The sequence below is a fragment of the Ascaphus truei genome, chromosome 13 (genome assembly GCF_040206685.1).
Source record: "Ascaphus truei isolate aAscTru1 chromosome 13, aAscTru1.hap1, whole genome shotgun sequence".
NCBI lineage: Eukaryota > Metazoa > Chordata > Amphibia > Anura > Ascaphidae > Ascaphus > Ascaphus truei.
Genome location: NC_134495.1, coordinates 26779254 through 26851342, shown reverse-complemented (window position 1 = coordinate 26851342; position 72089 = coordinate 26779254). Strand labels below are relative to the sequence as shown.

General features: G+C 41.5%; 2 protein-coding genes across 2 annotated transcripts in view; both read right to left on the bottom strand.

Annotated features, from left to right (window-relative positions):
- The window catches only part of LOC142465092 (dehydrogenase/reductase SDR family member 4-like), a 43145-nt gene extending 37779 nt beyond the window's left edge, over positions 1–5366 (bottom strand). The window contains exons 1-2 of the mRNA XM_075569002.1: positions 5285–5366; positions 1392–1569 (exon numbers count right to left, since the gene is read on the bottom strand). Of these exons, the coding sequence (XP_075425117.1) occupies positions 1392–1569; positions 5285–5343 (237 nt within the window). The 5' untranslated portion in view covers positions 5344–5366. The remainder of the gene's footprint in view (positions 1–1391; positions 1570–5284) is intronic.
- An 8091-nt stretch (positions 5367–13457) lies between these two features.
- On the bottom strand, positions 13458–40502 carry LOC142465089 (dehydrogenase/reductase SDR family member 4-like). Its single transcript, XM_075568998.1, has 9 exons — positions 40337–40502; positions 38091–38221; positions 36371–36548; positions 34760–34861; positions 30123–30193; positions 24865–24916; positions 15501–15635; positions 15358–15413; positions 13458–14146 (listed from the first exon to the last, which is right to left on the bottom strand). The coding sequence occupies exons 1-9, from the start codon at positions 40346–40348 to the stop codon at positions 14032–14034; spliced, it is 852 nt and encodes a 283-aa protein (XP_075425113.1). The 5' UTR covers positions 40349–40502; the 3' UTR covers positions 13458–14031.
- Positions 40503–72089: the final 31587 nt, after the last annotated feature.

Here is a 72089-nt window from a genome sequence, read left to right as displayed (position 1 = left end):
GGTGACCGTCACAGGCGTGACGTCACTTAACCCTTGGGTGTATAAATACTTTGCTGATCTACAGACTTCTGAGTGCACTATTTTAGGGCTTTAGTGACCCCTGGTGGTCACTTTTTCAAGTGTTTACAAAATACAATCTAAAATAAAATTATGACTAGAGATGGGCAAATCAGCCCAAATATCGCATTTTCCCCTCCAAAATCTGTTTTGCAGGGTAAAATCCACAAACGGATGTCGTTGGTTTTAAACTGCGAGGATTTATCAAAAACCGCCATTGGATACAATCCGTTGACGGATTTGTAGAATCCAATCCGCGGATTAAGCAATCCATTGCGCGGATTCTTAAAAATCAGCCAACGGATTGCGAAGTCTGCTGATTGTACTGGCAAAAATTATAAAAACACCCGCAAAACGCGAATCGCCATTCTTGAGATTGATTCATGGATATCCGCGCACCGGCTGATCTGCGGCATATCCAAATCCGCCCATTTACTATTGAAATATCTGTGTTTTCTTGTTAGGACATACTGTACAGTAGGAATCAGCCGTCTTCTATTTAGGATGTTTATGTATAATACTTAAAGAACTATGGTAAATTAAATGTGTTGAGGTTGATAGATAAACTATCTGGTTTATGCTTTATCTGAAACAGCACAAACCTGAGATTTTTTTTTCTTTTACTGTATAAAACACCAGGTGATGCAGAAAAGATGGAAATATGGATGTCAGGTGACATAAGGTTGTATAATTAATAAGGTTAATATATAGGTTAATACGCTGTGGAAACAGCAATGTAACTAATTGAGTAACATCCACAAAGAGAAATTAAGCATTTGTCGATCATTTGGTATGCTTTTCATTTGACCTTATTGAGTAAAGTGCATGGTAAAATAAACATCTCAATAATTTTATGTATTTTAGGCTTTATTTTATATAGTTCTACTTTTGAAAATTAACCTTTTCAATTTTTGAGGCCATCTTTCCAAAAGAAGAAAACGGGAACAAGCACTGCAAAGCATTCCGGGCTGGAGGCGGGTTAAAAATAGGCTAATTTATTCAGGCATGATGCCTCAAAACATACAACAAAACCAGCAGGTTCCTCTGACGCGTTTCTTGCCGACAGGCACTTTATCATCTTTCCAAAAGGGTGTTGGATTGCTTTAATTAAAAATATTCCATACTTTCCAATTGAATATAACTGCATTAGATCACCTCGTAATGCATCTTCCCAACCTTTTCATATCCCTGACTCTATTCTATGTGCCTTTTTTTGGCTTACAGTTATGTTAACCTTTCCCCTTCTCTTCAGTCAAAGAATCTCTGACTCTCTTATTTCTAATTTGCTCATCTTTTTTTCTGTTCTGTCATATTCCCTCCTCCCATTCTCTTACCGTTTCCACTAGTCTCTCTCGGTCTTCTGCTTTCCCCACATGACATGTGGTTCCAGAGACATTAAGTCCCTCCTCCGTCAGCTCCCTCACAGCTCTGTCCACATTCTCCTGGTTTCGGCTGTTCAAAAGCACAGTAGCTCCATCCTGTGCCAGGCGCCGTGCTATAGCCAGACCAATCCTAAACCAAGGAACATTCAAAATTATATTGAGCCATTTTATAGGAAGTCTCATATGGGCCTCAGTGTAAAATGTATGTGAATAGAGAGAGAAATTATTAACACACCTTACTTATCTCCAGTTTATAACAGTTAAGCAGCACTGTAAAAAAAAATGTTGTGTCTTTGGCAGGTATTCACTAACATCCAATTCGGGTTATCGCACCACAGTCAGGCTATAACTTCCCTGGACTTTATGTGCTCTTTATCTGTATTGGAGGTTTGTGAATCTCCCCTTTAGTTTTCACATGAGGTTTGTGAATCTCCCCTTTAGTTTCCCCTTTAGTTTCACTGTCATACTGTATCTGCAGTGGTGAAGACCAGTCTCACAGATTTGTTATAAATGTAAAAACTTGGACAAGATGTTTGTTAACATTAACTGCTAATGGACAGTATAGAAAATATTTGATGCACTCTAGTGCAGGAATCCTAACACTAATTAAAAGTGACCACATGTTGTACAGTTGAGATGTGCAAACTTTTCTCTTGACTGCCAATGTCGCGACAATGACCCTTTTACGAACTTTAAAGTTCAAAATGTAGCTAATGTTCGTAAGGACTTTGCAGAAAAGAACTAAAATGTAGATCAAACTTTGTAGTTCGCCAGATGAAAAATATACCCAATTTTTTTTTACTTGGAAGAGTTATAGTGGGTATGAGAGAGAGTTAGATATTTTTTTTTTTAAATTAGAGTCCCAACTTATTTATATAACCTGAGATACCTGTAATTATGTGAATCATTTGAATGTACTGATAGTTTGCAAGCTCAAAGTTAGCATTTCACTTTTGGCAGGGCAAGGGAGAGGGAATAATATAGGCAGTCACTGCAGTATATGCTCCTAAAAGAGCAGGGAAATATATATTTTTTTAAAGCATCGAAAGGACATCAAAAAATAATAATAATGGCAGACCTTGGGGTCATACCTCTGTTTATTGCTCGCATTCAGTTGGATGGTGGCTTTCTCTGCCAACATTCAGGCTCTGTGAAGACTGTCCTGGAGCAATTTCACATATTTGTAATGCGTCATATTGGGTACCCCATCGGTAGATAATCGAAACCGGATGTCCACAGGCAGTCATGCTTCTCGCCCGAACATCATGAATTATGGTGTGAACCCCCGTGGATTCATGCCTGGTGCAGTTGTATGTGTGCACTAGCGATTCAACATATTTGCTCCATTTGGCTTTCTGGGAGCCCTTTAAGGTGCCGAGCATGTCTAGCATGGTTCGGTTGAACCTTTCCGGCAGAACGTCTCCTTCAGGATGGTATGGAGTAGTATTAGATTTCTGGATTTTGAGCAATTTGAGAAGCTCCTTGATCAACTTGCTGTCTAAGTCTCTCCCTTGATCGGAGTGCATCTGATTCGGTAACCCGTAGTGGATGAAATACTTCTCCCACCGCATTTGGCTACTGTGAGAGGTTTCTGATCGTTGGTCGGGAACGCTTGGGCATATCTGGTGTAGTGATCTGTCACAACCAGGACGTTGCCAGTGCCCTTTAAGTCTGCCTCGATACATAGAAAGTCCATGCAGACTAGGTCCATGGGACAGGAGCTCTTTAAGTGGCCCATTGGGGCAGCGCTTGTGGGCAGTATTTCAGATGTATACTCTGCAGGCAGTTTCTACAGTGGCACTTTACTGATTCCACATTTTGCGCCAGAAGATTCTGTCTCCCACTAGGCCAAAGGTTTTATCTATGCCCAGGTGCCAATGATTGTCATGCAGAGATTGCAGGACATGGTACTGCAAGCATTGGGGCAGTACCAGTTGTCTCCTATCAGGATGGTTGTGATAAGGGACAATCCTGTAGAGAAGACCTTGCTCCATGCAGCATTTGTCCCATTTCCTCATGATGACCGCGACTGTGTTGGTAGGAGCCCGCTTCACCAAGGAGGGGTTGTTTCGTTGAATGGCCTGGCATATACCTCTAGCCACCGGGTCCTGCATCTGGTACTCCACCAATCCTTTCCATCTTATGATGGTATCCTTGGTGATGGACATGACTTCTGGATGGCAGTAGGTGGTGGGGAGTGCCTTGGACTGACATCCCAGCGAGTCGGCTACTCTTAGTTCAAAGAATGCCACCTTGTCCTTCACTATTGTGACAGTTGAGCACATTGCCCGAATCCCAGGTCCAGGGATTTCTTCCCACAGGCTGTCACCTGGTGTTGCACTCAGTCCAGGTCATCTGGACAGAGCATCAGCTCCGATATGGACCCCAGCTTGTACTTGAGTGTAAATTGGTAATTTGATAATGCCGCCAGCCACCTGTGGCCAGTGGCATCCAATTCGGTATATAGGTTAGAGGATTGTTGTCGGCCCATACATTGAAAGTGACTCCGTACACGTAGTCGTGGAGTTTATTGACAACTGCCCACTAGAATGCGAGGAACTCCAGTTTGTGGACCAGATAGTTTTGCTCACTCGGCATCAAGCTTCACGGGCAGATCTCGAAAACCAATTCAAGATATGGTCGGATAACGGCCGCTGCATCTGTAAGTTACGTGTGCTTGTTTTACTAGGTTGGCATATATATACCACCATCTGATCTACTCTTTATCAGTGTATCATTGAAGTTGAGCCAAATCATCACTATCACATTTTGTTAAGTAAGCCCCTCTAAGTCTCTGAGTCTAGAAGTAGGAAAGCAGAAGTAACTGTATGCAAAATTATGTGCCATCAAAATGCAACTCAAATTATACATTATGACTGTGTTCTGATGATGAATTTAGGAGTCACATCTCTACAGTATGAACATTACATTGTCCCTAGCAAGCCTATCAGTAATCAGGATAATTTACTAAAGGTGCAAGTCAACCCCCCCCCCCCCCCAGTTATGTGATTTATTCAACCTACAAGATACTATTCAAGTACTGAGTGCATCAATCAAAAAGAGTACAGCATTTGAGATTAAGGTTATAGAATTAAGCGGAAAATGTTTGAATTCACAGAGTGTGACAAGTTTGATTTGAGGAATGCTTGTATAATTTAATATATTATTTGCATTATTCGCTACACGCCAAAAGTTCATTGTAACATACAGTACAGTAATTTGCGGTACAGTGTCAAATTAAACTGCATTAAGAACTGATATTGCGTCAGTTCTTATCAATAAGAATTTTAATTTATTCTACATTTCTGTGAACACAACTTTTCAAGTTTTCATCATTTATAGCATCCTGTACCTTGTAAAAAATAACTGTAGAATTAGATATTCATTCTACTTCATATTCCGTGACTTTGCTAGGGTACATAGTGCTTGACATTTTTTCTTTTTTACTAAATAATTACTGCATTCAAAATTGCTGAAATTTCAATCCATGGGTCGATGACGTTTCAAACGTCACAAGAAATACCTAAAAGACCCAAACCTTAATGTAACAAAATAAAGTCATGATTTATCAGTAAAATAAACTTCCAAGTGCCAGGAATGACTGAGTAATCACTTTTGTCGCTTGTCAATGAAATCACTAATCAAATTGGCACTGGTTTGAACATTTCTTAAAAGTTACCTTTTAATGGACCAACATTACCATTTTTTGTAGCTGTATTGTAAACACACTATAAATATCTCCATTTTGCTCAAGTTTTTAAAGTATGTGTGGCAGATAGAGGCTAATAATGTAAGATTATTTTATATACTATATAGTTTATTTAAAAACATAGCATCTAACTTACCCATGAGTTGACCCTATCACCAAAGCCACTTGCTGATCAAAGATCTTCTTATTCTCCATGCTGAGTATCTGAGAAATTTGATAGATGCCTTTGCAGAAAGAGAGAGTTAAAGAGTAATGCATACAATGAATACCTCTCCTCTTTTCTGTATACACACTTTCTCCAGGTGACCTATTCACATCTCTTGGGATCAAACATCACTTCTATGTCACATTGTTATATTTTGTGCACTTTCTATTGGCCATTAACATGTGCGGTTTTAGTTAGTCTTTAATCACCTGCACCTATTCTCCAAGCACTGTTGTTGTTATCAGGAATTTAGGTTTCAAATGACACTTTTTAGTAGTTTTGCATTGGAGGTTCACAGGGTGTTTGTCCATTAGGCGACACTCCATGTGAGCAGTGTTTGTAATGAATTAATTACACCTACTACTGTATTGTCTTGGAGGATTGTAGTCACAATTTTTGATACTAATTATGTGTGCACTATTAGAGCTAGCAAGCTCTTGCTATATTGAGAGGCAACACTCCAATATTGTTTATAGGTAAGAGCGCATTTTGGTATTCACATCACTATATTGTCACCCCTGAGGAAGTGACGCAATCACGAAACGCGTAGAGACAGAGGTCTCGGCTACCACGGAGGAGTGCACGAGCAGCCATTGAAGTTTGTAACCACCTTCACATCAAAGAGTGAATTCTTGGCCTAGTATGTGCTTCTGCAGTGTGAGAGCAGGAACGGAGCGCACAGATAGCATTGTGATGAGTCTGCAGATGTTAGCTGGCTACAGAGGAAAACAGGAGAGATTTTGCCACAGTTTGACATAGAGGCTTGTTTTCTTCAGCACTGTTATCGGGGGATGTTATCCACAGAGCCACAAGTCGATCCAGATGAATACACTGGCGACACACTTTATTCGAGCTCGGCTAGTCCCACGAATTCGGGTATACTCGGGTGTATTGAGGTTTGTGATTGTTTTCTGCCCGAGTGCATTGCGTTATTTTCCAGGCAGGGATTGAAGCATTTTATTCCCGCTGGCTGCAATACTGCACAGTATATATATATATACTGCATTACAATTCATGAATTTATGCCATCTGGTAGACACGCGAAGCATTGCAGCCTATTAAATCCTAATCATTATCATTTAACAGATCAGCCGCCCATCAGCCAGGCATGAACCATGGCTGGGAAGGCAAACGCAACGGGGCTTGTCTGAGGTGAGGAGCGGCGCATTCCAGGTATCTGCCAGGTACATACTGGGTATTTGCTCGAATAAAGTGTGTCGCAGCAGTAGGACTTTATCTTCCTAAAAGAAGATTAACCCTCACCGTTACATCTGGACATTCACTGGACTGTATTTTCCAAGGCGCCTGTTTGTATTTGTTGTTTCTGTATTATATTCTGACTTTGTTCAGTCAGTATCACTTGGCTGCCTATCTCATATGGTTGAGATTCTTTGTTCTCTTGATTACGTTTGAGCACATATAAATATTAAAGTATCTAAGTTTTATAAGTGCTTTTTTAACACCTTCCTTTTTTTCTAAGAAGAAAACAGTTAAGTAAAAGTTGTGCGCTAAAAAATTGTTTTTCGTGGTAGTTGCGCTATGGGTTGGGTGGAGGGGCTACTCCTTTCATTTGTCCTGGGCCCCATGATTTCTGTTGGCAGCCCTACCATCCCGGCTCTTGCGTTCCACTCAAGGATGTCTTTTCTCTACCCCCTTTGTATCTAAAACCCTCTCCCATCTTAAACCTTTCTCACTGACTGCCCCACACCTCTGGAATGCCCTTCCGCTCAATACCCGACTAGCACCCTCTCTATCCACATTTAAGACTCACCTTAAAACACACCTGCTTAACGAAGCATATGAGTAGCTCCGTGGCTAGTACTATACAGCTGATACATAAAGCTTGGTCCCTTGCAGACGCGCTTTGCAGAATGAACTCCTAATGTCTCTGTACGTGCTTTCTACCTACCAATTAGATTGTAAGCTCTTCAGAGCAGGGACTCCTCTTCCTAAATGTTCATTTTTATGTTGGAAGCACTTATTCCCATTATCTGTTATTTGTATTATTTGTTATTTATATGATTGTCACGTGTATTACGTGAAGCGCTATGTACACTAATCACGTGAAGCGCTATGTACACTAATGGCACTATATAAATAAAGACACACATACACACAATACAAGAAAAGCTTGAAAATCACTGTCCCAGACAAAGGGACTCATTCACTAAACTTTGATAAGTGGCTTATAGTACTATAAAAGCCCCTATAGTGTGATATTGCCTGTGTTGCTATTCACAAAGCTCAGATAACAGGGAAATATCGCACTAGAACTTCTTTTTATAGTACTATAACACTCCGTCATAAAAAAAAGCCATACGATAAGTCCAAAAATGCCCGAAATTGAATTTTTCCCAGATACTGCTATTCACTAAGCAAAACAATAGAGATGTGAGTCTCTGGAATCAGTGCACCAGAGTACACTCTGTATATAGGTACATAGTAAGATATGTTTTCTTCTTAGTGTCTTTAATTTGGAAAACAGTTATAATAGTAACACTAGTGAGTGAAAAAATAGACTTGTATGAAGAGCTCATTAATGGGATAAACAGAAATGCCTGTGTGGAGCTTTTGTGAGCCACATACTCTCTGTAAAACAGCAATGGCTAAACAGTTCCTGTTAACAGGCAAATCACCCTAGCGTTAATACAGTTCAATCTTCATCCATAGAAAGGTCATATAATGACAGAATTACTCACGATTCGGTGAAAAACTATCTTCTGATGCATGCATCCAGCCAGGAAATGTAGTAGAGAAAGGATCCAAACTTGGAAAAAATGCAGAGTACTGGGTTGCAAGAAACTGGGACCAATCTAATTTAAAAAATGATTTATTTGTGGGGTGGCAAAATGGAGATTAAGCAGGTTAGTACTCTAACGCGTTTCACGCTATTGCAGCAATATTAATGGAAGCATGCCATGCGTGTAAACTAACTGAAGTGCGGAAAATTATATGCTTTTCTGAAGATTAGCAATTTTTCTCTAATATCTAGTGTAAAAATCTATATGATAAAGGAGACTTTTGGTTTACATCCTTTTATCAAATAATGCCAAGCCTGCTAACCACGTCAAGGTAAGTCTCTATAGAAGGTTCCTACGCTAAATGCATACTAATGTTATGTGAAATAAACCCGGAAGGGGCTAATATATCAAAGCATATGCTTATATAACATAGTGCAGTTAAAAACTGGTATATACTGTACCAGTGAAGATACTCACGTCTGCAAGTAAAGTGAATAGTGAAATACAGAGACCTTACTGGGAGATTATATACCTGGAAGGAGGAGGGGCTGGCCTCCCACAAGCTGCCCAATAAGCATATGTACATGTATTTTATATACATGTTATACCTGCTCTGATACCTTAATACAGCAGAAATTTATTTAACTCAACCAAAGTCTCCTGTGTGCTTCCTCTATTACCAATACTTTCTCGTGTTTTTTCTTAATGAATACCGTTTTGTCACACATGTTTTATAGTGCGATAAAACAATGCAACGTCGCTCAGCAATGCACTGATTTTATCGATGTTTAGTGAATACGCCCCAAAGTGGGTCTCCTTACAAATATCATATGGGGGAGATGGGGGGGGTCATGAGATTAATTTGCATATATACATATCTTAACTGTACAGAAGGGTCAGGCGTGAGCTAGTTCAAAATTTGATTGTTCCTGAATCAGAGAAGGTGGTAACACAGTACGCTTATATACATAGAAGGATCTATATGTATTGTCATGATAATGTTATGAGGTATTATGTATTTTAATCCATTTGGTGCTTAAGGGTTTAATGAGCTACAACTTGAAATTGAAAATACAATATATATTGGGTTATGACAAGCCCAGGTTTGTTCCAGGTTGGCTTGGCTTCAAAGAGAGCGTAATTGGGGGTGCCAATCCTGTATGAGCCACTAAAGGCGCCAGGCGGGTTGCATGTGCTGATATAGTATTGATATAAGGGCAGTAGACATAGGAATAAAATATGGCCCATGTGACAAGTTTATAAACATGGTCATTTTCCAGCAAGCTTCAAAGCCTTTCTCTGGATGGCAGGTCAAGTACAAAGGCTGAGAGAATCAGGTTGTACTGTGCGACATTTCTGTTTATATCAAATGTTTGCTCATTCACAGGAGCACATGCACTACAGCAAAGCTTTAACTTTGCTTTATACTATTTTACATTTTACGCTGATATATATCGATATACAGTATAATATACCAAATGTAAGTTTTAGTGGGGAAATGGTTTAATGGTTTATTCTTGTTAGCAGCACTAGCAATGTGAACAGCAGGCAAATTTCAGAGAGTACTTCAGTCTGTCTGGCTTCTCTCACTGTATCTTAAAGGGCCTGTGCTTTGCTGATAGTTAGGATATGTGGGGGAAATTGGTACAGTATGCCCACCTGCTCTAGCATTCTTTATGCTGGATAGGAGTTTATGTACCGACTAGTTTCCATCTTAATTAGAGTTTAAAAAGCATTCAGTGAAGGGAACATACAAGCACAGATTTCCTACTTGGGTATAAAGCAGAACACCTATCGGGTATAATGACATCTTACCAATACTAAAACAACGCAAACACATTTGGTAATCTGTATATACAGATGTGTCTTGTATTACTTCCCCTTGTAAACTTTTAATTTGAATAACATTTAATTTCAAGTTGGCAACATCCCATAACCTAATGACACTAATTTTACTCCATTTTTAAAACATCAAGACAAACTTTTCAGCAAAATCATCAATTTTCCCACTAATTTTTTAACTATTGATCAACATGTTAATAAAATGCTATACTTTTATTCATATATGAAAACTTTTTTTCTGTTCAACTGCTTTTAAAAACAATAATTGCATGTTCCCTTTATTGCAATACAATTGAGCTATATGTATTTTAATATGAGGATAGAATGCAGCCATCTTTGATCTGTGATATCATGTGTAATGCTGAAATAGTAGACGAGGGGGAAAGCTGTTGAGGTTAACAATGAATCCATCTTGTTTCTACTTCTTTTGAAAATGCTCTCTTCTGAAAGCAGGAGATCTATTTTGATCTGGATTTGCTGATTAGCCAGCAAAGCCCCTTATAGGACTACCAGTAAATTTGTTCCCCGAACTCCTACACAGATTCCAAATACATTTTCACCCAAATATCCCCCTTGAACCTCACACTCCCGAAACCCCAAGTTTATTACATTGCAGGAAAAGGTAACACACAACAGAACAGGTTTTAGGGTGTACACACAGTGTCCCTGGCTTATGGTGCTTCTTAGCCACCAGGGACCCACGTTTTTTAGGGTTAACCAGTCGGGCTTCACTTTATTATGAAGACTGGCTATCCCCTAGCGTCACAAAGGGGAACTGGTCAATCTGGAATTTCGTTGCATATTATGTCAGTTTCCTTTAATATGTAAACAGTATGAAACTAGATTCCAGATAAACCGGTGATCACTTATAGGAAGAGAAAAAATCTGAAGGATAGAGTTGCACCTAGCAATCTCAGAACAACTGAACTGCTCCATAATAATACACTGTGGAAATCAGGCAAACCAGCGGGTAATTATAAATGTAATGGATTAAGGTGTCTGACATGCACATTTCTGGACACATCCTGCAAAAACGGTAAATCCTTCCATATTACAGGAATTACAAAAATGAATCTTATAACAAGGTTCCTTGAGCACTAAAGAAATATCTGCTCTGGCTTTCAAAACCATGGTGTTTATAAACATTTCACTAAAATAAAAATTCAGATGGTTTAACCCTAAAGGGTGTTGAAAACGTAGTCCCTGATGTCAGGACACACACACATTTTTAAAACTTAGACAGAGAGAAAGCTACTGGATATACTCTCTCAATACACTATCCCCCTTCCTCCCCCCCCTCCCCCACCCCATGGCTTGAAACTCGATATTGATCTATCTGCTTTGATTCATTAGTAAACCAATATTATTTTAACAATATTATTAAAACTATCTGTTACATGTAACAGCAATTCACGTTACCATATTATATTATTGTATACTTTATAGACCTAATTTATTTTATTTATCATGTTTTATGTCATGTATTTATTGTATGCATTTTTAATATTCTGATCTATCTATTGTAATTTAATGTATCTAATTCATGACGTTTGTATTCATGTATTTATACAGTATGCTGGTCTTAATTCAGCATTTCATTTTGCATCACCTTTATCCATTCTCTATCCCTATGATGTCTGTGGTTTAGTTACCCATTCCTTTTAGATTTGGATTTATGTCATAACGATTTTCATTTATGATTATTATAATAATTATTATCATTATATTTATTTATTTTTTAAAATATATGATCATCACTAAACAATCAGATTCCCATCTAGTCCATATTTATATCATTAACTACACATTAGTGATTCATTGTATGATTCTTTCTGGATATACCCAACCTTTGGTATAGATGAGATGTCAACAACATGTTAACTCGGATTCATACAAATTAGCAGTGACTAATCAGATCACCTACTGCACAAGTTACCATGATTAAAAGGTGATACTATTTAAATGAGATATGGGATCGGAGTTCCAAGCCACATCCAAGATTCTCGAGGAAGTGGGAGGAGTACCCACGAAACACGTAGAGTGAGAATGTGAGGAAGCAGGCAGACCTGGCAAAGATTTGGCAGAACTGTGCAAACCTGCACTGGCTGATAACAGGGTTGAGGAGGTGACATCATCATCAACCGACACCGGATACTGACAGAGGGCAATCACCGACTCTGACACGCCCCGTGAAAGGAGAAAACTCACCCTGCAGATGAGCCTTACACTGACTTATCCTGGAAACAACACGTAATAGTACCTGCATACCTTGTTCACATGAACAGCGATTGTAAGTGCGCACTTTTAATTATTTTTTTTAAACCTTAACCAAAGAAAAAATTTATTATGCCATAGAAGCGTTTCCTGTGCTCTTTCCTGCCATAATACTGAGGTCAAATATAATTACTAATTCTTAACCTCCTGGCTGTACAAATATCCTATTTTCACTAGGAGAGGTCATTAATTAACCCCTCCAGTTTAATATGGATATTGTGTGACTTATTAAGTTCCTATTTTATTAGATGAGATGCTAGCTTTGGCCCTATGCACTCTATAATTATTACTGCATGTAGGGTGTTTTACAGTATATTATTTATAGTACTGTTGTGACTGAAATTTTGGGGACAATTCAATTACATGTTTTTTAGCATTTTTTTTATTCTAGTCTGTCTTGTATGTTCATTTCATCAATTGTACATTCAATAAATTTGATATATTTGTTACCCACCATGAGTGCCCTGTAATGGAGTCTCTGCTTATCCGGTCTATTGGGATTTGCACCTTTTTCTTTGTATGTATAACTAATTTAGTCCAGGGAGCACCACTTGGTATCTAACTGATAGTGTGGCTTGTGCATTTATTTGGTAGCAGGGAACAAAATAATAGGAGACATAATGGAAATAAGCACTATAGACATAAACGTACATTTTAGGAAAAGGAGCCATTGCCCTGAATAACTTTCTTTCTAAGAGATAAATAGGGAGATCTTACAGAGACAGTAGTAAGGTGTTATTATAAGGGCATATGCAAGCAGTCGTGGTAAGGGCATATGAGATATGTAGCACTAGCCAAGGGACTATTACTTTGGAGCTACTCAAATGCTTCATTAAAGAGGTGTACAGTATTTTAATATAGACCTTTAAGGTGGAGAGAGCGGCAGTTTGTATAATATTGAGGGGAGGGGCATTCCCAAGGTGTGGGCAGTATCTTACTTACTGCATCTTTTGCCCAAATTTACTAAATGAGGAGTTTAGCAGGACAAATGCTTAGGTCACCAGCTACCGCACACTACAAGATAGCACTCTATAGCAGGAACAGGGCGGAAAATAAGTGGAGGCACCGAAAGGGGCAAGAGGTGGGAACAGGATATGAAGAGAAGAGCAAGCGGTGGGAATACGATATGAAGAGAAGAGCAAGCGGTGGGAACAGGATATGAAGAGAAGAGCAAGCGGTGGGAACAGGATATGAAGAGAAGAGACTAAACAAAACAGACGAGGAGACATGAGACACTAGTTGAGAACTGAAATAATTGGTAGCATTGTAGATTTTTATTTTCTAGTATTGCTATCACTGTTACAAAGTATAAGAAAAAGCTAAATATTCACAATTCTGTCCAGGAATAAATGTGGTAACCTGCTTTGGAAAGCAGTATTCCACTGCCACCCACCATTACTGCTGAAGTACTGGATATGCCCCTATGATTGAATTAAACTAGCTTTTTATAATGTACAGTCAGCATGTTTTTAGTTCAACTGGATTTTCATCTGGAGAACTTTGCAACCAGTGTGTGTTAGACAGAACTGACTCTTCATTAGGATAGCATTGCAATACATTTTTTTGAGTCAAACTGTCTCAATGTCAGAATCATCTGAACCTGTTAATCATCTTGCTTGTTGAAGCATGTCTTACACCCATCATATATTGCTTAAAATGTCCCTTTTTATAAGGCACCATATTAAATTAAAATTATGGAAACTGCAGTAGTAACTTTATACCTAGTGGATAATTAGGCATACATGAAAATAGAGCTTTTAAAAATAAGAGAACATGCAAAGACTGATTTATCTAGTCCTGTCTTCATAGTACAGAGACATTTCAGAGTCGAACATGGGACCCTCCAGAAACTACAATGTTTTCACCACTGATATAAGAAGCATCTGGAGAGCAAAGAAATGATGCAATCCCTCCGCATTCTTCTGGTTCCCCAATCCTAAAGATAAGGTCACATAAGACATATGAGTGCATTTATAGAATAGAAATGTGTGAAACAGTCCAAAATGCATTGTAAACATTTTAAGCATTTTTTACCCCAAGTACAGTATGATGTCTTGCTAAATGTTTTTCCAAGTATCAAAAGGATAAAAATGCAGCAAAATGAATCTGCGATTTACAGTAACAAGCTTTCAGTGAAATATTCCCAGACATGGTACACATGTAGCGGCCATTATCCGATAATTTACCTGGGTGAATCATGCATGAGATGGTCCTCTGCAGACTAAATGGCCCATCGGATTAACACAGCTGGGGTCCCTGCAGTGTTAATCCTACCGGGGTCTACTTGTCTGTAAGAGATGTGCAGTAAAAGAGAGGCTGAATCAGTCACTCTAACTGCACACCTCTAACTAGCGATTGCGGGGTTTTAATTTAAATTCTAACATTACAGTATTGTAGCAGGGTGTCTCCGGAGCTGAACCGCATAGTTTTCAGGTCCGGGGACCCCCTACTTCCCGAGATACAGTCCCCGTTATGGGGTGTCGGTATTCCCGCCATGTTAAAATCCTGTGGGTCCGTGGGATCTAAACAAAGCAGATGGATACTGGCACCCCATACTGGCACCACTCCTGTATCTCAGGAAGTAGGGGGTTCCTGAGGCTTAAATCAGCTTTGTTCAGCTCAGAAGACCCCCTGCTCCCGCATATTCCCATATATAAACTGTATGTATTGAGTTTTCTACTATTGATCATGGTCTATATACCTGTATGTCTGATTTTTATTAAAATTTGTATCACTTAGACTAAAGGGATTGTGCGCCCTTTTTTCCTGCTATTCACATTACATTGGGATTGGTTTATCCCTATTAGTGCTGCCGATTCCTTCTGCCTAATTATATTTTTTCACACTCCTGCCCTAGTCCCATATATACAACAACTATCTTTATTATTTCTAGTTATATTTTGTGCATTTATTAATTTATGGTATAATCTGTTGTGCGCTGGTTTTATTTGTTGAGATATATATGTTTTGATCTACAGTAATGTCCCAGCCAGTGGCAAATTTAAGATGTGTTGTACAAATGCGAAAATACTGTATATAATTTTTTCAATGAGAAAGACATACAGTACAATAGCAAAATATATAACTCAGTCACATTGAGTTTATGAGGTCTGGTTAAAATAAGCCTGTTAAAGTGTGTTCTCATACCTAGTTATGCCGTAATAATTCATTATTTCTTTCTTCTTTTCGTGTGTATTTGTTAACTACAAAAAAACAAGGGACACGTTAAGTGAAGGTTCAGCATCTTCTTACTCATTACACTTTTTTTTATTTTGCTCCCTCACACTTACCACATCACTGAAACTGGTATTGATTATTCCGAATGCCAGACCATTCACTCGAATGTTCATGGGCTGCAACGCCATTGCCAGCACCTGAGTTAGACTAAGTTGTGCTGTCTTACTTACACAATATGCACCTAAATACTAGTAATGTAAAAAGGAAATAAAGGAAGGTGAATAAGGATTTGAAAATAACAGAAGATATATAGATATCAATTCTGTGTATGCTTGATTTTCATACTGTCAAAAGCAAATAGCTTGTGCTATACTAAAAACATGACTGACCATGAGGGTATAAAGGGGAAACATGGGCATTGGACCGTTGAATTAACACAGAGAGACATCCCCATCTGCATTCCTTAGCATCTATTGAGCAATATATAGTAAGTGTTTTAGGAGCGTGTGAATATTGTAGGTGAGGTTAATAAACAAGCTAAATGACTCAAATAAATTAAGGGATATACTAGTGTTGCCTGATATTATTCCTGTGACTACACGAGATCACCTACATTAGTTTACCACTGCTGCTCTACAGAGATTACTACTGTAGCAGCAAGTCTTACCATGATATCTAATTCATTCAATACTGTGAGAGAGATGATATCTTGCTGTTGTCACAAAACCAGTAAGTGGCTGAGACCCTCATTATTACCATCACCATGCATTCAAATATTCCACAAATGGCTTTTATGTTTCTGAACCCAATGTACCATGTAATGATGCATATTAGTTTTACAATTAAACTTTCAAACAAATTAAAAAAAAAAAACGCTGGAACATAGTACAGAAAGACCCTATATTACAAACGTATCTTCTGAAAACACCACAAATTGTGTTTACTTTAGCAGAAAGCTTAAAACAAAAATTAGCACCAAGTTGCCTGAAAAAATCTCAAGAGCAAATTACGTACAATACAGCTAAACGGTTTCTATGAATACCTACTGTAAAATGAAAAATGTTAAAATTAAATTTACAAGAATCTAAACAAGTCAGGGGGTTTTCTTCTACTCAAACATGAAAGGAATATCATTATAAAAGTTTCATTGATTATGATAAGAAAATGTCATTTATCTTCAATGTCCCTGTAATAAAAAAAATATATTGGATGCACAACAAGGACATTAAAAATGAGACTGGCCGAACATATTACAAATATTCATAGGGGCCTCACTCAGCATAATCTGTCAAAAGACTTTAAAGAACACCATTCACTATATCAAACAGGATTAATATGTATAGGGATTGAAAACCTGCAACCTTGTCAGAGGGGATGGGGACTTAGGGCCTCATGCAGTAAGCCCCGATAAGGCTTTTTCGGCATTTTATAGCCGTTTTTTGCCCTCCTGATTCAGTAAGCCCCGATAAGTGGGAATTACCGGCAACTTTTCTTCCGAAAAAAAAAATTTCGCCACCCGGCTGCCGATAAGCCACTTATTGGGACTTTTTTTTCCCGCCTGAATTCAGTAAGCCCCGATCAGCTTTTCTGTGCTGATCGGCAGGCCAGATTGGAGATTTTATGGATCAAACCAGCCCGCCAACTAAAGTTGGCAACTTGCTGAAGGAGAAGCATCGGCAAGGGCGACACTTAGAAAAAATCAGCCCTTTTTCCTGCCTGTGATTGATGCCGGGGGTCTCCGGAGCTGATACCCGCACCGGAGCCCCCCGGCATGCATCCGAGGCAGGAAAAAGGTATTTAAAAGCCACTTCATTACCTTAGCGGCTAACCGCTAAGGCAATGAAGGGGTTAACCCACCGTGCCAGCGTTATTGTGGGTAGCGGGGATGGGTGAGGGGGGTATTTGGCCCTGGGTGTGAGTTTAGGACTTGCGGGGGGGTTGCGGGGGCACTTAACCCCTTCACGACCGTAGCAGTTAATACCGCTACGGTCCTGAAGGGGTTAAGGCCTCCCGCTACCCACCCGCAAGCCCTAAACTACCACCGTTGGGGCTAATACCCCTTTCACCCACCCCCACTAGCCACAATATTAAAAAAATACACACCCCAGCCCCACAATAACTACATAAATAAATAATTATATTATATATATATATATATATATATATATATATACCCAACAACACCTATACCCCCCTAACATACTGTATAGTAATGGGTACAATGACTATTATCCACAAAAGGATAATAGTGCAGTTTTCCATTTACAATACATACACAACAATAAAGACTTTAAATACATATAGCACTCACCCATGTCCCACTGCCACGATGAAGGCCATCCTCATCTTCATCCTGCCCATGCCCCATCCGCTTCTGCAAAACAAACACAAGAATTACAACATCCAAATTAATGTCCCCTAACCCCTTAATCACCATAGCGGTTATTAACCGCTACAGTTATTAAGGGGTTAAGCCACCTTCACCCACATACCCTCCCCCACAAAGCCCCCCAACCACCCTCACCCAATACCCACAGGGGAGTCCTACCAAATACCCTTGGGCCTAATACCCCCTCCTCCAGCACATACAGTACAATAATGAGCCAAATAAATATTATCCACATAGGTATAATACATTATTTGGCCATTATGAAACACATTTAATACCGTGAAAATGTAAAGAAAATTGTACTAACCTCATCAATAAGAAGTCTCCGTCGCCAGCATCATCCTTGGGGTCCGTTGCCAACATTATAAATAGCCACAACATTTCAATATCATTAACATAACACTGAACCCCTTAATCACCTTATCGGGTACTAAGCTGAAAGGTAATTAAGGGGTGAAGCCATCCTGCAATGCCTACAACAGTTATGCATAACATCCTCAGTGAAATAAATACCCATTGCCTAACCAAATTCCATTTAATCATTCAATCTGTAGGCTCACATGCCTCATAAAACATTGCATTTACAGTGTATACATGTAGCATAACATGTAAACTGCATGTACACGCTGCAAATCAATGTTAACAATACAATAATCCCACTCAAATCGCCATACATCACAAGAAGTATATTATTTAATCCAAGAAACTCACCATCAATGAATTAACACACATCAATTACATCCCTAAACAATTAAAATACCATCCATACCAATTACACAATGAACTAAAGCTATCCTAACAGAGAACCACTTCAAAACATAGACAAAAGTACACCAACAATTACAATATACTAAAGCAAGGCTTTCCATAACCTACTGTACGGCCTAGAAGCCCAAAACTTACATCTCTCTAATAATAAAATACATTTAGCACACATCAATGCATAGCCACAATGATTAACAATACAGAATAAGAAGCTTTAACAACACTATCATTTCTTACCCTGTATATATATCTGTACACATACATACAGACATACATACAGTGGAAAGAAATGATATGCATTATAAAAAATGAAAACATGAAAAAGCAACACAAAAAACAGTTACATTAAGAACATTTCTTTATTAAACTTACCATTACTTGCCCCCACCGACTCCCGTTGATCAGCTTACTCACGAACCAATCCACGACACCATCCACGACACCATCCAGGAACAAATCCACGAACCAAACCAGGAACCAATCCAAGAACAAGTGCAGGAACCAATCCAGGAAGCAAGCCACGAAGAAATCCACGAAACAATCCACGACACGATCCAGGAACAGGAACCCATAAAAGAAAAAAACATAACAAATTAAACATTAAAATAATAAAACATGACAATCAAGGGTTGTACTAGTTTTATTCTTAGTGAATCTGTATTAAAATACCTTGTTCCGGGGTCTTCTTGACGTCCGGTGCCACGCCCTGGTTTTCAATCTTCAGGAGGAGGTCCTTCCTCCTCGGCGTCTGGCTTCAAAATGAGATGACATAGGCTTTTATAGGCCTATGACGTCACATTTGTCGTCAAATGGTTCCCACGGCCCTGATTGGGCCGTGAAAACCATGTGTTTTGGCCGATGTGAAAAAATTTGATGACGTCACTTAAAGGCAATGCCAGCACAGCCAATCAGAATGGCTTTGCTGCAATTGCCTTTAAGAAAATGTCATGAAATGACACATGGCCGGACTCACATGGTACTTGAACCAATCAGAGTAGGGATGGAGTTCCCACGCTCTGATTGGCTGGCTTACCATGTGAGTCCGGCCATGTGTCATTTCATGACGTTTTCTTAAAGGCAATAGCAGCAAAGCCATTCTGATTGGCTGTGCTGGCATTGCCTTTAAGTGACGTCATCAATTTTTTTACATCGGCCAAAACACATGGTTTTCACGGCCCAATCAGGGCCGTGGGAACCATATGACGACAAATGTGACGTCATAGGCCTATAAAAGCCTATGTCGTCTCATTTTGAAGCCAGACGCCGAGGAGGAAGGACCTCCTCCTGAAGATTGAAGACCAGGGCGTGGCACCGGACGTCAAGAAGACCCCGGAACAAGGTATTTTAATACAGATTCACTAAGAATAAAACTAGTACAACCCTTGATTGTCATGTTTTATTATTTTAATGTTTAATTTGTTATGTTTTTTTCTTTTATGGGTTCCTGTTCCTGGATCGTGTCGTGGATTGTTTCGTGGATTTCTTCGTGGCTTGCTTCCTGGATTGGTTCCTGCACTTGTTCTTGGATTGGTTCCTGGTTTGGTTCGTGGATTTGTTCCTGGATGGTGTCGTGGATGGTGTCGTGGATTGGTTCGTGAGTAAGCTAATCAACGGGAGTCGGTGGGGGCAAGTAATGGTAAGTTTAATAAAGAAATGTTCTTAATGTAACTGTTTTTTGTGTTGCTTTTTCATGTTTTCATTTTTTATAATGCATATCATTTCTTTCCACTGTATGTATGTCTGTATGTATGTGTACAGATATATATACAGGGTAAGAAATGATAGTGTTGTTAAAGCTTCTTATTCTGTATTGTTAATCATTGTGGCTATGCATTGATGTGTGCTAAATGTATTTTATTATTAGAGAGATGTAAGTTTTGGGCTTCTAGGCCGTACAGTAGGTTATGGAAAGCCTTGCTTTAGTATATTGTATTTGTTGGTGTACTTTTGTCTATGTTTTGAAGTGGTTCTCTGTTAAGATAGCTTTAGTTCATTGTGTAATTGGTATGGATGGTATTTTAATTGTTTAGGGATGTAATTGATGTGTGTTAATTCATTGATGGTGAGTTTCTTGGATTAAATAATATACTTCTTGTGATGTATGGCGATTTGAGTGGGATTATTGTATTGTTAACATTGATTTGCAGCGTGTACATGCAGTTTACATGTTATGCTACATGTATACACTGTAAATGCAATGTTTTATGAGGCATGTGAGCCTACAGATTGAATGATTAAATGGAATTTGGTTAAGCAATGGGTATTTATTTCACTGAGGATGTTATGCATAACTGTTGTAGGCATTGCAGGATGGCTTCACCCCTTAATTACCTTTCAGCTTAGTACCCGATAAGGTGATTAAGGGGTTCAGTGTTATGTTAATGATATTGAAATGTTGTGGCTATTTATAATGTTGGCAACGGACCCCAAGGATGATGCTGGCGACGGAGACTTCTTATTGATGAGGTTAGTACAATTTTCTTTACATTTTCACGGTATTGAATGTGTTTCATAATGGCCAAATAATGTATTATACCTATGTGGATAATATTTATTTGGCTCATTATTGTACTGTATGTGCTGGAGGAGGGGGTATTAGGCCCAAGGGTATTTGGTAGGACTCCCCTGTGGGTATTGGGTGAGGGTGGTTGGGGGGCTTTGTGGGGGAGGGTATGTGGGTGAAGGTGGCTTAACCCCTTAATAACTGTAGCGGTTAATAACCGCTATGGTGATTAAGGGGTTAGGGGACATTAATTTGGATGTTGTAATTCTTGTGTTTGTTTTGCAGAAGCGGATGGGGCATGGGCAGGATGAAGATGAGGATGGCCTTCATCGTGGCAGTGGGACATGGGTGAGTGCTATATGTATTTAAAGTCTTTATTGTTGTGTATGTATTGTAAATGGACAACTGCACTATTATCCATTTGTGGATAATAGTCATTCTGCCCATTACTATACTGTATGTTGTGTATTGCTGCTATGTTTATTGGGGGCATTTGTCCCCAATAAACATGCTACTATGCGTTAACCCCTTCATTGCCTTAGCGGCTATCCGCTATGGTAATGAAGCAGCATTAATGTATTTTAATAATATTGTGCGGAAGCAGGAGGGCCCCTGAGCTGAAGCGCATTTATTTGTGGCTCAGAGACCCCCTGCCTCCCGAGTTACAGGCCCCGGTTTGGGCCATCGGTTACAGTGTGGACGCCATGTTTATTGCGGCCACGCTATAAACATGGCGGCGACGCTGCCACCCGATGACACATACCGGGGCCTGTAACTCGGGAAGCAGGGGGTCCCTGCTCCACAAAGCAATGCGGTTCAGCTCAGGGGACCCCCTGCTCACTGTACAGTATAATTAAAAAGACATTCATGCTGCTTCATTACCGTTGCACATAGCCGCCAAGGTAAGGAACGAGTCTTTATTGATGTGTGTGTGTTTTATTTATACTGTACATGTGCAGAGGGTCTCCGGAGCAGAACCGCGTTGGTTTGAGGTCCGGGGACCCCCTGCCCCCCGAGATACAGGCCCCTTTATGGGGTGCCGGTATCCCTCTGGTTTGTTTACAGGTCGCGGTCACGTGATCGGGACCTTTAAACGCCGAGGGATACCGGCACCTCATAAAGGGGCCTGTATCTCGGGGAGCAGGGGGTCCCCGGACCTCAAACCAACGCGGTTCAGCTCCGAAGACCCCCTGCACATGTACACTATGAGTAAAAGTTGTTTTTAAATACTTTTTTTGGTGCCGATGTGTGCGCTGAGAGAGCGGCTTGTCTCTCTCAGCTGCAAACATCTATCGGCACCAAAGGCTTATCGGGAGCCTTATTGGGAGCCAGGCTGTATCGCCACAGCTCATCGGCAGCTTTGCTTTCGCAGTGCTTCAGCAGGGATCGGAAGGATTCGGCCCTTACTGAATACTGCGAGGGCAAATCGCCCAAAAAAAGCCTTTTCGCTATTCGTGCCGAAAATTTTGTATCGGGGCTTACTGCATGAGGCCCTTAGTGTTTGAAATGAGATGGATACACATGAGATGGATATACACTTTAAAGACTTTAAGCCAGAGATTCTCAACCAGGGTGGCTGCTGCTTGTGTGATACAGGGGGTGGGGTAGGGTGATCCGTGGTGGCTGCTGCTTGTGTGATCCAGGGGGGGGAGGTTGATGTGAGATGCAGGGGGTATTGATGTGAGATGCAGGGGGTGGGTATATGAGGATGAGGGGTGCTGGGGGAGATATGAGGATGGTGATAGGGGCTGGGGGAGATATTATGATGTGTCAGGATCAGGCTTAGGCCCTGCCCCCATGATGCATTTTGCGACATCACGAGTGACGTGCACGAGCCGTAACCTGCGTGCAGGCGCCGCGCTACCAGGAAGGAAAACACTGCAGGACCATCTCCAGGCTCTGCCCCCGTGATGACACGGGCAACCTATGGCGCACGCTAGCTATGTGCAGACGCCGCGCGGACACAGGCAAAAAAGGGATTAATTCTCACAATTATTCCTCAGCTGCTATGCACTCCGCTCCTGTTCCTGGACAGCCTATGTCTGATTGCTCATTACCCTGCAGCCTTGTGCTTCTCTACCATTGGTTGCCGGTTCCTGAAATGCTTAGCCAGCCCTCCTGCAAACTGGCTGAGCATAAAATCTGTCTTGCTTACCAGTAGCTTCTTGCTGTCCTGCCTTTGCCTGGTCTTGCTCCTTGTATTTTGACCTCAGCTTGCATCCGGACTCCTGCCTTCTCTGACCCCTGGACCACAGCTACGGACACAACTATTCTACATTCTATACCTATGTACCCTGGCACTGCACAACGACAATCCTAGCTCTCCACTCCTGGACCACGGCAAGTACCTCGACCAATCTGACTTCTCCTACCCTGACCCAGCTACATGACTATCACTCTGCACTCTGGATGTGGCTGCTCGGTTGTAGGTCGTGGCTACCAACATCCCCACCTCAGCCTCGCGGTCCCGCCTTGTTTGTGGTGAGCACTCGTTACAGGATAATGATGAGAGGTGCTGGGGGAGATATGAGGATGATGATTTGACCCATGCTGCCCCATTTTTTTTAATATGTCTTGTGGCGGCGGGGTCTTTTTATAATGTATTGGGGCAGCGGGGGTCTTTTTAATATTTATTGCGGGGGCTTTTTAAATATGTATTGACGGGGTGTGGGGTATTTTTATTATGTATTGCAGGGTGGAGTTATATATTTAGGGGTTGGTTTTTTTGGTATGTATTTTGTGGTGGGGATTTAGTGAGAGTGGGGTAATTGATGGAAGGTAGGGGCAAGTGAGAGGAGTGAGTGAGGAAAAGAGGTGATAAGAGTGAGACGCAGGGGAGAAATACATGTCAGACGGGAGGGGGATAGTGAGATGAGGGGAGAGAAATACATGGGTAGAGGGTGGGAAATAGATGGGGCTCGTGAGGTGTGAAATGAACCTACTATGTAGGGGTTCCCCGAGATCTTTCGAAAACACTTTGAGCTCCCCAAAACAAAAAAGGATGGGAATCACTGCCTTAACCCCAAGAGGTTTAAATATACTTAAATAGACTTAGGTGACCTTTTGGTCAACTAAAAAGGAGTTAAAACATGTTCTCCTATCGTTTCTGTCTTTTCTTCTGATTATATATACCTATATACTTCAGTTTAACATTTGTGAGTTTTAGGAAACATCTTAATGTGAAGGTGTGAAATGAACCTACTATGTAGGGGTTCCCCGAGATCTTTCGAAAACACTTCGAGCTCCCCAAAACAAAAAAGAATGGGAATCACTGCCTTAACCCCAAGAGGTTTAAATATACTTAAATAGACTTAGGTGACCTTTTGGTCAACTAAAAAGGAGTTAAAACATGTTCTCCTATCGTTTCTGTCTTTTCTTCTGATTATATATACCTATATACTTCAGTTTAACATTTGTGAGTTTTAGGAAACATCTTAATCTTAGATTACACTATCTATCTATCTATCTATCTATCTATCTATCTATCTATCTATCTATCTATCTATCTATCTATCTATCTATCTATCTATCTATCTATTTGTATGTATGAGCAATAGCTATTTGCAGCTGGGGGATAAACCCATGAAACTAATTGACTTATTGTTTGCAACTACTAGTGCAGTGTTATTAATTATGTTTAAATAATGCTGGGTGAACAAATATTATTCATCATAAATAAAAGGAGTTGCCTTTGTGTCAATACCTCTGAATAATCTTACCAGTCCTCTTTTCTATATGTGCACTGGGCCCCAAAGTTAAACTGTAAGCCTTTAGTGGCATGAGGTATCTTTCTATCTATCGTTAATACAGTAGGACTTACCGGGTGTGGTCTGAAAGCAGCAAAAGAAGTACATATAATAATGGATCCACCTCTATGAATAGAAAAACAGTCATAAGAATAATATACAGTATGTACTGTAGATATGATCATAATTACAGACTACAATAATGGGAAATATTCAGTAAATTAACCCTTTCTTGTTTCAGTGCTAGGCAAGTCTTTTTTAAATGTAGCAGCTGTAAAGAAAGCTAAATTAGTGAACTATAGAAATAAGAAAAAGCAATTTTATTGATATTAGATATTTTTTTTTTTTTTTTTTTAGATATGTTTAATGTGCAATTAGTCTATTTTGATTCTAAAAGTGCTCACATTTTGATTTGTGGAGAACCTTAAAATTTACTCATAAAAAGTCTTATTATAAAATGGAATGATTGTATATTAAAGTTTATTTAGCAAAGAATAAGGCGTAGATTGATTTTTGGAGCTTGCAACGAGTGATATTAGCCAAGATCGTGATAATGAGAATAGGATAAATGGGAGCATACATTGTTGTAGAACAGGGTTATGTTAAGGACTCCAGATGTACCGGTTTGATTGGGACACTACCACTTGTCCGCTCCAAAAGTGCCTGTCATGATATCAAACCGTGTATGCGCTCATTGTTATTACGTTTTTACGCAGGCACAATCCCAGCAAGCTTTAACCTCAGAACCCACCACATCATGTAGATGGAGGGAGAATGGTCACAGTGTACCTTTTCTTCACAGGTACATGGAAAAACCTTCTACTTAAAAAGTGGGGAGAGTTGAGCTTAAACCTTGGCAGGAGGGGCCACTACACTCCAACCAACTGATACCAGTTGAAAATTAAAATGAATGAACAAACAATCCCAGTATTCTCATGAGTTAGGGTAATTTAGTTAAACCCTTTGGTCAAAGCGTTATAAGCCTACAGCCACTTCATGGCATGACCAGTATGCAGATCCTAATGCTATCTTAAGGTGAACAGATGTACTGGTTTGGCCGGGACACTGCCTTACGTCTGATCCAAAAGTGCCAAAAATGCCAATCATGATATCAAACCGCGCATGCACTCACTGTTCTTGCATAGGCATAGCGTTATGTGCAAGGAGATGAGAACTTTTATCACTGTCATAGATGATCACAGACATGGCGGGAAGTGCATGGAGATGGTAGGAGGAGGTGCTGGGAGGACAATTCACACCAGGGCAGTGTTTACTGTCCAAGAGCAGTTATTTGCTATTTGTGAGCCAGAGATAGAGCCTGTGACTCGACAATAGGAAGTAAGGCCTGGGTAGGTTTTTTACAGTGTGTGCTAATAAAGAATATTTCTATGATTTGTACTCATGATATTGAACATACGCCTACTCCTCTTATTTGAGCAGTGCACTTGACATATTGTAACAAAAGTAATAACAGTTTGCCTCGAAGATGATCATGGCCATTCATAAGAAGTGTAAATTAAATGACAATTAAAAAAAAGAGTTCTGTTTTATTAAGAGAAGAAGACTTGAAAATGAACATGACGTGCAATGTACTATTTATGAAACAACATTTTCGGTTGCCCATGACGGTCATTCTGATATTAACGTTTACATAAAATCCAACAAGCATCAGAGATCTCTGAATGAAGCCAGCTCAAAACAAACGTCTTTTTTTAAGAGACAGGAAATGGGAAAAGATGATTATATTTTAGTGACAAAAGAATCTACACAAGCGTTTCACATCATGCACAACTATAGCTTTAGGTCTACAGACTGCACATCTCAACTCAAAGTCATGTTCTCCGATTGTAGAAGAATAAGTTAAAGTTGATTTTTGCAAGTTCAATTTTATATAATTAATAGGCACCTGCAATCATAAGAATGTCAAATTGGTTCCTGTCATAGTTAAATATGTTAGGCCGTGTATAGGCACTCAAATAAAGCTCTTTGAATTTAAAGATCTTTCAGGAGAAACCGCTACATTAATTGCCAATCATTTCCAAGAAGTTTCCGATTGGAATATTGTAACGGATAAACTTATTGCCTTTTGTTCAGACAACACAAAGAGCGTAATGGGCGGATCAAAGCAGAGAGGCCAAAAGAATGGGTTGAAGTTAATTAAAGAAAATATTGGCACTGATATGATAGGAATAGGTTGTGCTGGACACGTCATTCACAATACCGGTCAACCAGCAGTTGATCAGTTCCCTATGATATAGAGGCAATGGTTGTGAAGATATAAAATTATTTTTAGATTTATACTGTCTGTGGAGAGACTGAAAAGATGTTATCTGTTTGTTGAAACAGAGTACAAGCAACTACTTGGACACAGCAGTACACATTGGCTGGCACTATTAAAAACTATCAAAGGAATAATTAACGATTATTCAGTTCTACGATAATATTTTCTCTCTGTAAACGCATGATCAGCTTCTATTCGTAAATGTTTTGAAGACCAAACATCTAAACTATGGTAAAGTTTTCAATTAAAATGTTTAATGACACTTTCTTAAAAATTGATGGGCATAATGTTTAATTAATGGAAATAGCCTCAGACTTGGCTGATATGAAAAACCAGCTGACAGAACGTAAAGAAGCAAAGTTTGGGAGCATGAAGGTGTCCGTGAAGGTAAAAGATAAAGGTCAACTTATTTCTGGGACGTTCTACAAAACGGTTGAAGTTTTCTGCCAGCCTGCATTAAACTATTTCGAAGAATGGACGAGAAAATTCAATTTTTCTACAATTTTTCAATTGATATTACTGAAAGCAATTCCAAAGTGGGAAGATATTTTTTGAAATCTGTGAATTTTGTGGACAAATTCATGAACATTGCAGTACATCAAGGGGCTACTATCAAAAAAAGCCCCTGGTTGAAGAGTAGAAAATAAGTTCTCCAATTGATAAATAGGACATTTTGATGTAAACTCTATTCCATGTCAGTTCATGAACTTAATTGTCGAGTTTGATTTTTACTTACCAGGAACTAATAGTTCAAATAAATGACTCTTTAGCCTTGTGAACAGTATTTGGTCAGAATAAAAAAGTTGCATGAATGTGGATACAGTTAAAGCAATCATTTTGATTAGATGATAGTTGTTTGGCATTTTATAATAGAGCACTAAACAAAAAGAAAAAGGTAGCGCTAATAAATTAACCCGGTAATGGCCCGCAGCCTGGGATATAACTCTGACACCCTCTGGACATGCGTTTCGGAAGACTGCGCTTCCTTCTTCAGGGGTAAAAAAAAGTACTTTTTTACCCCTGAGGAAGGAAGCGCAGTCTTCCGAAATGCATAGGGTGGTCCCTGATATCACTGAACGCTACATGCCACGTTTCTGAGCCCCACAAGCCAAGCTGAGCAGCTCCTTCACTGCAGCACTTTTGAATTTGCCGCCAAGAGCTTTCCCCTTCACCGCGAGGAGCTGGGGTTGCGGCGGTGAATGCCCTGCGACGACGAGCGCTTCTGCGCATGTCCACATCTTGGAGGACAGAGAGAGGGAGCGTAGACGGATGATTTTGCCCTGGTGAAGCTAAGACAGCTGCTACACCCACCTACTCCCCACCAGCCAGACAATTACACGTGGCAAACACCCAGGAGACGGGCAGGAGACACACCGGTTTCGTAAGAGAGGGGATACTCTCAGATTATCCACTGCCTGTTACCAGCTGGGCTCCGGTAAGCGGGCATTTCAGCTAGCTAAAGGATATTAGGGACTTCTCACATTGTGTGATTTTAGTTGTACTGAACGATCAGTTATTATATTAAATGCCTTTTTTTCTTTTCTGTCCATTGTGTGTCTCAGCATATGTTAGTTTCAGTGTCTGTTAGTGGTGTTATTTGTGTTTATGTTATACTGTATCACACTATGTTTGTTTTTTAATCTTTTTTGTCTACATGATCTGACCGCCAACACGAGGAGGGCTCTAGTGGACATCTACTTCCATCAGGCTGCTATATATCCTTTTCATTGGTGATCCTTTATTTGTTGTTACTTGGGGCCCAGCGCCACTGATATAACATGTTTTGCATTTTATAATAGAGGGTGTAATGATGAAATTTTCCTGAGAAAGTTTGCTCCTCTGATAACTATAGTATAAATAATTAAAATGCAGTTTCTGCCAAATTTAACTGCAAAAAATACATGTTTCAAATAAAAATTTTGTTTGTGTAAATTTGTTTTACTTAGGCACTCTATTTATTCTCTCTTATAAATGTGACTAAAGATAAAAGTTACTGAAAAATAAAATTCAATCTCTCCTTGTCACAACTCTAATCAATCTGTAATTACAATTGGAAGTGTTAAAAATTCATGTTTCAAATAATGACTTTGTTTGGGGAAACCTTTGTCCTGTTCTCTCTTATAAATTTGGATAAAAGTTTTCTACAACAAATTCCCTCTACTCATAAGTCTAATAAATTGAAATGCAATTGGTGCCAAATCGAAATGTATTTAGAACTGAATGTGCAAAAAAATTGCATTTCAAATAAATATATCTTTTTTTAAAGAAACTTTTATCCTAAGACACTCTTTCATAGACTGTGTAAGGTTACAAGTTTCTTAAAACAAATCCACTGTACTCACAAGTATTATGTAGAGCACCCAGTGAAGACTGCATTTCCCAGAGCAAACAGAAAAAAAAATAAAGTTTGTTAAGTGTCAAAATGTGTTGATTGATCCACTGATGTTCTGGGGAAATCTTTGTTGTTCCTTTATTTTGTCCATCCTTATGTATTACTGACTGTGTCTGTAAAATTCCTATGTGCTGTGTGCCAAACACTATACTGTAATAGTGAAGCACTTTGAGTCTCATTGGAGAAAGGCGCTATATGAAATAAAGTTATTATTTTAAAAAAAAAAGCTAGCCTTCAATTGATATACTTTATCATTTTGTAAAATTAAAGGAAGCATAAAAGTAAAAAAAGAAAAGAAAAAAAGATGTTTCTATTAAATTATAAGTTTAAAATTGTATTTGTTTTACAAGGAAAATACAATGAGATATTTCATTTATAGGTATGTCCTAGTTGCAAACTACACATTCAAAATACATATGTGTAAAATGTTGCATATTAATCGTGTACAATTCAGCTTCAAAGAAAACTAATGAACAAAAGCCACATAATATACACCAAGGAGAATATTTTGCTTTTCTTTGGTACATAATACAAGTACAATAGATATTTTTTTACAATAATTATGCCAGGAGCTACTGGGTTTTCCTTAGATGAAAACCTCAAACACATTATAATGCATTATTTTTGTCAAGCAACTTCTACAGTGTGCCGTCTCTCACCCTTCTTTCTGCATATGTGGTACAACCAGTTTCACCATCAGAAAATGGGATGTAACATTCACTCCAAAAACCTGAAATGAAGGGAAATGGAAAGTGACCAGATTCACTAAGCAGCGTTATATCAGTAAAATGCCAAAGCAATTCAGTAAAATAAACTTACCTGAAGAACATGAAGTGTGGAAATAGCAAAGCATGTGGTTATTGTATTTTGGAATAAGCACATTAGGGTATATGGTAAAGATTAGAACACCTACTGTAGGATAAAATTACTAGTATGTTATTGCAGTACTGTAGTATTAAGCCAACGTTTCCATTCCAAAGAACCTTTATCATTGAATCAATCAGGGGACTCTCTGATGAAGGTACTTTATATACCATCTTTGGGATGTAGTAATTAACATGCTCTCTGTGTGCCTGAATTTGGGTTTCTAACTGTGGCCAGGATGTAAGCACATTTGGAAATATGAAATGCCATCCATTTTGATGAGTAACTTTAGATTAGCCACCAGTTTCATGGGTTTCTATTATTGAGTGGGTTAGTAAGTTATAATATTCTGTACACTATTGGACAGTACTCTTTATATCCTTATAACCCATCAACTAAAGTTCCATTGTTGCCTTGTACACTGTAGGTCCCATACTAATTGAACAATTAGAAACTATGCCACCCCTATTATTTAAGGTCGGGGGATGGAAAAAAAAAAATACATGGTAGTCCTACCAAAGGTTTGTGTTTTGGATCTCCTTTTAAGGAGCTTTCAAAAACTGAAAGTATAAAGAAATACTATAATTATACACTGTAACAAGTTCATTTTCCAGTAAGGTAAAAAATATAAGTACGAAGTAATCTACTATACACTGTAAACTGGACTAAAAAAAAAAGGAATATGTTTCCTGAAGTCCTATTGTATCAATGTAGATGCAGCCAAATAAATTGTACAATGATAGTTAGTTTAGCATTGCAATAATCAAATTACATAATTAATGCAAGAGTGCTTAAAATATAGGCATAACACTTAAATTAAATAATTGTTAATCTGTACATACTTTACAGAAAGCATATGTGCATCTTCATACAGTACCTTCCCTTTGTCATCTTTACTTTTGTACTGTACTGTACATGTCACATGTAATTTCAAATTGCTTACATTAACATAATAAAATTACACTCAACTTACATTTACAGTATGGGCAGTTAACATGCCGGCCAAACTGGAAGCCATAGTGCAGTGGCCCGTTCCCAAAACTAAAAAGCAAGTCATGGCATTTCTAGGCACTGCAGGCTACTATCGCAAGTTCGTTCCCCAGTACAGCGCCGTGGCCAAACCCTTGACAGACTTAACTCAGAAGCGACTGTCTGCGCTGGTTGTCTGGTTTCCCGCCTGTGAGGTTGCATTCCAGGATCTAAAGACTGCACTTGCCAGTGGCCCGATACTGACTGGCCCAGACAATGCCAAGATGTTCTTGGTGCAGAACGATGCCTTGGACTATGGCATCGGCGCAGTACTCAGCCAGGTCGGGGAGGATGGCAGTGAACACCCTGTAGTATATCTGAGTCGCAAACTATTACCCCGAGAAGTGGCTTATGCCACCGTTGAAAAAGAATGTTTAGCGATCTTGTGGGCCATACGCAAGCTACAGCCCTACCTATACGGTCCCCCATTCATCGTGGTCCCGGACCACAACCCCTTGAGTTGGCTGCAGAGGGTGTTGGGTGAGAATACCAAACTGCTACGTTGAAGTCTAACTTTGCAAGAGTTTGATTTCACTATACAGCATAAAAAGGGCAGTGAACACGGCAATGCCAATGGCCTATCCCGGCAGGACAGTCCATGTGAACTTTTTACCTCAGGAGCTGACAGGTTAGCCCAACCACCGGACAAAGTGGCCAGGGCACAATCTGCACTCTGAGGTAGGGGAGGTGTGACGATCAGGGGTTATCTTGCCTGTAATAAAGGGTTATACCTGGCTAGTTACCCCTAATTTGTGTGGGGAGAGGAATGGTTAATGTATAATGTACTATGTATGTGTATTCCAAAGCACTTTGATTCCCTGTGACTTCAATTCCCAAGTCTAGTTAAGCAGGCAAATGAGGTAAAGTGTTTTGTGATCTATGGGTAAGCACTATGATGTAATTTGGGAGTCAGCCCTGTAAAGTGTTCATGGTATTGTGTTACTGTATGTACTAATTTCTCAGACAGCAGACTGGTAGTGGGATTTGCATGTGAGCTAAATTTGTATGGAGGGGCTTCTGATTTAATCAGGTGAGGTTCCTGCAGATAAATGTGCATTGAGGACAAGCTGCAGAGCCATAAGGAGTAGGGATGGGCTAGATAACATTAAGTATCTACCATCAACCCCTTCTATGGGTTAGACGATGCCCAGCAATTCATCCCTAGACTTGGTGTCACCAGGGGGAGGAGGGGGGGAGGCACTCCTGCTTCCTCCCAGAGTTCCTTGCCTGTTTGTGATAGGACTTCAAACCCTATAAAGAGGCAGGGTGCCCCAACCCCAGTAGTGAGCGTGAGTGTTCGTTGTTCGTAGTTGGTGGTTAGTCACTCTAATCCATCAACGGAAAATTGCTAGCCAGTGTTTTTCTTGGATACTTCACCCTGTTATTTTACCGTAAGTGTTATTTTCAAGTGTTATTTGTGTTACAGTGTTGTGTTTGCCCGAAAGGGAATAAATCTTCAGTTTATTTTATCATTTTGTCCTGTTCAATCAGTGCCCAGTATATTTGGCGTGAATTAGGTCTGGTCTACCGTGACAATGTGTAACAGTGTTTCCCCAACCCTCTGGGAGATTCTGCCATTACACGTGGGGGGTGGTCCATACCTGCTGGCTCACAGTAGATATGAGTCTACGCCATTGTTGTTGGGGAGAACAGGACAGGCTTCTGAGGAATATTACTGGTCTCTATCTCGGATGGTACAGCGCCTCCATCTGCTGCAGGCTCCAGATGTATGAAGGCAACTCCTGCAGATGAACACCCCCCCCCCTCCCCGCTTCCCCCAGAAAGATTGCACACTAGGCAGGAGCATGATTAACTGGAACCGTTTTATTCCTCTGCTTCAGCACAGTGTAACACAGGCTTCTACCCAACACAGCTCACACAAAGGTCTTCAACCTCTGGAAGGTCCTTAGACCTACACTCCAGGCAAAGGGCTCCTGAAGCAGTTCTTACTCTTCCCTGGTCCTCTAGCAGAACCAGGGGAATGGTATCACTCACTCTCCCCCAAGAGGAGAGGACAGTAGGTGCCAATGCCAGCTACACCCCTACATGAGTAAATGTCTCTCTCTAAATGGTAGAGACAACTGATTAAATTTAGTAGTGCAGACCCTTAAGTACAAGGGAGGAAGGTACCAGGTCTGAACCCTGGAATGAACAGAACACAGGCCTAGTCCCACCTCCTCCTCTGTCACTCAAGGAAGCTGATTTTGTGGGGAAAACCCAGGATTGGTCCTGCCACTGCCTGCGCTGTTACTAGTGTTACTAGGGCTTACATGACAGGGAGGGCAGACTGGTAGCCAAAACTAGGCAAGGCTTCCCTCTCCCTCTGGTGGAAAATCCCATGACCTTGCTGGTAGCCGAATTTGGTGTACCATCCATTAGCTGCTAGCCTGAAACAATAACAACAGGTTATTGACAGTATATATATATCACATTGTCATACAATTGATATGTGCAGCTGGACATATATGCAGTACATATACCATTTATGTAAATACAGTGACACTAGTAACTCCCAACATTGGAGAACCTGACTACCCTTAGAAATACTGATGTGGGTCAGGCTTCTTTATCAATGTATCCGAAAAGTCAGGTCCCATAACTGAAAATACCATTTTAGGGTGCCGCTCTTACCGGTACTCTACCCCGTCTTGGTAGACTGAGCGCCCCACTTTCCCCACCCCCATGAGGTATGAAATCCTATCCTCCGTGTGGTAAATTGAGGACCTACTTTTGTTTGTTAAGTAATCCCTTAAAACCTCCTCCAGCCTTCGCTTCCTGTTTTCATCTATTTCCCTCATAATTGGTTCAGGAACATAGGGTTGTTCGAAGCCATGTGACTGCCTGTACCTCGTACAATAAGTCGTTCTGCCCAGTTGATCTTTGTTAGTTTGCGGCCTTCTACCTGTCCTGGTAGTACCCAGCAAAGTGGTTCCTGTGTAGGCTGTTCATAGATGCTAACCACTAAGCCCGTGGGCTATACTATGCCCAACTGATCTCGTGCTCCCTCCTCCTAAGGGCCTCTGCAGTCTCCTCTGGATTAAATTGCCCCTCTGAACACCAATGGTCTACCAGGTCACCATTAATTAAAAAGAACCTAGTTCGGTACATATATGGAACATGGGTTCCCACCATGGATATTACCACGTCTTACATGATATAGAGGGCAGACCGGTAGCAGAAACAGGCATGGCTACTGTACATATGTAACCACGCTACACATTTTAAGTGAAATTATTTTCCACACATATTTTTGGCTAGTGATTATCTAATATTGCTAATATTAGCTACATTATGTATATATGGTAATATTCTTTCATTTGAATCATATACAGTAAGAAGACACTTGTCTAAATGTTTTTATAAACAAAATATTTGTAATTATTTTATTTATGCCAATTTTTACCTTATTCCATATCTCTTCTGTAGTCTCCAGTAAAGGACCCATAAAGGGGTTAACTGCTGCATTACAGACGAGGATGTTGATTTTACCGTACCGCTTCAGAGCCTGAATAACAATAGAAGTAATTCAAGACTAGCATTGTTTTCCTAGAGAACATTTACATGTACTAAGTAAGATAATAGTTACTGTGAACTCTACATCTACAATTAGGAAATAGATTGTTATTAGCACAAACTTGGTTCTCTATAAGAACTCTACTGTACTTTACAATGCTCATCTTAATTGAAAACAGGATCAATGAAAGGTGAAGATTATTTTTAAATAACAGATAAAGGGAATAAGTTAAAGATCCAAGAATAAAAAGCCTGTAGACCAACTGTTTCTTTAGCAAATGGACCACAACATAGTGAAGCTATTTACACAAAAATAAATGCAGACGTTTGCATTCTTTAGAAAATATAACTTCAAAATGTTTCAATTGTACACGGTGCATGTAAACTATAGGAGCTGTACAAAATTAAATCTAAAATAAAACTATTGAGCTAGCTGTGTTTTCTTGTTAGTAGAAAGGAGTAAGCCATCTTCTATTTAGCATGTCATGAATAATACTTAAAAACAGTATTTCATATAACAACTTATTTTCATATCGCACTTTTCTCCCAATGGGACTCAAAGAGCTTCACAATTACAGTATAGTGCATGGAACACAGCACATAGGAATTTTTACTGATACAATCCCTGTCCAGATGAGCTTACAATCTGTTTTTGGTTCATGAGGCACAGGGAGATAACGTGACTTGCCCAAGGTCACAAGGAGCTCACTTTGGAAATTGAATCAGGTTTCCCTGCCTCAAATTCATTGTTGTTATCAGAGTCAGTGTCTTTGGTCACTGAGCATCTGAATCACTCTTTCTCACTTAAAGAATCGAGGAAAATGAAACGTGTTGCGTTTGATAATTAAACTATCCTGTTTATGTCTCTTCTGGAACAGAACCTTTTTGTGGTTGTTGTTGCTGTTACTGTTTAAAGCACTAGGCGAAGAAGAATAGATAGAAATAATCTCATATGGCTCATATGGTCTAATTTAATAAAGTGTTGATACTGCTATTGTACCTAATTGAATGGGACCCATAAAGAGAAATTTAGCATTTGTCAATCATTTGGCATATTTTCATGGGAGCAAAATGAATAAAGCCTATGGTAAAATAAACATTTCAATCATTCCACATATTTTAGATTTTATTTTATATAGTTCCACAAGAAACATATAACCTTTTTATTTATTGAGATTATCATTTAATTTATATTTATTATTTATAATTGTAATATAATTTAAGGGTGTTGGATGTCTTTAATTAAAAATATCCCACACATTGCCATTGTATTAATACTCCATTATATCATCTGTTAATGTGTCTTTCAAACCAATCAGTATCCCTGACTCTCTTCTATGTGCCCTTTTTTCTGCTTAGTTTGAATTTTGCTTCTAAATGTAATTGTTGCCTTCCCCTCAGTCAAAGAGTCGTTGGTTCTCCTATACTGTCTATTTCAATCATAATACGACACTTATCTTTCATTCTATTTTCTTTTTATTCTCTCCTCCCATTCTCCTACCGTCTCCACTAGTTTCTCTCTGTCCTCTGCTTTCCCCACATGACATTTGGTTCCAGAGGCATTAAGTCCCTCCGCCGTCAGCTCCCTCACAGCTCTGTCCACATTCTCCTGTTTTCGGCTATTCAAAAGCACAGTAGCTCCATCCTGTGCCAGGCGCCGTGCTATAGACAGACCAATCCTAAACAAAGCAGCAAGGGACATTCAGAATTACTGTATGTTAAGGCACTTTATGGGAAGTCCCATACAGGGCCGCCAACAGGGGGGACAAAGGGTACTGGCATCCCAGACCCCATGGGACAAGGGGGCCAGGCCGCCCAGGTCCCCTGCTCGGCCGGGCACCAGTTAATTACATTTTTAAAAAAAAGTTTAAAAAATGGCGGCGATTCCCGTGGTCCCGGCGCGCATGCGCTGGGCAAGCAGAGTGTCCTGTCTGCTGCCTGTGGGGTCGCTCCCCATTCCCCCGCGCTACCCACGTGGGACAAAGGGGGAAGCGCCAACACAAGCCCCGCAAGCGCAACCCAGCCCCCCCCGATCCCTCCCACTCCACACGTGGGACGGAGAGGGAAGCGCCAAAACAAGCCCTGTGCGTGCAACCCAGCACCCCCGCTCCCCACGTGGGATGGAGGGGGAAGCCCCAACACAAGTTCTGCATATGCAACCCAGCCCCCCCCCCTGCTCCCAGCTTGATACAGAGGGGGAGCGCCAACCCAGCTTCCCCGCGTGCGCCTCCTACATATCACTCTTAGATTCACAGATCTAAAAAATATGTACAAAAGCTAAGACTGTTTCTGGGTTATTCTCTCTCTCAACAGACTATGGGTCTTGCTTAATTAAGTGCAAAAGTGCCGATTCGGCACTACCCAACGGAATGTTCTATTCAAGTCTATGGCACATTTCTGTCAGTTGCGCTGAATTAACACAATCACCGCTCTAAGTCTCTCATAAATACAGGAGGAAATGTATGCTAAATTATGTGCCATGGAAAGGAAACACAACATGTACATTAAGGCTGTGTTCTGATGATGAATTTAGATTTCCCTTCTACAGTATAAGCACTTTGTTCCTTGCAAGCCTTTAGAAGTCACTCCAGTTAACAATGACTGGTTGAACAGGTCCATTAGTGATTCAGAATATATACTGTACTGTAGGTGCAAGTCAATACCATCCAGTAAAAAAATATTACTGGGCTCACTGGGTGTATATTTATGTCAGTTATGTAAAACATTTTTTTTTAATTTAAAATGTCTGTGTAGATATTAGTTCTTTGTAATAAACTATGACTTTGCTTGACAGTGTTTCTCTCTTTAACTAAATAATTACTACATTTAGAATTACCGAAAATTCAATCCTTGGTAGATGACGTTTCAAATTTCACAAGAATACCTACTGTATAACCCAGACCTTAATCTTACAAAATAAGATCATGACAATGGAATGGCCAAGTAATGTAACAGAAAAGCACTGTACTGTATGCTTGTCAATGAAATCACTAAGCAAATTGGCACTGGTTTGAACACCTCTTAAAAGATACTGTACCTTCTAATGATCAATATTAACATTTTTCATAGCTATTATTGTAAACACACTTTTGAGATCTTTACTTCACATAAGTTTTTAGATTTTCTGTGTTAGTCACTACCACAGTGAATGTGTGGCAAATAGAGAGTAAGAATAGTAAGATTATTTTATATACTGTATAGTTAATCAAGACAAAACATACCCATGAGTTGACCCTATCACCAAAGCAACTTGTTGATCCAGGACCTTCTTACTCTCAATACTGTACATCCGAGAAATATGACTGTTAGTTCGCCATAGCAGCAGCATAATTTTCTTGCAAAACATCCTTGTCTTTGCAGAAAGAGAAAGTTAAGAGTAACAAAAACAAGAGGAGCTTGAAAATCACTGTATCAGACAGTGGGTGTTTCTGAACCAATATCATCTGGGTGTGTCATGTTAATATGCATATACAGATGTCTTCATTGTGCAGGAGTTTAAGTCACAAGCTTAACAACTGAGGTAACAAGCAATACACATCTCACAGTTTATTGTCAATCTGTCAAAGTAGTAACAGTAGCTAAATTGATATTTGTATTAATTTTATTAATTACTTCTTTATTCAGATCACAGAGACATTTGCAAAAGTAGCTGATTACAACAGAAATGTTTATAACAGTTTTGTGATGATAACAATTGTCTTCTACATAGCATGGCTTACATAATGCTCTAACGAGACATTGGCCCGAATAAATCAAACTGTGATAACCTAAAAATGCAGTATTATCGGTAAAAAAGGGTGCTATTTTTATAGTGCAATATACTGTATCAATGATTCACCAACAAACAAAGGGGCCTCTGCATGAAGCGCCGATAAAAAAAATCACCATCCTGTTTAAATTGGCATTTTTGACAGCGTTGTTATCATGGTATGCAGAATGCCCAGAATACCTGTTATAGCAACATTTGCAAAACTGGCGAGTAGCTGGTGACGTGCTGATCGCCCCTCTGAAAAGGGCTCACCCTGCAATTTATTTCTGCTGCAGAGAGAGAGAGCGCCTCTCCCTGCGCAAATCTCACCAGAGATAAGAAAACATATAATATAAAATGTAATACTAGTGTATTGTAGCAGTGGGTCTCCAGAGCAGAACCTTGTTGATTTGAGGTCCAGGGACCCCCTGCTTCCCAAGATACAGGCCCCGTTATGGGGTGTCAGTATCTACTATGCATTTTATTCCCACAGAAATGTGACGTGGGACATTTAAATGCATAAGAGATACCGGCACCTCATAACAGGGTCTGTATCTCAGGAAGCAGGGGGTCCCCGGACCTCAAATCAACAAGGTTCTGCTCCAGAGACCCCTGCTGCAATACGCTAGTATTAAAACCCAAAATAAAAAAATTAAAAAATTAGTTACCTTAGCGGCTTTCTGCTATGGTAATGAAGCTGCTTTAATGTAATTTTTTTAATAGTGTGCGGGAGCAGGGGATCTCCTGAGATGAATTGCATTGATTTCAGCCTCAGGATATGGATAAAAGCTAATTTGCCCATTATTAAATAAAACATTTACCAGTCAGAATAAATAAAGTAAATAAACCTTTCTACTTACCCCTGCCATCATGAAGGGCATACTCATCAGCACACTGCAGGGCCATGTCCTCCGATGCCAGCAAGAATACATGAACAAATACAATCTATTGGCCCCTAACCCCTTAATCACATTAGCGGTTAATTACCGCTATAGTAATTAAGGGGTTAACCCACCCTTCTCCGCTACCAATGCAGGAGGCCTAACCAATCACCCCGGGACCACTATACCAACCGTGTACCCATTGATTGGCATAGTGGTACGTCATACACAAATAAAATGGGCATGATAAGCCACTATCGCAGTCAATGATCACCCAAAAAAACATGAAGGCCAAAAATACACAATAATAAAACATATAAACAAGCACCTAAACACACCAACTCAAGAAATAAAAGCACTAGCCAACCAGTTAAATAAATAAAAGCACTAGCCAATCAATTCAAGAAATTAAAGCACTAACCAACAAAACAAATAATACATTTTAAAAACTAGTCAACAAAACAATTAATGAATTTAAAGCACTAGTCAACAAATCAATTAATTCATGAAACAACTAGGCAACACAATTAAAACCAGTAGCCAACAAAAGAAAAAATTAAATCAAAACGCTAAACTATCGGAAAATGAAATAAAAACAAGCTTTCCAAATTACAAACAATTTAAACCAAACAGTAAACAGAAAAAGAAAAAAACAACAATCAATAGAAAACAAGCTTAAGCAAAATAAGGCGTTGCCTGTTACTGTATTGATCTGTACCCTAAACGGTCACAGATTAGTTCATTATCAGTCAATGGGCAATATAAAACATTAAAAGAAACAAATAAAATTAAAAAAACCTGTAATAATAAAATTACATACATTCAATATTTTTCTTACCTTTACAAGCATTGACCCTCAGAATCCCGGCATTTCAGAAAGCTCTTGTACCGCGACGTCATCAAAGTAAATCCAACGCTATCCACCTTGAAGATCCGGAACAGGTAACAAAATTCTTCTTTCTTTTATCTTCTATCACCTTCTTCTATCTTCTTCTATCATTATTTCTTTATTTTCTTTAATGTTCTATCTTCTTTCTTCATCTGTCAATCCAACCTCATTGTAAGTCCACAACACGATGTTGTCTCGTCGGCTTCTTGAGGTAAAATGAGATGTCAAGGCCTTATGTATGGCCTGTGATGTCACATTTTCAGGTCAGATGGTACAGATGCTACACGTAAAGAAAACCCGCACTGCTGTAAATTAACCTGTGAGGTGCTGACTGGATGGAGACGTGATAGTATCTATTGGAGAAAAAGAACCCAGTCTTATAGCACTCATTCACAACAAAATGTATAGTGATAAATTTAAAATACTTTATTAATAACTATGAATAAAAAATAGGGTGTTAAAACGTAATTAAATACTGTATAGAACAGCACGTGACTGTATCCTTTAGTGACCCACCCTAGTATAGGTGGGTGGATATGGTATGATCCCTGATTGGTACTAGAGATCAGATGCTATGAATTATAGCCTCCTAAAATATAGGAACGGAGCCAAAGAGAGCCCACCGGATTGACTATCTCTAATAGAGTGTATCTAGATGTATAGTGCACTCTAAAAAGATACACTCATAGTGAAATGGCATGTACTGCTGCGGCACAGTTTATTCGAGCATTTGCCCGTTCTGTGCCGCAGCAGTAGCCTGGCGCGCGCCCGAGTGTGACGGGCGCGCGCCGAAGCAGCGGAAGAGCGCCCTCTGATCGGGGCGCTCTCCCTACCGCTGCCGGGTCCGCCGGGTCCCCCGGAACCCCCTGCCGCTGTCCCGCGATCGCGGGACACCAGGGCTCCCTCGGGGAGCCCTGGACGCGCGTGCAGGTGGCGCAGGCTCCCGAAGACGCGTGACCGCGCGTCTATGACGCGCGGCACGCCGAGGGGCGGCCACTAGCAAGCCGGGAAATCTCCCGGCTTGCGGATCTGGCCGCACTGCGATAAAGTGTGTCGCCAGTGTACTGCGCTTAGTTAGACCTATAGATATCTCCCCCCCCTAAATTGGAGATTGCACTGGTTTCTGTGTAAATTCACCAGCACTATAAGAGCTAAATCTCTATTGGGGATAAAAATTGCTTGTTCTCTTAGGTGCAGACTATTAGGCAAGAACTGAGATCGATAGTGTGGTGTTAATGAGCTTAAAGCAGCTATAGAAAATCACCAAAACACCTCTAATACTGAAAGTGGGGTGATGGTGATATCTGCTGTACTCTAATGTTTGTGCAGTACCCCTAACAGTCTAGGCACAATAATGCTAAGCTGCCACACAAAACTACTTTGCACTCAGGAGTAATCACCCTTATCATAACAGGGTCAGATAGAGCACAATAGGTGGAGGCTAATGTATGAGCAACCTCCACAGTGTAGCGTGGGTATTGTAATAGTAGCGCTGACTGTATGGGTTAATGTAGGCACATAGACAGCTGAGAAGCTACTCAGCAAAATTTAAATACAGGTGCTTGCCTGCACCAACGGCTAGTACTGAGGTGGGGTACACAGGGAATTAATAATAAAGTGAGGTCAGAGCCCCAGAATCACCCCCTCCCCCCTCACTAGGAGTTAGAGCAATCGTGTGCACAGAGTGTGAAGTGGGGAGCCGGTCTAGCTGATGATCGCAGTGTCCCCTACATCAGCACTGATCCTGATTATATCAGTGCCGATGTGTTCGAGGATCTGCCTGTCTATCAGGTGAGTTGTGCAGTGACTCCTATGAGCATGGAGGGTCCCGCAATAGTAATGTATAGCGCGATCCCTAGATGAAAAAACATGCACATCGGGGGAAGCCTAAATGCATTGACGCGGATCAATATCCAGAGGCTGTACTGTTTGAATAAACAAACTTCCCGCGTGTGCAGGGAGGAATTGCCGACGCGCGCGTTTCACGTAATAAAACGCTTCTTCAGGGCACGTGCACGCGGGAAGCCAGTTCATTTAAATTTAACAGCAGAGGGATATTGATCCGCGTTAAGAGATTTGTGGCTTCCCCCGAAGTGCATGTCCAGTGGGGATCGCGCTTCGTAACCATACAGCGTGATCCTCTTACCTTGGCAATCCTCTCCTGCACACGCGGGAAGCCTGTTCATTTGAAATTCAACAGCAGATGGATGTTGATCCGCGTTGAGTGATTTGCGGCTTCCCCCGGCGTGCATGTGAAGCCGGGATCGCGCTCTGTAACCATATAGCGTGATCCTCTTACCTCTAGGGGTCTATTCAACTCACCTACAGACAGGCATGTCCTCGAACATATCAGCGCTGATATAACCAAGATCAGCGCTGATATAGGGGACTATGCGACTTACAGTTAGACCGTCCCCTCTATAAACTGGCATTTGGTATATAGCTGCTATATAGGGAAAGGGGGGTGGGGTGATTGTACACTGAATCCATCCCATCATTAACCCCACACACACCCTATTAGTTGGTACTATTTGCATTTTGTCAGTGTGTTCATCTGCTCAGTAGATTCATATATTCTGTCAGTTGTTATGTGTATTTATTAGCCCCATAACCAGTGCTGATCTCAGCTGCAGCAACCACAAACATAGTGGAGGTTGCTTCAACAGGCAATTATAATACACACAGACTTCTATACTGAGTTAAGATCACCTACACCTCACTGACAGTACCATAGGTGAGCCCTCAGGGTTATAATACACCTAGAAACACCACGGCATTATCACTACCACCTATGGTGTTTCTATATCAATCAACACTCTGCAGTTAATAAACTATATACCTGATGAACGCTAATATATACCTCACCTAATAATTGCCTATAAGCCTGTGTTTTACTTTATTATGTGGGCGCAATATGAATCCGCAATAGATCTAGCGCCGATTAAGATATCACGCAGGAAGCAGTTTATTCCCACAATAGGGGTGGATACGGTCTGACCTTGCATAGTATACCAATACAATTGCACCATAAGTGTATCTTCTGAGTGTGCACTACATACCCGGATACACTTACATTGACAATACCTCTGGGTGAGTTTTTATAGGCTCCTCTCCTATACTTTTTAGGAAGCTATAACATATAGCAGTCCAAATCCCGAATATCTATAAGGGATTTTATTACTACATCCACCCACCCAGCTCTAGGTGGGTTACAATTGGACACAGTCACGTGCTGTTGCAATACACCGTTTAATTACGTTTTAACACCCATTTTTTATTCTTGGTAATAATAATAAAGTATTTTAAATTTATAATTCTACATTTGTTTGTGATTGAGTGCTGGAAGACTGGGTTCTTTTTTCTCCCATATGAAACAATCAGTCTCCATCCAGTCAGCACCTCACTGTGGTTAGTATCAGCTGTGCGGGTTTTTCCTTTGTGTATATCTTGTAACTCGACCCTTAGCCTCTGAGAAATGTAGATGATTTACTCAGAGCTGGGAATCCTTGGACCACACACTGAATCACACATGATGGAACATAGACGGAACTGAATCTCACTGTCACAATCATCCCTTAAAGTTATGACATATCCCTTTGAACTAATGTAACCTATCAAATGGTATTACAACCAATGGGATTGAAGACAATCCCTTATGTCCACTGTACTCATTTGTTCAGTCCTAACCTCTGCCTGTTAACCGACAACCGACAATTGCTATCTGTTTGCTGCCAGCCTTGATCTTGACCCATTTACTTACTATCGCTACCTATTTGCCACCAGCCCTGACATTAATGTCTACAGAATATCTGCTACCCACCTACTAGCATGTCCAAGCCATTGTACTCCAGCCCTGCAGATGCTCCCCATGACAGAATAAACAGGCCCTTATGGAGCCCGCTGGAACATGATCCACTCTGACTCAGCAAGTAACCATTATGGCAAAAGTTATTACAGGCCTACAGGATCAACTGGGGCATGTTCTTTCTCAGCTTGGTTACACAGGGACTACGCTGCAGGACCTAAATGCTCTCTCTGTTACAATCTCAATTCTACATGACCAAGACGGGCAGATGCAACGCTGGATTGGCACTGCAAGGACTAGGTTGCAGAGCCTATTTACTCACCAGCAAGTCACCAGGTCAATGTGCCGTCTGCCTCTTCCAGAAAATTGGGCATTGACCGACACCAGTTCTCAGAATCTAAACCAGGGCAGACTTAATTTCCTGATGCAGCCTAAAAAATTGTAAGATTTCCTAATATTGTTAGACATAGTTACATAGTTACATGGTAGATGAGGTTAAAAAAGACATTTGTCCATCAAGTTTAACCTATTGTAACAGATACTTTATCCTATATTTGTATTTACAGTACAGTACATTAATCCAAAGTAAGGCAAACAAAAATAAAAAATATCATCTAATGATAATGTGACAGTCCTCATCTCAAATCAGGAGGTGGACCCGCGGGGCTGAGGTAGGGATACAAATAAACCGACCACAACCCAGGGACAGAGTCCTGTTAGAGTGTCCGTATTCAGTATGGAAGCAGGGGTCAGGGCTGGCGGCAGAGTTGCAAAGAACAGGGATAGGCAGTGGTTAGGTCTGGCGGCAGAGGTGCAAAGTTGAGGAGGCAAGCGGAGGTCAGTGCAGGTGGAAGGCAGTGAGGTCGGGGTCACGGTCTGGGGTTAGCAACATTAATTCAAAACTAGCAATAGGATTAGGTGTAACTGCAAAGACCAGCAGGAGCTGCAAACACACAGAACTTTGCTCGGCAACTCCCTATGGTAACTGCAGCCTTATAAAGCAGGCTGCCAGTACCCTAAATAGCCACAGAGAGGAGAAAGGGCAGGAGAGACAGAAAACCTGGACCGAAGTGAAAACCCGGCACGGATCAAGCAGAATCTACAGTAACCCCATCTTGAGGAGAGACCTCTGGGTGATCTAAGACAGTTTGGCAGGAAATTTCCGATGAAACGCTCGGACCAGGTTGGAGGCATGGACATTCCTGGACCTGATCTATGAATTTTCCTCGGGTCCATAACTGACAACCCAGTGAATCAGCTACTCTTAGGTCAGAGAATGCCCTCTTGCCCTCCACTATTGCAGCAGTGAAGCACATTGCCTGAATACCAGGTCCAGGAATTTCTTCCCACGGGCTGTCATCCAGTGAGGCACTCAATCCCGGTCTTCGGGACAGGGCATCAGCTCCGATGTATAAGGGTCCTGGCTTGTATTTGAGGGTGAATTGGTAGTTTGAGAGTGCTGCCAGCCACCTGTGGCCGATGGCATCAAGCTTGGCAGATGTCAAAATATAGGTCAGTGGGTTGTTGCCCGTCCAGTCCTCAAAGGAAACTCATTATAAGTAGTAGTGGATTTTGTCGACTACCGCCCACTTGAGTGCAAGGAACTCCAGTTTGTGGACTGGGTATTTCTGTTCACTTGATGTCAAGCTTAGGCTCACATATGCCACTGGGCGGAGGCAAGCAGGGTACTTCTGGTGCAGTACAACTCCCAGTCCGTTGAAGCTTGAATCCAACTGTAGGATATACGGCTGCCCGGGGTCTGCATAAGCCAAGATGGGTGCTTCTGTGAGGCTTTTATTGAGGCCAGTGAATGCTTTGTCACAGGCGGATGTCCACTTGACTCCGAAGGGTGTCCGTGGGGAGGCAGACTTCTGCTGAGGTTCCTCTAGGTAGATCTTCAGCAGTTGTTGAGAACATTGGCTTTCCTGGAGTAGCCTTCTATGAAGCAGCGGTAGTATCCGCAGTATCCCAGGAAGAATCGCAGTTCATCACGTTGTCTGGTCTGGGCCAGATCACCACGGCTTCGACCTTAGCGGGGTCGGTAGCCACTCCATCTGCAGACACTATATGACCCACGTAGGTGACTGACATTTGGCAGAACCGGCATTTGCCCAGGGATAACTTCAGTCTTTCTTTACCCAGTCTGTCTAGTACCTTCAGAATGTGTCCCTCGTGCTCTTCTAGAGTGTTACTAAACACGATGATATCATCCAGGTAGACTAGGCATTCACAGGAATTCATGCCCCGATGGTCTTCTCCATCAACCTTTGGAATGTCACCAGGGCACTGCAAATGCCTTGGAGCATCCGGGTGAACTGGTAAAACCCGAGGGGACAGACAAACGCCGTCTTCTCCTGGTCTTCGGAGCTCATAGGTACCTGGTAGCACAACCTCAGGTTCAGCAAGCTGAACCACTCTCTTCCTGACAGCGCACTGAGGATCTCTTCTATCCACGGCAGAGTGTACTGGTCTGGGACATTATGACAATTCAGGGTCTGATTGTCTATGCACAGGTGGAATAATCCATTCTTCTTGCGTACCACCACGATCAGGGAGGCATAGGGGCTATGGGATTCCGTTCCATTAACGTCCCTCTGATGCCCCTTTTGTCTCTTCTTTACAGGACTCCATAGACTTCTTAGGAGTGTGGAAGTGTAACTTCTTCCTTATATGGTCCATCAATTCCATGAAGCTGGGGGATGTTGAGGCCCAAGGGGCACGTAACATCATGAGGGCTACAGTGTGTAAGGGTAGAGATCCTTTCATGAGCTGTTTGAATCTGTACTCATTTAATACAGCGGTGGAGATCATTTTCTTGGAGAGCAATCCACATAAGGACATTTGCAAGTGTCGTGTAAACGCAGACAGTTCTTCCCCTTCCTCTTTCTGACAGAGAGCACGGAATTGGGCAAAGAGTTCATCTTTGCCCTCCTCGGCAGTATAGGCCTGAGTGAGGAATGCAATTAGTTCTTGGGTGGTGACTTCTCCCTCGGTCTCGCGGTGCATTCGTACCAGTTGAGCAGCTGGGGGCTCAACTATTTGCTGTCTCTTTACTGACTCTGAGCAGGACCATTCGTCGAGCACCTGCAGGGCATGTTCCTTCCATGCTCCAAACTCCTCCTCGCTGAATGGGAGTGGGGGTTATCCCAGAGAAAGCTTTCAGTTTTTGGTTGGGTGGCACTGGAGACATTTGACTTATCTTCTCAGTCAGCTGATGTAGTACTCCCTCGAGTAGCTGGACTCCCTTCAAACTGCAGGTACTGCGGTGGCTCCATCCGGACTGTCAACTGCCAGCGTCAATTCGGCTAGGGATTCCTGGGGGCGAGGGACAGATGTGGCTCCTGATCTTCTCCCACACTTGTGATGAGACTAGGTGCTTCTGTTATGGTGCTGCGTTTGGGGTATATAAGTGCACTTCCACCGAGTGGGAATTCAGGGAGCTGTAGAAACTGGGGGGCATTGTCCTTTGGTACCTCACCATGGCAGTCAACTAGATCCATACTCTACCAAAGGGATGTATCCCATTTTACATCTATAATGCGAGCATTAGTAAACCCCGGTCTCTGTCTCAGGGTTTTGTGCATGTAAGGCAAGTGCAGTGATACCGTAACTTGGCTAATAGCAACCATGTGATGGGGAGACGCTTGCTGTCGTAGGGCCCACTTGAGGATGCTCTGGCGGGACAGTAGGGTCATGGACCCTTGCTGGTTCTGACTTGTCTTCATTTAGATTGGGCACCCCAGATCTGAATCTCAGCAGTGCCTCCAAATGTAGCCCCCATTTCCCCATGTCTAAGGTTACTATGCGTGCTGCCGTTACCTGTGGCTCACAGAAGGCCTGAGCCTCTGCACCTGAGAGCCTGGGGTGATCTCTCGTTCTCCCAGCGAAGCAGGATAACCCCTTTCAGGACAACTTACAGTGAAATTATACACACAACAAAATATAACAATTGGTTTACTGACAATAGGATAACGATATAACAGTACCATACAATATAGCACACACAATACAATAATAACAACACAGGGTGAATGTCCCACAAAGTACCTAGAGTGCATGGCATCAAAACTCCTGGTCTCCTTCCCCAATGAGAGTCAGTCCCATCCAATTGTTGGGAGAAGCGCTACCCCTGTGGACCGTTGGTGCACTTTACCTCCCTGGGCAATCCTGTACCCAGGTACCACTGAATGAATAAAAGGACCTGTCTGATCCCACAACGTCTGCTGCTCCGCTATCTCTGGTCCGGAGACGTCCGCGTCTTGAGGGAACTCCAGCTGGAGGGTGTCCCTTAATGTCTATGGTTTGCTGTGGTCTGGTCTCAGACTGCAGGCTGCATCTCACCCCGTGGCATCTCTTCGCTTATGCTACACCTGTCACTATGAGGTTAAATGGTAGTGTCCCTATCTGAGGCCTTCCCTATAGCAGCCACAAATAGAAGGCGCCTAGCTGGGGCCTTAAGGGCAAACCTAGTTCAAGTCCAGAGGAGCAAAGCTCCCTGGACACTACCACTCTGTTTGCTCTCCTCCTTCCAACTCCCTCGCGCAGTCTCTTTGTGCCAAAAATGTATCCTCTCCTCATGAATCCCTCAGCCCTGTAGGCTGTGCTGCCCCCACGTGATGCATGCCCTTGAGCATGCTGGGACTTGTAGTCCCATGTGGAGCCTCTTCAAAGATGGCCTCCGCAACTTGTAGCCTTCTGCGTATGCGCCGATTCTCCTATTGCGCATGCGTGATTATCTAAGATGGCGACCCCCGCTTGCCAGGTGTGAAACAGAGCTCTGGAGCTCCTGTGGTCCCACTGCCATCTCCTACCCTCTTCTGGAGCGACTCCCCGGTAGCCCGGCAGATCCCCCACCCGTGACATAGGTATCCGGGGTGTCCGGATACATTAGTAAGCGGGAAATTACAAAACATTTAAGAAGGTTGACTGCAAAAGTAATACAGTATGCTAGACAGGGCCATATAGGTATAGGGGAAGTATAGAGAGAGGTGTGTTAGGAGGACAGAGGTATCAGATGCAGAGGAGATATCTTTATGAATTAGAATAAGGGTGCGCAACCTCTTCCCCCTGCACCCCTGCCTGCTTTCACCCCTTGCTCAGCTCCAGCATCAAATGATGCCGCGGAGTCATGTGACGCCACATTGACATTGCGATGCGTCGCTGGAATGTTAAGGTAATTAAAGTTACAGAGGCCTTATGCGATCCCCGGCATTTAATTTGAATGCCTTTGGGGGAAGTGCGAAACCTCTGTAAACGCCACACACCCCTAGAAAATCCCCCAAGTTTGAGCACCCCTAGATTAGATCTACGTTTGCCTTGAAGTAGTCAGAAAAGTCTTGTGGTGTAGCTGAAAAAGAGAAACAAGTAGAAGAAGGTTTTTGGAGATTATCAAATATAGAAAAAAGGTGATGTGGGTTAGATTTGTGAAAAATATTTAGTATAGAGAAGTAGTGTTGTTTTGGCTGAGAAAAAATGAAAAATTGAAGCAGGAAAAGAGACATTTTTTAGAAGAAAAAGTGCGTGTTTTTTCCAAAATAATATACAGGCATACCCCGCATTAATGTACGCAATGGGACCGGAGCATGTATGGAAAGCGAAACCTTTTTCCCACTTATCGATCCATGTACTATACTGCAAACATCATATACGTGCAGAACTGATTTAAATAACGCAATTGTAACAGGTTCTATAGTCTCCCCGCTTGCGCACAGCTTCGGTACAGGTGAGCCGGTATTGCTGTTCAGTACGTGCTGACAGTCACAAGTGCGAGCTGCCGTTTGCCTATTTGGCGCTATGTCCTTACTCGCGAGTGTACTTAAGTGAGTGTCCTTTAAACTGGGGTATGCCTGTAATACATTTTTGATCCTGGGCATAATAATGAGGGCATTTTATAATTGACTTTAAAATTAGCTCTCTGTAAATGAATGTGTCAATCACATACAGTAGTTAACAAACTCTACCACATTTGTTTGACATAACTTACTGTATCAGAAGTGAATTCTATATTAAAAGCACCTGGATATCAGGAGACACTTTTTTCCTTCAGCAATGTTTACCTTTACAAATCATAATGAAACACTGTGTCCTACCCATTTACAATGTGACCCACATTGCTTGTAATGCTTATACAGTACACGATAATGAGTCAATGACCTGTTAGTAATAGCACCAAACATTATTTTCTTTGCAAAACAAATGTTGTTATATAGTACATGCACAGTACTCTCAGACTATGGGCCCTATTCTGCAAGGTGCGATAAATCCAATCTGGAATAGCGTAGGATGGGAGCTATCGCAGCTTAAACAATAAGGCCCAATAAGTCTATAAAGAAAACAACCAGGGAAGCGCTATATTAGTTGGGATCAGGCTCAGCAGCCAATTTTATGTATAAACCACATATAAAACAATAGCATAAAATAGCATGATTGAATACACAAAAATATAATATATAAAATGAGTAACACAAGTCTCTGCCAGTTGGAGATAAGTCTGTTTGTCTATAAGTACAAATTCAGGAGGTAGGCTAAATTACTGTATGTGCCATGAAAATGCAACACAAAACGTGAATTATGCTTGTGTTCTAAGGATGAATTTCAGGTATCACATCTATACATTGTCCTTAGTAAGCCTTTTAGAATAACTGCAGACAATGGTGTCTAGTTGAACAATGTCTATCAGTGAGTGACACACACACACATACATGCTTACTCTAAAATCACAAACATTCAGGGACCATTAAACACCTTCATTCATAAATCGCATACTACACAGGGGAGGGTTAGGCTTCACCCACAGAGATAACATTCCTAGCTGTCCTGTTTGAAAGTAAATTTCTTGGCTTAATCAATTGCAACATCGCCCGAAGAAGAGATCACTGTATCTCGAAAGCTCGCACAAAAAAGCATTTAATTAGCCACAGAACGGTATCGACTATTTGTTTTGTTTATATATATACCGTATTTCCTCGATTGTAAGACGCCTTCGATTGTAAGACGCACCATCGATTTGGCCCTTACAATTGAGGAAAATTACTTTTTCGCTTACCATGCCTCAGGAGAGGTCCCATGTCAGTGGAGGACGAAGCGGGCGGCGGCGGCAAGAGAGAGGTCTCACATCTGCAGATGGTTGAAGATGGACGGTGGGAGTGTGGTGGCGGCGGCAGGACAGGTCCAAGTCTGCATGTGAATGAAGATAAGACAGCGGGCGTGTGGTGACAGGAGATCATAATAGCAGGAGAGCTGAGCAGGAGCAGAGTGGCATAGGGGAACGGCTGTGGAGGTGCACTCTCTGCTCCTGCTTTATGATCTATTAGCCGCCTCCGCCACCACACACCCGCTGTCTTATCTTCATTCACCTGCAGACTTGGACCTGTCCTGCCGCCGCCACCGCACTCCCACCCGCTGTTCATCTTCAACCATCTGCAGACGTGGGACCTCTCCTGCCGCCTCCGCACACTTCGTCCTCCGCTGACATGGGACCTCTCCTGAAACATGTTAAAAAAATTTAATACATCGATTCTAAGACGCACCCCAATTTCAGACACGTGAAAATCGGAAAAAAGGTGCGTCTTAGAATTGAGGAAATAGGGTATATATATATAAAACGGAAATAGCTGTGTTAGTTCAGTTGCGATAGTGCAGAATAAAAGAGTTCTTCAGTATTAGGTGATACCTTTTTTATTTGGACTAACAATTTATGTCATAGGATAAGCTTTCGAGAGTTTTCCTCTCTTCCTCAGGTCAGCAATACTGATATACAAAGGTTTCTGTGACAGGGTTGGAAAAAAAAGCAAGAATAAAGAACAGAGAAGCACTGGAGGGGTGTTAAAACAGAGATAAGGAAGGTGAGAATAAGGGATGGGGGAGGGGTGGGCTGTACATCCACAGCAGCACCGAGGGGGAGGAGGATGCTGGGGGGAAGGTATAGGATGGCACAATAGCAGGGAGGACCATTACAACAAATTTTGATAGTGTGTGAGAAACCCCATGTCTGTATTAAGTCCATTTGTTTTGGTGTCAAAGAGTCTTATCATTCTCAGCTCAAATGTTTTCCGCTCTTGGGTGCGTTTAAATATTTCATTGAGGATTTTGATTTTTAAATCATTTATGCAATGATTTGGTTGTGAGAAATGATGTCCCACTGTGAGCAGTATCTTCCTTCTTCATAATGGAGTATGGAGTGTCTGTGCATATTCATTCTACCTTGTAGTTTTTGGCTGGTTTCCCCAATGTAGCATCCTTGGTCACATTTGTTGCACTGAATCATATACTACATTCCTGGATGTGCAGCTGTATGATCCTTTAACATTGAATGTTCCATTGTTGTGACTGGCACGGCTAGTAGCTGTGGCAACAATGAAACATTAAAAATAGGCTATACAACTGAAAATTTAAGACAGACATATGATATAAAAAGCTAGATGAAATAAAAACACATATTATAAAAAATTGTATAAAATATAGCTGTGTCCAATATCAAATACTAATATTAGTTAATCCAAAGATAGTCCATTACCAATCAATAAAAATTGATTATTAGTCCATAACCATCCAGTGCCGTGACTTGTACGCAGCCTCTCACAGGATGAACCCCATCCAAAGTGCATCTAGCAGGAAAAATAAAAAGAGAGGCGCATCCCACATAGCATAAATTACGCTATGTGGAACGCGCATCTCTTTTTCTTTTGCTGATATATATATATATTTTTAAAAATATCACAAGAAGTAAAAGTCAGTGCTAAAAGATGTACAGAGATATGAAAGCTAAACAATATGGATGTATATCAACACAACAAAAATTGCAGTATACCAAAAAAATATAGGATAGATGGCCCGGACGGGTCTTGGGGTCTGAGCTGCTTCTGTGGAATGAACGAATACCCAAACAAATCTAAAAAAAAAAAAAAGAATAAGCGCATGCCCCATAGTGCATTATTGTAATTTGATATATATTGCTAGGTTGGAGTAACCTTAAAAATGCACACTCGCAAACATTCGTGAAAAAAATCGCAGTAGGAATTAACTTGATCTCAGGTAGGCATCTCTGCTCAGCTGTATCAGGAAGCCACACCAGAGCAGACTGTATCGCCTCACTGATGTATCCTCTTGTCATGATAGCCTCCGTCAGGTCCAGTTGTGGTGTTAAAAACCTGTCCTAGCGAGCAGCAAGGCTCCAGCAGCAACAGAGGGAATTCAACACCAGGCGTTTTAGTGGCTGATCTTTATGCCAGCAAGACGGCAGGGAAACAGCAGGAATCCAGTGGCGCCAGGGGAAGTCAGCACCTGGTGTTTGGCAGTTCAAAGAGCTGGCAGATCAGCTGGCAGAGGGAATCTTAGAGTACTTCATTGGTCAGGGGTGGGGCCAGAGATAGTGCGTTAAATGACGTTGTTGCTAAGAACCACCTATAGATACGGCCCTACGCATTTCGTTGAACACACAGCAACTTCCTCAGGTCCACGAGTTCCATGCTGGTCAGCGCTGAAACAGCTGATGAAGCCTCAAAATCAGGTCTGCTTGTACTGCAACAGAAAAAATGAACAAAATCCTTGGCGCAAGTGTTATGGTGCTGCGTTTGGGGTATATAAGTGCACTTCCACCGAGTGGGAATTCAGGGAGCTGTAGAAACTGGGGGGCATTGTCCTTTGGTACCTCACCATGGCAGTCAACTAGATCCGTACTCTACCAAAGGGATGTATCCCATTTTACATCTATAATGCGAGCATTAGTAAACCCCGGTCTCTGTCTCAGGGTTTTGTGCATGTAAGGCAAGTGCAGTGATACCGTAACTTGGCTAATAGCAACCATGTGATGGGGAGACGCTTGCTGTCGTAGGGCCCACTTGAGGATGCTCTGGCGGGACAGTAGGGTCATGGACCCTTGCTGGTTCTGACTTGTCTTCATTTAGATTGGGCACCCCAGATCTGAATCTCAGCAGTGCCTCCAAATGTAGCTCCCATTTCCCCATGTCTAAGGTTACTATGCGTGCTGCCGTTACCTGTGGCTCACAGAAGGCCTGAGCCTCTGCACCTGAGAGCCTGAGGTGATCTCTCGTTCTCCCAGCGAAGCAGGATAACCCCTTTCAGGACAACTTACAGTGAAATTATACACACAACAAAATATAACAATTGGTTTACTGACAATAGGATAACGATATAACAGTACCATACAATATAGCACACACAATACAATAATAACAACACAGGGTGAATGTCCCACAAAGTACCTAGAGTGCATGGCATCAAAACTCCTGGTCTCCTTCCCCAATGAGAGTCAGTCCCATCCAATTGTTGGGAGAAGCGCTACCCCTGTGGACCGTTGGTGCACTTTACCTCCCTGGGCAATCCTGTACCCAGGTACCACTGAATGAATAAAAGGACCTGTCTGATCCCACAACGTCTGCTGCTCCGCTATCTCTGGTCCGGAGACGTCCGCGTCTTGAGGGAACTCCAGCTGGAGGGTGTCCCTTAATGTCTATGGTTTGCTGTGGTCTGGTCTCAGACTGCAGGCTGCATCTCACCCCGTGGCATCTCTTCGCTTATGCTACACCTGTCACTATGAGGTTAAATGGTAGTGTCCCTATCTGAGGCCTTCCCTATAGCAGCCACAAATAGAAGGCGCCTAGCTGGGGCCTTAAGGGCAAACCTAGTTCAAGTCCAGAGGAGCAAAGCTCCCTGGACACTACCACTCTGTTTGCTCTCCTCCTTCCAACTCCCTCGCGCAGTCTCTTTGTGCCAAAAATGTATCCTCTCCTCATGAATCCCTCAGCCCTGTAGGCTGTGCTGCCCCCACGTGATGCATGCCCTTGAGCATGCTGGGACTTGTAGTCCCATGTGGAGCCTCTTCAAAGATGGCCTCCGCAACTTGTAGCCTTCTGCGTATGCGCCGATTCTCCTATTGCGCATGCGTGATTATCTAAGATGGCGACCCCCGCTTGCCAGGTGTGAAACAGAGCTCTGGAGCTCCTGTGGTCCCACTGCCATCTCCTACCCTCTTCTGGAGCGACTCCCCGGTAGCCCGGCAGATCCCCCACCCGTGACATAGGTATCCGGGGTGTCCGGATACATTAGTAAGCGGGAAATTACAAAACATTTAAGAAGGTTGACTGCAAAAGTAATACAGTATGCTAGACTGGGCCATATAGGTATAGGGGAAGTATAGAGAGAGGTGTGTTAGGAGGACAGAGGTATCAGATGCAGAGGAGATATCTTTATGAATTAGAATAAGGGTGCGCAACCTCTTCCCCCTGCACCCCTGCCTGCTTTCACCCCTTGCTCAGCTCCAGCATCAAATGATGCCGCGGAGTCATGTGACGCCACATTGACATTGCGATGCGTCGCTGGAATGTTAAGGTAATTAAAGTTACAGAGGCCTTATGCGATCCCCGGCATTTAATTTGAATGCCTTTGGGGGAAGTGCGAAACCTCTGTAAATGCCACACACCCCTAGAAAATCCCCCAAGTTTGAGCACCCCTAGATTAGATCTACGTTTGCCTTGAAGTAGTCAGAAAAGTCTTGTGGTGTAGCTGAAAAAGAGAAACAAGTAGAAGAAGGTTTTTGGAGATTATCAAATATAGAAAAAAGGTGATGTGGGTTAGATTTGTGAAAAATATTTAGTATAGAGAAGTAGTGTTGTTTTGGCTGAGAAAAAATGAAAAATTGAAGCAGGAAAAGAGACATTTTTTAGAAGAAAAAGTGCGTGTTTTTTCCAAAATAATATACAGGCATACCCCGCATTAATGTACGCAATGGGACCGGAGCATGTATGGAAAGCGAAACCTTTTTCCCACTTATCGATCCATGTACTATACTGCAAACATCATATACGTGCAGAACTGATTTAAATAACGCAATTGTAACAGGTTCTATAGTCTCCCCGCTTGCGCACAGCTTCGGTACAGGTGAGCCGGTATTGCTGTTCAGTACGTGCTGACAGTCACAAGTGCGAGCTGCCGTTTGCCTATTTGGCGCTATGTCCTTACTCGCGAGTGTACTTAAGTGAGTGTCCTTTAAACTGGGGTATGCCTGTAATACATTTTTGATCCTGGGCATAATAATGAGGGCATTTTATAATTGACTTTAAAATTAGCTCTCTGTAAATGAATGTGTCAATCACATACAGTAGTTAACAAACTCTACCACATTTGTTTGACATAACTTACTGTATCAGAAGTGAATTCTATATTAAAAGCACCTGGATATCAGGAGACACTTTTTTCCTTCAGCAATGTTTACCTTTACAAATCATAATGAAACACTGTGTCCTACCCATTTACAATGTGACCCACATTGCTTGTAATGCTTATACAGTACACGATAATGAGTCAATGACCTGTTAGTAATAGCACCAAACATTATTTTCTTTGCAAAACAAATGTTGTTATATAGTACATGCACAGTACTCTCAGACTATGGGCCCTATTCTGCAAGGTGCGATAAATCCAATCTGGAATAGCGTAGGATGGGAGCTATCGCAGCTTAAACAATAAGGCCCAATAAGTCTGTTTGTCTATAAGTACAAATTCAGGAGGTAGGCTAAATTACTGTATGTGCCATGAAAATGCAACACAAAACGTGAATTATGCTTGTGTTCTAAGGATGAATTTCAGGTATCACATCTATACATTGTCCTTAGTAAGCCTTTTAGAATAACTGCAGACAATGGTGTCTAGTTGAACAATGTCTATCAGTGAGTGACACACACACACATACATGCTTACTCTAAAATCACAAACATTCAGGGACCATTAAACACCTTCATTCATAAATCGCATACTGCACAGGGGAGGGTTAGGCTTCACCCACAGAGATAACATTCCTAGCTGTCCTGTTTGAAAGTAAATTTCTTGGCTTAATCAATTGCAACATCGCCCGAAGAAGAGATCACTGTATCTCGAAAGCTCGCACAAAAAAGCATTTCATTAGCCACAGAACGGTATCGACTATTTGTTTTGTTTATATATATACCGTATTTCCTCGATTGTAAGACGCCTTCGATTGTAAGACGCACCATCGATTTGGCCCTTACAATTGAGGAAAATTACTTTTTCGCTTACCATGTCTCAGGAGAGGTCCCATGTCAGTGGAGGACGAAGCGGGCGGCGGCGGCAAGAGAGAGGTCTCACATCTGCAGATGGTTGAAGATGGACGGTGGGAGTGTGGTGGCGGCGGCAGGACAGGTCCAAGTCTGCATGTGAATGAAGATAAGACAGCGGGCGTGTGGTGACAGGAGATCATAATAGCAGGAGAGCTGAGCAGGAGCAGAGTGGCATAGGGGAACGGCTGTGGAGGTGCACTCTCTGCTCCTGCTTTATGATCTATTAGCCGCCTCCGCCACCACACACCCGCTGTCTTATCTTCATTCACCTGCAGACTTGGACCTGTCCTGCCGCCGCCACCGCACTCCCACCCGCTGTTCATCTTCAACCATCTGCAGACGTGGGACCTCTCCTGCCGCCTCCGCACACTTCGTCCTCCGCTGACATGGGACCTCTCCTGAAACATGTTAAAAAAATTTAATACATCGATTCTAAGACGCACCCCAATTTCAGACACGTGAAAATCGGAAAAAAAGGGCGTCTTAGAATTGAGGAAATAGGGTATATATATATAAAATGGAAATAGCTGTGTTAGTTCAGTTGCGATAGTGCAGAATAAAAGAGTTCTTCAGTATTAGGTGATACCTTTTTTATTTGGACTAACAATTTATGTCATAGGATAAGCTTTCGAGAGTTTTCCTCTCTTCCTCAGGTCAGCAATACTGATATACAAAGGTTTCTGTGACAGGGTTGGAAAAAAAAGCAAGAATAAAGAACAGAGAAGCACTGGAGGGGTGTTAAAACAGAGATAAGGAAGGTGAGAATAAGGGATGGGGGAGGGGTGGGCTGTACATCCACAGCAGCACCGAGGGGGAGGAGGATGCTGGGGGGAAGGTATAGGATGGCACAATAGCAGGGAGGACCATTACAACAAATTTTGATAGTGTGTGAGAAACCCCATGTCTGTATTAAGTCCATTTGTTTTGGTGTCAAAGAGTCTTATCATTCTCAGCTCAAATGTTTTCCGCTCTTGGGTGCGTTTAAATATTTCATTGAGGATTTTGATTTTTAAATCATTTATGCAATGATCTGGTTGTGAGAAATGATGTCCCACTGTGAGCAGTATCTTCCTTCATCATAATGGAGTATGGAGTGTCTGTGCATATTCATTCTACCTTGTAGTTTTTGGCTGGTTTCCCCAATGTAGCATCCTTGGTCACATTTGTTGCACTGAATCATATACTACATTCCTGGATGTGCAGCTGTATGATCCTTTAACATTGAATGTTCCATTGTTGTGACTGGCACGGCTAGTAGCTGTGGCAACAATGAAACATTAAAAATAGGCTATACAACTGAAAATTTAAGACAGACATATGATATAAAAAGCTAGATGAAATAAAAACACATATTATAAAAAATTGTATAAAATATAGCTGTGTCCAATATCAAATACTAATATTAGTTAATCCAAAGATAGTCCATTACCAATCAATAAAAATTGATTATTAGTCCATAACCATCCAGTGCCGTGACTTGTACGCAGCCTCTCACAGGATGAACCCCATCCAAAGTGCATCTAGCAGGAAAAATAAAAAGAGAGGCGCATCCCACATAGCATAAATTACGCTATGTGGAACGCGCCTCTCTTTTTTTTTTGCTGATATATATATATATTTTTAAAAATATCACAAGAAGTAAAAGTCAGTGCTAAAAGATGTACAGAGATATGAAAGCTAAACAATATGGATGTATATCAACACAACAAAAATTGCAGTATACCAAAAAAATATAGGATAGATGGCCCGGACGGGTCTTGGGGTCTGAGCTGCTTCTGTGGAATGAACGAATACCCAAACAAATCTAAAAAAAAAAAAAAGAATAAGCGCATGCCCCATAGTGCATTATTGTAATTTGATATATATTGCTAGGTTGGAGTAACCTTAAAAATGCACACTCGCAAACATTCGTGAAAAAAATCGCAGTAGGAATTAACTTGATCTCAGGTAGGCATCTCTGCTCAGCTGTATCAGGAAGCCACACCAGAGCAGACTGTATCGCCTCACTGATGTATCCTCTTGTCATGATAGCCTCCGTCAGGTCCAGTTGTGGTGTTAAAAACCTGTCCTAGCGAGCAGCAAGGCTCCAGCAGCAACAGAGGGAATTCAACACCAGGCGTTTTAGTGGCTGATCTTTATGCCAGCAAGACGGCAGGGAAACAGCAGGAATCCAGTGGCGCCAGGGGAAGTCAGCACCTGGTGTTTGGCAGTTCAAAGAGCTGGCAGATCAGCTGGCAGAGGGAATCTTAGAGTACTTCATTGGTCAGGGGTGGGGCCAGAGATAGTGCGTTAAATGACGTTGTTGCTAAGAACCACCTATAGATACGGCCCTACGCATTTCGTTGAACACACAGCAACTTCCTCAGGTCCACGAGTTCCATGCTGGTCAGCGCTGAAACAGCTGATGAAGCCTCAAAATCAGGTCTGCTTGTACTGCAACAGAAAAAATGAACAAAATCCTTGGCGCAAGTGTTATGGTGCTGCGTTTGGGGTATATAAGTGCACTTCCACCGAGTGAGAATTCAGGGAGCTGTAGAAACTGGGGGGCATTGTCCTTTGGTACCTCACCATGGCAGTCAACTAGATCCGTACTCTACCAAAGGGATGTATCCCATTTTACATCTATAATGCGAGCATTAGTAAACCCCGGTCTCTGTCTCAGGGTTTTGTGCATGTAAGGCAAGTGCAGTGATACCGTAACTTGGCTAATAGCAACCATGTGATGGGGAGACGCTTGCTGTCGTAGGGCCCACTTGAGGATGCTCTGGCGGGACAGTAGGGTCATGGACCCTTGCTGGTTCTGACTTGTCTTCATTTAGATTGGGCACCCCAGATCTGAATCTCAGCAGTGCCTCCAAATGTAGCTCCCATTTCCCCATGTCTAAGGTTACTATGCGTGCTGCCGTTACCTGTGGCTCACAGAAGGCCTGAGCCTCTGCACCTGAGAGCCTGAGGTGATCTCTCGTTCTCCCAGCGAAGCAGGATAACCCCTTTCAGGACAACTTACAGTGAAATTATACACACAACAAAATATAACAATTGGTTTACTGACAATAGGATAACGATATAACGGTACCATACAATATAGCACACACAATACAATAATAACAACACAGGGTGAATGTCCCACAAAGTACCTAGAGTGCATGGCATCAAAACTCCTGGTCTCCTTCCCCAATGAGAGTCAGTCCCATCCAATTGTTGGGAGAAGCGCTACCCCTGTGGACCGTTGGTGCACTTTACCTCCCTGGGCAATCCTGTACCCAGGTACCACTGAATGAATAAAAGGACCTGTCTGATCCCACAACGTCTGCTGCTCCGCTATCTCTGGTCCGGAGACGTCCGCGTCTTGAGGGAACTCCAGCTGGAGGGTGTCCCTTAATGTCTATGGTTTGCTGTGGTCTGGTCTCAGACTGCAGGCTGCATCTCACCCCGTGGCATCTCTTTGCTTATGCTACACCTGTCACTATGAGGTTAAATGGTAGTGTCCCTATCTGAGGCCTTCCCTATAGCAGCCACAAATAGAAGGCGCCTAGCTGGGGCCTTAAGGGCAAACCTAGTTCAAGTCCAGAGGAGCAAAGCTCCCTGGACACTACCACTCTGTTTGCTCTCCTCCTTCCAACTCCCTCGCGCAGTCTCTTTGTGCCAAAAATGTATCCTCTCCTCATGAATCCCTCAGCCCTGTAGGCTGTGCTGCCCCCACGTGATGCATGCCCTTGAGCATGCTGGGACTTGTAGTCCCATGTGGAGCCTCTTCAAAGATGGCCTCCGCAACTTGTAGCCTTCTGCGTATGCGCCGATTCTCCTATTGCGCATGCGTGATTATCTAAGATGGCGACCCCCGCTTGCCAGGTGTGAAACAGAGCTCTGGAGCTCCTGTGGTCCCACTGCCATCTCCTACCCTCTTCTGGAGCGACTCCCCGGTAGCCCGGCAGATCCCCCACCCGTGACATAGGTATCCGGGGTGTCCGGATACATTAGTAAGCGGGAAATTACAAAACATTTAAGAAGGTTGACTGCAAAAGTAATACAGTATGCTAGACAGGGCCATATAGGTATAGGTGAAGTATAGAGAGAGGTGTGTTAGGAGGACAGAGGTATCAGATGCAGAGGAGATATCTTTATGAATTAGAATAAGGGTGCGCAACCTCTTCCCCCTGCACCCCTGCCTGCTTTCACCCCTTGCTCAGCTCCAGCATCAAATGATGCCGCGGAGTCATGTGACGCCACATTGACATTGCGATGCGTCGCTGGAATGTTAAGGTAATTAAAGTTACAGAGGCCTTATGCGATCCCCGGCATTTAATTTGAATGCCTTTGGGGGAAGTGCGAAACCTCTGTAAACGCCACACACCCCTAGAAAATCCCCCAAGTTTGAGCACCCCTAGATTAGATCTACGTTTGCCTTGAAGTAGTCAGAAAAGTCTTGTGGTGTAGCTGAAAAAGAGAAACAAGTAGAAGAAGGTTTTTGGAGATTATCAAATATAGAAAAAAGGTGATGTGGGTTAGATTTGTGAAAAATATTTAGTATAGAGAAGTAGTGTTGTTTTGGCTGAGAAAAAATGAAAAATTGAAGCAGGAAAAGAGACATTTTTTAGAAGAAAAAGTGCGTGTTTTTTCCAAAATAATATACAGGCATACCCCGCATTAATGTACGCAATGGGACCGGAGCATGTATGGAAAGCGAAACCTTTTTCCCACTTATCGATCCATGTACTATACTGCAAACATCATATACGTGCAGAACTGATTTAAATAACGCAATTGTAACAGGTTCTATAGTCTCCCCGCTTGCGCACAGCTTCGGTACAGGTGAGCCGGTATTGCTGTTCAGTACGTGCTGACAGTCACAAGTGCGAGCTGCCGTTTGCCTATTTGGCGCTATGTCCTTACTCGCGAGTGTACTTAAGTGAGTGTCCTTTAAACTGGGGTATGCCTGTAATACATTTTTGATCCTGGGCATAATAATGAGGGCATTTTATAATTGACTTTAAAATTAGCTCTCTGTAAATGAATGTGTCAATCACATACAGTAGTTAACAAACTCTACCACATTTGTTTGACATAACTTACTGTATCAGAAGTGAATTCTATATTAAAAGCACCTGGATATCAGGAGACACTTTTTTCCTTCAGCAATGTTTACCTTTACAAATCATAATGAAACACTGTGTCCTACCCATTTACAATGTGACCCACATTGCTTGTAATGCTTATACAGTACACGATAATGAGTCAATGACCTGTTAGTAATAGCACCAAACATTATTTTCTTTGCAAAACAAATGTTGTTATATAGTACATGCACAGTACTCTCAGACTATGGGCCCTATTCTGCAAGGTGCGATAAATCCAATCTGGAATAGCGTAGGATGGGAGCTATCGCAGCTTAAACAATAAGGCCCAATAAGTCTGTTTGTCTATAAGTACAAATTCAGGAGGTAGGCTAAATTACTGTATGTGCCATGAAAATGCAACACAAAACGTGAATTATGCTTGTGTTCTAAGGATGAATTTCAGGTATCACATCTATACATTGTCCTTAGTAAGCCTTTTAGAATAACTGCAGACAATGGTGTCTAGTTGAACAATGTCTATCAGTGAGTGACACACACACACATACATGCTTACTCTAAAATCACAAACATTCAGGGACCATTAAACACCTTCATTCATAAATCGCATACTGCACAGGGGAGGGTTAGGCTTCACCCACAGAGATAACATTCCTAGCTGTCCTGTTTGAAAGTAAATTTCTTGGCTTAATCAATTGCAACATCGCCCGAAGAAGAGATCACTGTATCTCGAAAGCTCGCACAAAAAAGCATTTCATTAGCCACAGAACGGTATCGACTATTTGTTTTGTTTATATATATACCGTATTTCCTCGATTGTAAGACGCCTTCGATTGTAAGACGCACCATCGATTTGGCCCTTACAATTGAGGAAAATTACTTTTTCGCTTACCATGTCTCAGGAGAGGTCCCATGTCAGTGGAGGACGAAGCGGGCGGCGGCGGCAAGAGAGAGGTCTCACATCTGCAGATGGTTGAAGATGGACGGTGGGAGTGTGGTGGCGGCGGCAGGACAGGTCCAAGTCTGCATGTGAATGAAGATAAGACAGCGGGCGTGTGGTGACAGGAGATCATAATAGCAGGAGAGCTGAGCAGGAGCAGAGTGGCATAGGGGAACGGCTGTGGAGGTGCACTCTCTGCTCCTGCTTTATGATCTATTAGCCGCCTCCGCCACCACACACCCGCTGTCTTATCTTCATTCACCTGCAGACTTGGACCTGTCCTGCCGCCGCCACCGCACTCCCACCCGCTGTTCATCTTCAACCATCTGCAGACGTGGGACCTCTCCTGCCGCCTCCGCACACTTCGTCCTCCGCTGACATGGGACCTCTCCTGAAACATGTTAAAAAAATTTAATACATCGATTCTAAGACGCACCCCAATTTCAGACACGTGAAAATCGGAAAAAAGGTGCGTCTTAGAATTGAGGAAATAGGGTATATATATATAAAACGGAAATAGCTGTGTTAGTTCAGTTGCGATAGTGCAGAATAAAAGAGTTCTTCAGTATTAGGTGATACCTTTTTTATTTGGACTAACAATTTATGTCATAGGATAAGCTTTCGAGAGTTTTCCTCTCTTCCTCAAGTCAACAATACTGATATACAAAGGTTTCTGTGACAGGGTTGGAAAAAAAAGCAAGAATAAAGAACAGAGAAGCACTGGAGGGGTGTTAAAACAGAGATAAGGAAGGTGAGAATAAGGGATGGGGGAGGGGTGGGCTGTACATCCACAGCAGCACCGAGGGGGAGGAGGATGCTGGGGGGAAGGTATAAGATGGCACAATAGCAGGGAGGACCATTACAACAAATTTTGATAGTGTGTGAGAAACCCCATGTCTGTATTAAGTCCATTTGTTTTGGTGTCAAAGAGTCTTATCATTCTCAGCTCAAATGTTTTCCGCTCTTGGGTGCGTTTAAATATTCCATTGAGGATTTTGATTTTTAAATCATTTATGCAATGATCTGGTTGTGAGAAATGATGTCCCACTGTGAGCAGTATCTTCCTTCATCATAATGGAGTATGGAGTGTCTGTGCATATTCATTCTACCTTGTAGTTTTTGGCTGGTTTCCCCAATGTAGCATCCTTGGTCACATTTGTTGCACTGAATCATATACTACATTCCTGGATGTGCAGCTGTATGATCCTTTAACATTAAATGTTCCATTGTTGTGACTGGCACGGCTAGTAGCTGTGGCAACAATGAAACATTAAAAATAGGCTATACAACTGAAAATTTAAGACAGACATATGATATAAAAAGCTAGATGAAATAAAAACACATATTATAAAAAATTGTATAAAATATAGCTGTGTCCAATATCAAATACTAATATTAGTTAATCCAAAGATAGTCCATTACCAATCAATAAAAATTGATTATTAGTCCATAACCATCCAGTGCCGTGACTTGTACGCAGCCTCTCACAGGATGAACCCCATCCAAAGTGCATCTAGCAGGAAAAATAAAAAGAGAGGCGCATGCCACATAGCATAAATTACGCTATGTGGAACGCGCCTCTCTTTTTCTTTTGCTGATATATATATATATTTTTAAAAATATCACAAGAAGTAAAAGTCAGTGCTAAAAGATGTACAGAGATATGAAAGCTAAACAATATGGATGTATATCAACACAACAAAAATTGCAGTATACCAAAAAAATATAGGATAGATGGCCCGGACGGGTCTTGGGGTCTGAGCTGCTTCTGTGGAATGAACGAATACCCAAACAAATCTAAAAAAAAAAAAAAGAATAAGCGCATGCCCCATAGTGCATTATTGTAATTTGATATATATTGCTATGTTGGAGTAACCTTAAAAATGCACACTCGCAAACATTCGTGAAAAAAATCGCAGTAGGAATTAACTTGATCTCAGGTAGGCATCTCTGCTCAGCTGTATCAGGAAGCCACACCAGAGCAGACTGTATCGCCTCACTGATGTATCCTCTTGTCATGATAGCCTCCGTCAGGTCCAGTTGTGGTGTTAAAAACCTGTCCTAGCGAGCAGCAAGGCTCCAGCAGCAACAGAGGGAATTCAACACCAGGCGTTTTAGTGGCTGATCTTTATGCCAGCAAGACGGCAGGGAAACAGCAGGAATCCAGTGGCGCCAGGGGAAGTCAGCACCTGGTGTTTGGCAGTTCAAAGAGCTGGCAGATCAGCTGGCAGAGGGAATCTTAGAGTACTTCATTGGTCAGGGGTGGGGCCAGAGATAGTGCGTTAAATGACGTTGTTGCTAAGAACCACCTATAGATACGGCCCTACGCATTTCGTTGAACACACAGCAACTTCCTCAGGTCCACGAGTTCCATGCTGGTCAGCGCTGAAACAGCTGATGAAGCCTCAAAATCAGGTCTGCTTGTACTGCAACAGAAAAAAAGAACAAAATCCTTGGCGCAAGTGTCAATAATACCAGTCCCGAAATTGAAGCTCTGGTCAGTCCCAAATGATGTATGTAAATCCCAAATGGTTAATTCAATATCTGGTAATTTTGTGGGTACAAATAAGAGAACAGACCATTGTGCAGTAACTTCCACAGCATAGATCGCTGTATGTTTCAAATGCCTACTTACAGCATATACATGGATCACAGGTAATGGGTTAAGTTCTTTGCTTTAATCAGTAGCCTGGATCCTCAAATCCCACTCAGTCTCCAACAGATGTGTACCCATGAATGAATAAAATAAACCTAGCATGGTACAGTTGATTATATTTATTCAAATGCACAAGACCCAAAATACACTTACAGTACAATGTATTGAGTCTTGGCGTGTAATTCAAAGATGCCGTCCACAGCTTGAGTCTGCAGAGCACGGTGCTAGTAGCTGTGGTTAGCTTCACTCTTCTCCTTTCCTCTCCTCATTGCCGCTACTCGACCTGTCTCCTCCCCCGATGACATCACTGCTGCGCCGATAACTCCATCTCAGTGCTGACATACGCAAACAACCTCCACCCTACGCATTTTGTGACTTGAATTGTCAATTCATCCGGGGAAATTGGAGCTGTACTATCCCTACTGGCTATTTATTGCCTAAAATGCATTAACCCTATGGCTCTCTTATGGTATAAATGTCAAGGGGGTAAAAAACACATGGGTGTGCACAATAAAACCAATGCATATTCACGTAACATCATACATTACACTTAAACAGTAAAAAATGTAAGAGACAACACATCAACCCCAACACTGGTGGAGACTTAGATGTGTAAACCGTATCCCCTATCAAATTAGAAAAAAAAAAAAAATTCTCAGTGTTGGGTGCATGTGTTAGCTCATGCTAAAGTTTCTTATACAGCTTTAATAATACATCTACATTGTTACTATTAAAACAAACGCATAATTTTTATAACTGTAAAATGTATTTTTATCTTCTTGTCATTTTTTTGCTGGGGATATGAGTGCGAGTTAGACTGGGCCCTCTTCCTTGGTTGTATTACAATTCTCGTAGTTAGAAATATGGGTTGGGCTGAGAGAACAAAACCAATAAGTAAAGTGGGGATGGAGTTAAAAGCACCTCAGGTCATTCCACTTCTAAAGGAAGTACAATCTGGGCATTTTGGCTGTTAAACCATGCGGGTTGTCACTTTTTATACTGTCGTGGCCGCCTTTATTCTAAAGCTTACCCGGATAAATGCGGTGCTATTCTCCGTTTTGTATCGGAGTTTCCCGCGCGGCGGCCGCATCAGCAGATAAGCACTAATGGCGCTTATCATTGAAAGTGCCCGAGGCGCGGGAAAACGGCCAAAAAGAAGCCGCGCGCCCTCCGCGGTTTGAAAATTCCCGCGGTGGCGGCCGCTTTAGGATAAAGGCGGCCGCCACTGTAGAAGTGGTTTAGAAGAATGCAATTTGCAATAAATAATATGTTTTTTTTTCTCACATTTCATTCTGCTACTTCTGAATATGCCAAACCGTGCAGTTATGGCACTGGCAACTTTGAAGCTACGAGAATAGGCCCCATAATTGATTTAATAAAATATATTACGTGTATTCAATATTGAGTTAAAAACTGAATGAAAATTGCAAATATAACAAAAATGCAAACAGATGCAGCGGCCGTTATTCAAAGAAATCACGGCGCCGTTTTCGTGTGCGCTGCTGTACTCCACGCGGCTTTAACGCGGCCAATCGCCCCAGGCACATGTGTTAATCCCGGTTGCTTTGTTTGAATTTCATGGATTGTGTGCAATTAAATGCAATAAAATAAATTGCAATGTGTACAGTACTGTGCTACTGTGTCAATTTCAGATGTTTAAAAACCAGAACACTAAAATGCCATTTTCTGCACTCGCCTGCACTCACGTCTTAAGGCGGTAAGATTGGAAGAAATCCCACGCCATGACATGAGTATTTCCTAGGTATACACTGCGTGAAGTGTTTCAATAACGGCCGCTGCATCTGTACACAATGACCCTTCAACCTCCTTAAATTCATATCAAATACAGCTGGATTGATTATTAATTGCATTATTTATTATTTCTGCTTTATACTTTTTACGAAATGGGAAGAAAGGAAACACCCTTTAACAAGCACTCATTGTAATGATTTATATGATGGATTAAGATTAATAAGTAATACTTTATTAAAATAATTCAAATAAATGGTGATACATCTAAACAAATACTATTGATAAACAACAGTGACCTAACATATAACACAAACCAACAAACATTAAACATAAACTGGAACAAGGGGAAAATTGACTGGCAGGTAAGTACTTATTAGTAGTGAGGTAGCTCACAGTAGCTTATCACAAAATCCCTAAATCCAGCACTAAACAATTATGTTAAAAACCTGTGCTGTTTAGACAGGTAGCCAGGGACTGACCGTCATGACGCTCAGAATACAGAAAGTACACATATATATGGATGCTCCCCCAGAAAACCACAATCGGCGCAGGATAAGTATCAGACCGAGTATATAAATCTAGTGCATTAAATCAGACACTAATCACACAATTAATATTTACACATCTAGAGTAACATTAACAAGATAGTCACAATGGCTATGAAATACACATTAATATAGTGCATCACAGTGCAAGAAGTGTAGAATGGCCCAAAAAGTGTGTTAACGTGGCCCTGAGGCACGGGTCTTAGTCCGTATCAAGTTATAGCCTCCTATACTAAACGAAAGAAATGCACTATTACAAAGTCAAAAAGTGGTTAATGAGGAGCAAACTGTCAGTGGGTAGGGTGAAAGTCGCAAGAGTAACATATACATTGTGTCTAAGAAGCTGCTACTCTGAAACTTGCAGTCGCAACATATAAAGAGCTTCTGCTTATATCTCAAGAATATAATGTCAAATGGCTACTATACCCAGAGCATCGTCGTCACGATTCAGCAACCAAAAGCAGAAGACACACGCATACCCTGCCACGAAATCACACTAGGCTGCTAGCAACGGTTCAGGGGGTATGTATGGATCAAACCTGCAAGGTAGCAGCTCGCAGCTGAAACCGGCACTCAGCAGTGCCTCTCACCCACAACCCGACGGAGATGCGTCATGACGTCAGCCTGGTCCCGCCTCCCACCTGACGCACGTTTCGCGGAGGCTTTTTCAAAAGCCGCGAGCTGCTACCTTGCAGGTTTGATCCATACATACTTTTTGACTTTGTAATAGTGCATTTCTTTCGTTTAGTATAGGAGGCTATAACTTGATACGGACTAAGACCCGTGCCTCAGGGCCACGTTAACATTCTACACTTCTTTCACTGTGATGCAATATATTAATGTGTATTTCATAGCCATTGTGACTATCTTGTTAATGTTACTCTAAACATTAATTGTGTGATTAGTGTCTGATTTAATGCACTAGATTTATATACTCGTTCTGATACTTATCCTGCGCCGATCATGGTTTTCTGGGGGAGCATCCATATATATGTGTACTTTCTGTATTCTGAGCGTCATGGCGGTCAGTCTCTAGCTACCTGTCTAAACAGCACAGGTTTTTAACATAATTGCTTAGTGCTGGATTTACAGTAGGGATTTTGTGATAAGCTACTGTGAGCTACCTCACTACTAATAAGTACTTACCTGCCAATCAATTTTCCCCTTGTTCAGTTTATGTTTAATGTTTGTTGGTTTGTTTTATATGTTAGGTCACTGATGTTTATCAATAGTATTTGTTTAGATGTATCACCATTTATTTTAATTATTTTAATAAAGTATTACTTATTAATCTTAATTTATCATATCAATCATTACAATGAGTGCCTGTTAAAGGGTGTTTCCTTTCTTCCCATTTCATTATTATTCCCATTCCCCCTTTGCACCTTTGTTATCATGCATTAATCTGTACATTAGGCTGAAGCGAGAGTTACAGTACCTTCCTTCCCTCCCCTTCCCCCCTCTACCCTACCATTATCTTATACTTTTTACATTAATATTGTATTTGGAAGAACAACCCTTAAAATTCATTTTTGGGGGTTAGGCTTCACTTTTGATTTGGATCTTGGGCATAGTATTGGGGGTATTGTATAATTGACATTGAAATTAGCTCACTGTAAATTAATGTGTCAATCACATTGTTAATAAACTGTACAGCATTAGTTTGATATAACTTACTGTATCAAAAGTGAATTCTATATTAAAAGCACCTGGAGATCAGGGGACACTATTTCCCTTCAGCAATGTTTAACTTTACAAATCATGATGACACACTGTGTCCTAGGGGGTAGTAATAGTAGATATTAATAACATCATTGAAACAGAATGTACAAAATTGGAGAAATTACTCACTATGGATACAAAAAATGGTGGGATTTAACATTTTTGGAGAAGTCTAAAAGCTGTGGGAGGATCCCTAGACGTCTTAGGATTCTTTAAAAAAATGTGTTTGATCTACAGTAGAAGATGAAGAATTTATAAGCAATTGGAATAAAGCATTAGACACATGCTCCCAAGAACTAATAGATTTAATTATACAAAAGCAAAAAGTACATCTAAAAAGTATAGATGAGGAGATTGATATAATTAAAGAGAAACTAATTCCGCTGGAGAACACAGCAGAATTTAAAGAGAAGGATAAACAATTACAGAAAAAACTAGACACTTTGGAAAAAGACTAACATTTCCTAAATATAAAAGAAAAATTTCAGGAGAGATGAGAAAGATTACCAGAAAGGAGAACAAAGAAATTGGAATCAGACAAGGAATAAAAAGAAAACCCAAGAGTAAGACAGAGTAACACACAAGTCTAACAATAATGATAACCATTATAAGACAAAATGCAATGAAAGACCAAATGAATATACCCAACTCCTTCAAGGGAAACTATGTATTACGATAGACGAGACTCACAACAAGAAAATAGGGGCCCTTCTAAAAATAAAAGTATTTATCACTCAAATATTCTTCACATGACCAGAGTCGGGCTAATTACACTGGCGACACACTTTATTCGAGCTCGGCTAGTCCCACGAATTCGAGTATACCCGGGTGTATTGAGGTTTGTGACTGTTTTCTGCCCGAGTGCATTGGGTTATTTTCCAGGCAGGGATTGAAGCATTTTATTCCCGCTGGCTGCAATACTGCACAGTATATATATATATACTGCATTACAATTCGTGAATTTATGCCATCTGGTAGACACGCGAAGCATTGCAGCCTATTAAATCCTAATCATTATCATTTAACAGATCAGCCGCCCGTCAGCCAGGCATGAACCCAGGCTGGGAAGGCAAACACAACGGGGCTTGTCAGAGGTGAGGAGCGGCGCATTCCAGGTATCTGCCAGATACATACTGGGTATTTGCTCGAATAAAGTGTGTCGGTGCAGTATACCCCAATTGATCAAGTGAAACAAGACAAAAGGGAGAAAGACAGGAATATAAAACTCCAGCCATCGTCAAATAGGAAAAAAGATCAAGAAACAAGGGAAAGAGGTGAAATGAGATCACACCAACACATTGTGGTACCGATAGGTCAGAAGTTCTTTTAGGGGCAGAGGGCCCTTCCACCTTGTGAGACACAGGGAACCGGTTTCTCCCACTATTGGAGAGTCACAGGCACCATCAAAAAGAGGTAGAACATCCGGTGGAAAGAGAGGTAGAAGAAAGAGAACATGGGTCAAAAAGTTCCACCAAGCAATAGATAACATATTTAACCTTAGTTCAATATCTTTGATTGAATCGCAAAACAAGCAATTTTGACCTCATTATAGATGCAAATAAGTTTTTAAGGAAACTTACAATCAAGAGATTTTTTCTTTGCAGGAATTTGGAACCCAGGGTGGATGGTGTTGTTCCTCCCGTAGTTCAACAGGAGAGACAATTTATCCACTCTGATCTAAAGTCAAGATCTACCTTCTACCCCCATCATGCAAAGGGGAATCACTTAGAAGTCCTTTTTCAAATGGTTACAAGGGATTTTGAAGAGCTCACACTAAATAATACTAAGCATAAATAAAATTTAACAAAAGGAGAGAAAGATGCTTTTAAAGAACTCATGGACAATACAAACATTGTTATTAAACAAGCTGACAAGGGAGGGGGGTTGTGGTGATGGATCTTGTAAAATAAAATGAAGAAGCATATCGCCTATTAGGAGACCTAGAGACGTATACAACACAGGATTGATACAAGAGGCCAGTGGGGGTCCCCGGGCGGTCCCCATGGGTGTCCTTGGGCCTCCAGGTGGTCCACATGGGTATCTGGGGGCCCCAATGGGGTCCCAGGGTGGTCCCTATGAGTGTCTGGGGGCCCTCGGGTGTTTGCCGTGGTTG

Bases quoted from the DNA above. Each gene is read 5' to 3' on its own strand.
- LOC142465089 (XM_075568998.1), bottom strand. The intron at 34,862-36,370 runs GTAGGAGAATGG...ATTGTTATTCAG, and splicing joins GAGAGAAACTAGTGGAGACG to GCTCTGAAGCGGTACGGTAA. The intron at 24,917-30,122 runs GTGAGAGACGGC...TTCTATTCATAG, and splicing joins CCACATATGCAGAAAGAAGG to AGGTGGATCCATTATTATAT.